Below are 72,089 nucleotides of genomic sequence, written 5' to 3'. Positions count from 1 at the left end.
GGACCACTGGCAGTATTCTCCTCCTGCTTTAAAAAAGAAAAACGTGTCATTGCCGAGTGCCTTGGATCTGGCACTCGGCAAAGGAAGAAGGTTTGCCGAGTGCCAGATCGCAGGCACTCGGCAATGTACCTGGCGGGTCGAATTTCTTTACTTTGCCGAGTGCCAGATCGCGGGCACTCGGCAAAGAACCGGACTTATGTTGCCGAACCGCCGCGCGCGGCCTGGCCTCTATCCCAAAATCGAGTCGCCCCGCCGCGCTCCTGTGGAACCCGCCGCCGCCACCCGCTGTCCGCCACCGCCGGCCGCTGCGCTCGCCCCGGTGCCCGCCGCCCCCGGCCCCGGCGCCCCGCCGCCCCGGCGGCCCACCGCCGCCGCCCGTGCCCCGGTGCGCCGACACCCGCTCCGGCCCCGACGTCCCGCCCCGGCGCACCGGCGCCCCGACGCCCCGGCCCGGCGACCCCGCCCCCGACCCCGGCGCACCGGCGCCCCGACGCCCCGGCCCGGCGACCCCGCCCCCGACCCCGGCGCCCCGACGCCCCCTGCCCGGTGTCCCGGCCCGGCGGCCGCCCCCACCCCAGCCCCGGCGGCCTCGGCGCCCCCTTCCCCGCGGCCCGCCCCACCGGCCGGCCCCGCCCCGGCGGCCCCGGCCCCGGCACCCCCTGTCCGGTAATAAGACATTCATTTTGTACATATCTTGGCATTGGCAATAAGACATTGGGATGAAATATTGTAGGCCCAGGTGGAGGTAGAACGGAAGCGCCGGGAGGAACTAGAGGTGAGGATCGAGGCGGATCGGCAGGTAGAAAGGCAGAGGACGGAGCAGATGTTCCAATACATGCAGAGTGTCTTTCACAGTTTAGGTCAGACTCCACCACCTATGCCACCGAACCTATTCCCGCCACCTCCACCACCTCCTGCAGCTACTCCTGTGAGTCACTCTCAAGCTTACAATCAATCTAGAGTTAAACTAGAAACTACAGGCACTACAGACTTACACTAGAAAAGTGACTAATGCAATCTCTATAACTTTGTGCAGAATCAATCGACGGCGTCCAATGCAGAATCTTCTTGGGGGCAGTGGCCACCTGCACATACTCCTCAGCCTCCTCATCCACCTCATCCTCCGCATCCTCCTCAGTGACTTGTGAACTAGAGGTGTTAGCTGTGGTAAAACTTGTGAATTACCTGTTTCGACGAGAACTTGTGAATGTTATTTGTGTGCTTGTGATGCTTGTGGTGCAATTTATATGCCTGTGGTGTAATTTATATGCATGTGCTTCTCTGGTTGTTTTGTTGAGAGGGGTCTTTTATACGTAACATTTTTGTATTGTAGGAGGAACTCGGGCACTTTGCCGAGTGTTAACACTCGGCAAATAGGCCATTTTCTGTTGCATCGACGTCTTTACCGAGTGCATTACCAAAACACTCGGCAAAGGCGTCATAAAATTTTTGCAAGAAGCCCGTTTGCCGAGTGCCAAGAGGAAGGCACTCGGCAAAATATGAAACTTTGCCGAGTGCCGCTAGGAAACACTCGGCAAATGGCTGAAAGAAATCTGGCGGGCGGGGCCTCTTTGCCGAGTGCCGCATAAAATACACTCGGCAAAGAGTTCCTGTTTGCCGAGTGTCATCTTAAATACACTCGGCAAAGTAGATAGGTTCGCCGAGTGCAATGTATAAATACACTCGGCAAAATTTATAGGTTCGCCGAGTGTCCGCCGTCTGACACTCGGCAAAGTAGCCGTTACCGTCGCTGACCGTTACCGCCTTTTTGCCGAGTGTTATATTTTGCCGAGTGTATTGTGGCACTCGGCAAAGCCTTTGCCGAGTGCCCAATGGTCGACACTCGGCAAACACACTGTTTGCCGGAGGGAACTTTGCCGACTCAAGGTCGCCGAGTGTTACACTCGGCAAACCCTTTGCCGAGTGTATTTGGCCCTTCGCCGAGTGCCTGGGGCACTCGGCAAAGTTACTGTTTCCGGTAGTGAACATTGAAGAAACTTAGACACTGCATACAATTGCAAACGTCATCTAAATGGCTAACACAAATGACAGGTTCTCATACAACAGCTACGATAAGTAGATCAGACCACATTGAACAAACTTTAAGTTCATTGCATACAACTGAAAACGTTATATAAATGTCTAACACAAACAACAGGTTCTGATATAATCATATAACAGCTATGGTAATAAGTAGATTAGACCACATCGAAGAAACTTAAGTTCACTGCGATTGCAAACGACATCTAAATGACCTACACAAATGATAGGTTCTGAATTCTGATACAACTGCTACGGTAAGTGCATCAGACAAATTGAAGAATACAGACATAAACTTAAGTTGACTGCCCCTGCAAACAATATAATCATAAAAGAGCCATCTTTCTTGTCATCCGCACTTCTCGGTGGCCGCCCTATTAATTTCAGGAATAGATATTCAGACAAACTTCTGAGCAGCCCATTCTTCAAGAAAGCACAGCCATTATATTTAAAGCAAATCAGGGCTTACACATGCTAACGATAGAAAGAACGAACAAACTTCTTTGTTTCTGGATGATGATCGAGCAAGTCGTTCCAGTCAGTGTTCGTCGCATGTCTTACTGAGTAGACCATACTCATAAAGCCAGGAAACAGTTTATTTATTTCCTGAACCATTCGTGAAGAGTCCCAAATCTGAAAGCACATAATGTAGGGCATTAGAACAAGCCATCTTTTTGGATGAAGGAAGTAAAGAACAAGCCATTGTAGCTGTCATATAAACTGCAAAGTGTATACCTCATTGCTGTGATCATATGCGTGGAGATGCATGTTCCTTGAGAACTGAATGATGGCCAAATAGATGATAGAGAGGGGTTTACTCTTTGCCAAGACTCTAACGAGGACACGGTTCGGTCAATAAAATATTGAAGTTTTCTCGGTACCTAGGCATTTTCACATAAAGTACATTTGCAAATCTAGTTTGCAACCAATCCTTGCCCCACATAAAAGTTTCAAGTTCTTCAATACTAACAAGCAAATCATCTGGCTCCAATAAAATTGGATGATTCAATAGAACTGTTTCCCAGTCTCTGGATGAAAAGAAAAGCTATTAGGCTGGACTCCAGATTTACTTAAAAACAATCTATATTTCCATTAAGCATAATGCAATCCATCTCAAATGGATTTCAACATTTATTTTTTATAACAAATGAAGAAATGAATCTGGCTCTGCTAATTTCCAGCTTGTACATAGATAAGGTTTCTCTCTAGAGCAGCATCAATGTACAATCCAAACAGAGCCATAAATTGAGATAAGAAAGTGTACGATGGACAATGCCGCAGCCCTTTTCAAACTGGATCGAAATAAACAATTTGATAAGAAGAACATGACTGGTCACAATCACCCGACTTAATAGTCAGAGGCTCAGCACTACGAAAGGAGAGTTTGTAATAATTCGATAATGAACGACCACTAACCAATCGAGTTTTATGCCTTTGGTCATGGCCTGCTTCATGTGGGACTGCAGATACAGTGACTAGTACTAGTGGCTGGGGCAATATTGCTATACCAGATCACATATGTAAAATGGTATGTATATGCTTCCTAAAGTATACATATATACCTAGACATATTTTAGAACTACTGGGGAGCAAAGCAACCATATGTACATCTACACCTCAAACTAGACACAAGACAAGAAATTTAGGAAATGATGTACAATAGTGTGAAAGTGGAATTTAAGTTGAAGTCAAGAAATTTACTTTTGCTGCATCTTCCTGGAACAAAGAAGATAGTCAAATCCAGCCTAATCAGCACTGTCTGTGATACTAGAAAATGGGTTGCTCCAAATGAAGGACCTCGGGTGGTACAAATCATCAACATAATCCCTTGAGCGCTGGGCCCTTTCTACATTGATGATTTTTACCGTTCCCAAGGAAATGATGTACCTAGTCCTGCGGAAAAGGCCACCATGGACGGCACCTCTTGATTTGGACAAAGAAACAGCAACACTGAATGATCTGCAAAATTAGAGAAGCTTTTGAGCAGTTTTCTCCAAGTGATACACCATCAAGAAGTCTACAGATCGAGAAGATAATGTTGTTTCTTGCTACTCACACTCACCTGATTTTTGCCATCCAAAAGGCCATCAATTCTAACTTTTCCTGGTTGACGAAGAAGGGTGAGAGCATGCCGTCGTTGCCGGAGAAGAATCTGTCAAACGTCTCATAAACCACAACCCAACGGCCGATTGCTTCACAGAAAGAACAGAAATATGCTTCTACAACCGAGTTAGGGCAGTAAGCAAGCTTCCGGGTTTCCGTGACCATCCTTTCACCAGTTTCCCCATTGCACGCTTCGTCGTCACTCAAGAAGAGAATAGTGATGTGGTGCTCATGCAACTGGGGTGTTCCGTTGGACTCGATGATCATTGTGCCTTAAGTTATGGGCTGGGTAAGATCATAGTGGAATCTGTATGACCTAACATAGCCTCCAGCAGTTGTCTGTGTTCATAGCACAAGAGAAACAAGCTACGTTAGCAGTGCATCTAGCTATGACGATCTGATCCATGTATGGATACATCAGTAGGGGGATGATGATGGGGGAGCTCGAGAGTAGCAAGTAGATCTGTACCTATTTCAGCGCAGGCCCGCCGACGTGAGAGTGCTGTTGAGACATGGCATCATAACTCGCATCATGAGCAGCTCGCAGCTGCACAACCCCTCGAGCCAGGTACTCCGCGAACTCGGTCATCTTTTCGAGGCACTGGTGGCCGATCTCTCCTGAGGGTTTCTTGCTTCTGGCGTCGATGGAGCGGTGGGGCGCAAGAGGATGATGGGGTGGAGCGCAGAGAGCTGTGCGGGATGGCTAGCACCAACAGCCACTCCGTGGTCTGGCTGTGCAGTGGTGAGGAACTTACTTTTGCTGCATCTTCCTGGAACCAATAAGATAGTCAAATCCAGCCCAATCAGCACTATCCGTGACACCAAAAAATAGGTTGCTCCAAATGAAGGACCTCAGGTGGTACAAATCATCAACATAATCCCTTGAGCGCTAGGCCCTCCCTACATTGATGATTTTGACCGTTCCCAAGGAAATGGCGTAGCTAGTCCTGCGGAAAATGCCACTATGGACGACACCTCTTGATTTGGACAAAGAAACAACAGCAATGAATGATCTGCAAAATTAGAGAAGCTTTTGAGTAGTTTTATCCAAGTGATACACCATCAAGAAGTCTACAGATCTAGAAGATAATGTCGTTTCTTGCTACTCACACTCATCTGATTTTTCCTCTCCAAAAGGCCGTCAATTCTGACTTTTCCTGGTCGGCGAAGAAGGGTGGGAGCGTGCTGTCATTCCCGGAGAAGAATATGTCAAACCTATCATCAGCCACAACCCAACGGTCGATTGCTTCATAGTAAGCAGAGAAATATGCTTCTACAATTGAGTCAGGGCAGTAAGCAAGCTTCTAAGTTTCCTTGACCATCTCTTCACCAGTTTCCCCATTGCACGCTTCCTCGTGACTCAAGAAGAGAATAGTGATGTAGTGCTAGTGTTGTTCGGGTATTCCGTTGGACTCGTTGGTCATTGTGCCTCGAGCTATGGGCTGGGTAGGATCATAGTGGAATGTGTATGACCTAACATAGCCTCCAGCCATTGTCTGTGTTCATAGCACAAGAGAAACAAGCTACATTCGCAAGTGCATCTAGCTACAATGATCCGATTCATGTATGGATACATCGGTTGGGGGAAGATGGTGGGGGAGCTCGAGAGTAGGAAGTAGGTCTGTACCTATTTCAATGCAGGCTCGCTGAAGCGATAGTGCTGTTGAGACATGGTCTCATAACTCGCAGCATGTGCGGCTCGGAGCTGCACAACCCCTTGAGCAAGCTATTCCACAAACTCGGTCATCTTTTCGAGGTGCTGGTGGACGATCTCGCCTCAGGGTTTCTTGCTACCGGCGTCGATGGAGCAATGGGGCGAGCGCGAGGGGATTATGGGGTGGAGCGCGGACAGCTGTGCGGGATGGCTAGCACCAGCATTTACTTCACGGTCCGGTTGTGCGGTGGCGAGGGTTTCCTGCTTGGTTGGTGGGGAGGATTAGGAGCGGGGACTACTGGACGGGGAGGGGCAGGTGGGGAAGGGGAATGGCTGGCTGAGGCCGGAATTGGGGGTCGTATGGCGCTGTGCTGCTTCTCTTCTCCACTGAAGTGGGTCCAACACAGCTAGCGTGCAAGTCCCTCCAAGCAAAAAAAGTTATCAGCATTATTTCAGCTTCTGTCTTCTTTTTCTTTTGAAAAATCTAGTATCCTGTTTTCTACCCGGATGAAAAAAACCTAAAACTGGATCGAAATAAACAATTTGATAAGACGAACAGAACTGGTCACAATCACCCGTCTTAATAGTCAGAGGCTCAGCGCTACGAAAGGAGAGTTTGTAACAATTCAGGAATGAACGACCACTAACCTATCGAGTTTTATACCTTTGGTCATGGCCTGCCTCATGTGGGACTGCAGATACAGTGACTAGTATTAGTGCTTTGTCCAATATTGCTATGCCAGATCACATATGCAAAACGTTAAGTATATGCTTCCTAAAGTATACATATATACCTAGACATATTTTAGAACTACCGGGGATCACAGCAGCCATATGTACATCTACACCTCAAACTATACACAAGACAAGACATTTGGGAAATTATGTACAGTAGTGTGAAAGTGGAATTCAAGTTGAAGTCAAGGAATTTACTTTTGTTGCATCTTCCTGGAACCAAGAAGATGGTCAAATCCAGCCCAATCAGCACTATCCCTGACACCGAAAAATGGATTACTCCAAATGAAGGACCTCGGGTGGTACAAATCATCAACATAATCACTTGAGCAATGCGCCCTTCCTACATTGATGATTTTGACCGTTCCCAAGGAAATGATGTAGCTAGTCCTGCGGAAAAGGCCACCATGGACGACACCTCTTGATTTGGACAAAGAAACAGCAGCAATGAATGATTTGCAAAATTAGACAAGCTTTTGAGTAGTTTTCTCCAAGTGATACACCATCAAGAAATCTATAGATCGAGCAGATAATGTCGTTTCTTGCTACTCACACTCACCTGATTGTTGCTCTCCAAAAGATCATCAATTCTAACTTTTCCAGGTCAGCGAAGAAGGGTTGGAGCGTGTCGTCGTTGCTGGAGAAGAATCTGTCAAACCTCTCATAAACCATAACCCAACGGCCGATTGCTTCACAATAAGCAGAGAAATATGCTTCTACTACCGCGTCAGGGCAGTAAGCAAGCTTCTGGGTTTCTGTGACCATCCTTTCACCAGTTTCCCCATTGCACGCTTCCTTGTCACTCAAGAAGAGAATAGTGATGTCGTGCTGGTGCTGCTGGGGTGTTCCTTTGGACTCGATGGTCATTGTGCCTTGAGCTATAGGCTGGGTAGGATCATAGTGGAATCTATATGACCTAACATAGCCTCCAGCAGTTGTCTGCATTCATAGCACAAGAGAAACAAGCTACGTTAGCAGTGCATTTAGCTATGACGATCCGATCCATGTATGGATACATCAGTTGGGGGAAGATGCTGGGGGAGCTCGAGAGTAGGTCGTAGATCTATACCTATTTCGGCATAGGCCCGACGAAGTGAGACTCCTGTTGAGACATGGTCTCATAACTCGCAGCATGAGCAGCTCAGAGCTGCACAACCTCTCGAGCTAGATCCTCCACAAACTCGGTCATCTTTTTGAGGCACTGGTGGCCGATCTCGTCTGAGGGCACGCGTGCGAGGGGATGATGGGGTGGAGCGTGGAGAGCTATGCGGGATAGCTAGCACCAACAGTCACTCTACGGTCCGGCTGTGCGGTGACGAGGGTTTCGTACTTGGTTGGTGGGGAAGATGAGGAGCGGGGAGTGCTGGATAGGGAGGTGTAGGTGGGGAAGAGCAATGTCTGGCCGAGGTCGGAATGGGGGGCCATTTGAGGATGTGCTGCTTCTCTTCTCTACCGAAGCGGGTCCTACGTTGTGGGCGTGCAAGTGCCTCCAAGCAGAAAAAGTTATCAGCTTTCTTCCACCTTCTCTCCTCTTTTTTTTGAAAAATCTACTATCCTTTCTTTTACTAGGTTGAAAAATCTAACACTGTATCGAAAGAAACAATTTGATAAGAAGAACAAGACTGTTCACAATCACCCGTCTTAATAGTCAGAGGCTCAGCGCTACGATAGGAGAGTTTGTAGCAATTTGGTAATGAACGACCGCTAACAGATCGAGTTTTATGCCTTTGGTAATGGCCTGCCTCATGTCGGCCTGCAGATACATTGACCAGTACAAGTGGCTTGGCCAAAATTGCTATGTCAAATCACATATGCAAAACGGTATGTATATGCTTCCTAAAGTATACTTATATACCTAGACATATTTTAGAACTACTGGTGAGCATTGTATCCATATGTACATCTACACCTCAAACTAGACACAAGACAAGAAATTTTAGACATGATGTACAATAGTGTGAAAGTGGAATTCAAGTTGAAGTCAAGGAAATTAATTTTGTTGCATCTTCCTGAAACCAAGAAAATTGTCAAATCCAGCCCAATCAGCACTATTCGTGACACCGAAAAATGGATTACTCCAAATGAAGGACCTCAGGTGGTACAAATCTTCAACATAATCCCTTGAGCGATGGACCCTTCCTACATTGATGATTTTGACCGTTCCTGAGGAAATGATGTAGCTAGTCCTGCGGAAAAGACCTCCTTGGACGACACCTCTTGATTTCGACAAAGAAAACAACAGCAATGAATAATTTGGAAATTTAGAGAAGCTTTTGAATAGTTTTCTCCAAGTGATACACCATCAAGAAGTCTACAGATCGAGAAGATCATGTCATTTCTTGCTACTCACACTCACCTGATTGTTGCTCTCCAAAAGGTCATCAAGTCTAACTTTTCCAGGTCGGTGAAGAAGGGTGGGAGCGTGCCGTCGTTGCTTGAGAAGAATCTATCTAACCTCTCATAAACCATAACCCAACGGCCGATTGCTTCACAGTAAGCAGAGAAATATGCTTCTACTACCGAGTTAGGGCAGTAAGCAAGCTTCTTGGTTTCTATGACCATCCTTTCACCAGTTTCCCCATTGCACGCTTCCTCGTCACTCAAGAAGAGAATAGTGATGTCGTTCTCGTGCTGCTGGGTTATTCTGTTGGACTCAATGGTCATTGTGCCTTGAGCTATGGGCTAGGTAGGATCATTGTGGAATCTGTATGACCTAAAATAGCCTCCAGTAGTTGTCTGCGTTCGTAGCGCAAGAGAAATAAGCTACGTTAGTAGTGCATCTAGCTATTACGATTCGATCCATGTATGGATAGATCAGTTGGGGGAAGATGCCGGGGGAACACGAGAGTAGCAGGTAGATTTGTACCTATTTCGACGCAAGCCCGACGAAGTGAGACTAGTGTTGAGACATGGTCTCATAACTCGCAGCATGAGCAGCTCGGAGCTGCACAACCTCTCGAGGTAGATCCTCCACAAACTCGGTCATCTTTTCGAGGCACTGGTGGTCGATCTCGTCTGAGGGTTTCTTGCTTTCATCGTCAATGGAGCAATGGGGCGCGCGTGCGAGGGGATGATGGGGTGGAGCGTGGAGAGCTGTGCGGGATGGCTAGCACCAACAGTCACTCTACGGTCCGGCTGTGCGGTGGCGAGGGTTTCGTACTTGGTTGGTGGGGAAGATGAGGAGTGGGGACTGCTGGACAGGGAGGTGTAGGTGGGGGAGGGCAATGACTGGCCAAGGTTGGAATGGGGGGCCGTATGGGGATGTGCTGCTTCTCTTCTCTACCGAAGCGGGTCCTACGTTGTGGGGGTGCAAGTGCCTCAGAGTAGAAAAAGTTGTCAGCTTTCTTCCAGCTTCTCTCCTCTTTTTTTTCAAAAATCTACTATCCTTTCTTTTACCAGGTTGAAAAATCTAACACTGCATCGAAAGAAACAATTTGATAAGAAGAACAGGACTGGTCACAATCACCCATCTTAATAGTCAGAGGCTCAGCGCGATGATAGGAGAGTTTGTAACAATTTGGTAATGAACAATTTGGTAATGAACGACCGCTAACCGATCGAGTTTTATGCCTTTGGTCATGGCCTACCTCATGTCGGCCTGCAAATACATTGACCAGTACTAGTGGCTTGGCCAAAATTGCTATGTCAGATCACATATGCAAAACGGTATGTATATGCTTCCTAAAGTATACTTATATACCTAGACATATTTTATAACTATTGGTGAGCACAGTATCCATATGTACATCTACACCTCAAACTCGACACAAGACAAGAAATTTTGGAAATGATGTACCGTAGTGTGAAAGTGGAATTCAAGTTGAAGTCAAGGAATTTACTTTTGTTGCATCTTTCTGAACCAAGAAGATTGTCAAATCCAGCCCAATCAGCACTATTCGTGACACCAAAAATTGGGTTGCTCCAAATGAAGGACCTCAGGTGGTACAAATCTTCAACATAATACCTTGAGTGTTGGGCCCTCCCTACATTAATGATTTTGACCGTTCCTGAGGAAATGACGTAGCTAGTCCTACAGAAAATGCCACCATGGATGACACCTCTTGATTTGGACAAAGAAACAGCAGCAATGAATGAGCTGCAAAATTAGAGAATCTTTTGAGTATTTTCTCCATGTGATACACGATCAAGAAGTCTACAGATCGAGAAGATAATGTCGTTTCTTGCTACTCACACTCACCTGATTGTTGCTCTCCAAAAGGTCATCAATTCTAACTTTTCCAGGTCGGCGAAGAAGGGTGGGAGCGTGCCGTCGTTGCCGGAAAAGAATCTGTCTAACCTCTCATAAACCATAACCCAACGGCCGATTGCTTCACAATAAGCAGATAAATATGCTTTTACTATCGGGTAATGGCAGTAAGCAAGCTTCTGGGTTTCTGTGACCATCCTTTCACCAGTTTCCCCATTGCGCGCTTCCTCATCACTCAAGAAAAGAATAGTGATGTCATGATCGTACTGCTGGGGTGTTCCGTTGGACCCGATGGTCATTGTGCCTTGAGCTATGGGTTAGGTAGGATCATAGTGGAATCTGTATGACCAAAGATAGTCTCCAGCAGTTGTCTGCGTTCATAGCACAAGAGACACAAGCTACGTTAGTAGGGCATCTAGCTATGACGATCCGATCCATGTATGGATACATCAGTTGGGGGAAGATGCCGGGGGAGCTCGAGAGTAGCAGGTAGATCTGTACCTATTTCGGCACAGGCCCGACGAAGTGAGACTACTGTTGAGACATGGTCTCATAACTCGCAGCATAAGCAGCTCGGAGCTGCACAACCTCTCGAGCTAGATCCTCCACGAACTCGGTCATCTTTTTGAGGTACTGGTGGCCGATCTCGTCTGAGGGTTTCTTGCTTTCGTCGTTGATGGAGCAGTGGGGAGCGCGTGCGAGGGGATGATGGGGTGGAGCGCGGAGAGCTGTGCTGGATGGCTAGCACCACAAGTCACTCTACGGTCCGGCTGTGCGGTGGCAAGGGTTTCGTACTTGGTTGGTGGGGAAGATGAGGAGCGGGGACTGCTGGACAGGGAGGTGTAGGTGGGGGAGGGCAATGACTGGCCGAGGTCGGAATGGGGGGCCATTTGGGGATGTGCTGCTTCTCTTCTCTACCGAAGCGGGTCCTACGTTGTGGGCTTGCAAGTTCCTCCAAGTAGAAAAAGTTATCAGCTTTCTTCCAGCATCTCTCCTCTTTTTTTTGAAAAATCTACTATCCTTTCTTTTACTAGGTAGAAAAATCTAACACTGTATCAAAAGAAGCAATTTGATCAGAAGAACAGGACTGGTCACAATCACCCATCTTAATAGTCAGAGGCTCAGCGTTACGATAGGAGAGTTTGTAACAATTCGGTAATGAATAATTTGGTAATGAACGACCGCTAACCAATCAAGTTTTATGCCTTTGGTCATGGCCTGCCTCATGTCGGACTGCAGATACATTGACCAGTACTAGTGGCTTGGCCAAAATTTCTATGTCAGATCACATATGCAAAACCGTATGTATATGCTTCCAAAAGTATACTTATATACCTAGACATATTTTAGAACTACTGGTGAGCACAGTATCCATATGTACATCTACATGTTAAACTAGACACAAGACAAGAAATTTTGGAAATGATGTACAGTAGTGTGAAAGTGGAATTCAAGTTGAAGTCAAGGAATTTACTTTTGTTGCATCTTCCTGGAACCAAGATTGTCAAATCCAGCCGTATCAGCACTATTCGTGACACCAAAAACTGGGTTGCTCCAAATGAAGGACCTCAGGTTGTACAAATCTTCAACATAATCCCTTGAGTGCTGGGCTCTCCCTACATTGATGATTTTGACCGTTCCCAAGGAAATGATGTAGCTAGTCTCGCGGAAAAGGTCACCATGGATGACACCTCTTGATTTGGACAAAGAAACAACAGCAATGAATGATTTGCACAATTAGAGAAGCTTTTGAGTAGTTTTCTCCAAGTGATACACCATCAAGAAATCTACAGATCGAGAAGATAATGTCGTTTCTTGCTACTCACACTCACGTGATTGTTGCTCTCCAATAGGTCATCAATTCCAACTTTTCTAGGTTGGCGAAGAAGGTTGGGAGCGTGCCGTCGTTGCTGCAGAAGAATCTGTCAAATCTCTCATAAACCATAAACCAACGGCCGATTGCTTCACAGTAAGGAGAGAAATATACTTCTACTATTGAGTCAGCGCAGTAAGCAAGCTTCTGGGTTTCTGTGACCATCCTTGCACCAGTTTCCCCATTGCACGCTTCCTCGTCACTCAAGAAGAGAATAGTGATGTCGTGCTGGTGTTGCTGGCGTGTTCCTTTGGACTCGGTGGTCATTGTGCCTTGAGCTATGGGCTGGGTAGGATCATAGTGGAATCTATATGACCTAACATAGCCTCGAGCACTTGTCTGTGTTCATAGCACAAGAGAAACAAGCTATGTTAGCAGTGCATCTAGCTATGACGATCTGATCCATGTATGGATACATAGTTGGGGGAAGATGCCGGGGGAACTCGAGAGTAGCAGGTAGATATGTACCTATTTTGGCGCAGGCCCGATGTAGTGAGACTGCTGTTGAGACATGGTCTCATAACTCGCAGCATGAGCAGCTCGGAGCTTCACAACCTCTCGAGCTAGATCCTCCACGAACTCGGTCATCTTTTCGAGGCACTGGTGGTCGATCGTGTCTGAGGGTTTCTTGCTTTCCTCATTGATGGAGCAGTGGGGCACGCGTGCGAGGGGATGATGACGTGGAGCGCGGAGAGTTGTGCGGGATGGCTAGCACCAACAATTACTCTACGGTCCGGCTGTGCGGTGGCGAGGGTTTCGTACTTGGTTGGTGCGGAAGATGAGGAGCGGGGACTGCTGCACAGGAAGGTGTAGGTGGGGGAGGGAAATGACTGGCCGAGGTTGGAATGGGGGGCCGTTTGGGGATGTGCTGCTTCTCTTCTCTACCGAAGCGGGTCCTACATTGTGGGCGTGCAAGTGCCTCCAAGCAGAAAAAGTTATCAGCTTTCTTCCAGCTTCTCTCCTCTTTTTTTTGAAAAATCAACTATCCTTTCTTTTACTAGGTTGAAAAATCTAACACTGTATCGAAAGAAACAATTTGATAAGAAGAACAGGACTGGTCACAATCACCCGTCTTAATAGTCAGAGGCTCAGCGCTACGACAGGAGAGTTTGTAACAATTCGGTAATAAACAATTTGGTAATGAACGACCGCTAACCGATCGAGTTGTATGCCTTTGGTCATGGCCTACCTCATGTCGGACTACAAATAGATTGACCAGTACTAGTGGCTTGGCCAAAACTGCTATGTCAGGTCACATATGCAAAACAGTATGTATATGCTTCCTAAAGTATACGTATATACCTAGACATATATTAGAACTACTGGTAAGCACAGTATCCATATGTACATCTACACCTCAAACTAGACACAAGACAAGAAATTTTGGAAATGATGTACAGTAGTGTGAAAGTGGAATTCAAGTTGAAGTCAAGGAATTTACTTTTGTTGCATCTTCCTGAAACCAAGAAGATTGTCAAATCCAGCCCAATGAGCACTATTCGTGACACCAAAAATAGGGTTGCTCCAAATGAAGGACCTCAGGTGGTACAAATCTTCAACATAATCTCTTGAGCGATGGACCCTTCCTACATTGATGATTTTCACCGTTCCTGAGGAAATGATGTAGCTAGTCCTGCGGAAAAGACCACCATGGATGATACCTCTTGATTTGGACAAAGAAAACAACAGCAACGAATGATTTGCAAAATTAGAGAAGCTTTGGAGTAGTTTTCTCCAAGTGATACACCATCAAGAAGTCTACAGATCCAGAAGAAATGTCGTTTCTTGCTACTCACACTCACCTGATTGTTTCTCTCCAAAAGGTCATCAAGTCTAACTTTTCCAGGTCGGCGAAGAATGGTGGGAGCGTGCCGTCGTTGCCGTAGAAGAATCTGTCTAACCTCTCATAAACCAGAACCCAACGGCCGATTGCTTCACTGCAAGCAGAGAAATATGCTTCTACTACAGAGTCAGGGCAGTAAGCAAGCTTCTGGGTTTCTGTGACCATCCTTTCACGAGTTTCCCCATTGCACGCTTCCTCATCACTCAAGAAGAGAGTAGTGATGTCGTTCTCATGCTGCCGGGGTGTTCTGTTGGACTCGATGGTAATTGTGCCTTGAGCTATGGGCTAGGTAGGATCATTATGGAATCTGTATGACCTAAGATAGCCTCCAGCAGTTGTCTGCGTTCATAGCACAAGGGAAACAAGCTACGTTAGCAGTGCATCTAGCTATTACGATCCGATCAATGTATGGATACATCAGTTTGGGAACGATGCCGGGGCAACTCGAGAGTAGCAGGTAGATCTGTACCTATTTCAGCGCAGGCCCGACGAAGTGAGACTCCTGTTGAGACATGGTCTCATAACTCGCAGCATGAGCAGCTCAGAGCTGCACAACCTCTCGAGCTAGATCCTCCACGAACTCGGTCATCTTTTCGAGGCACTACTGGCCGATCTCGTCTGAGGGTTTCTTGCTTTCGTCATTGATGGAGCAGTTGGGAGCGCGTGCGAGGGGATGATGGGGTGGAGCAAGGAGAGATGTGCGGGATGGCTAGCACCAGCAGTCACTCTACGGTCCGGCTGTGCGGTGGCGAGCGTTTCGTACTTGGTTGGTGGGGTAGATGAGGAGCGGGGACTGCTGGACAGGGAGGTGTAGGTGGGGGAGGGCAATGACTGGCCGAGGTCGGAATGGGGGGCCGTATGGGGATGTGCTGCTTCTCTTCTCTACCGAAGCGGGTCCTACGTTGGGGGCGTGCAAGTGCCTGTAAGCAGAAAAAGTTATCAGCTTTCTTCCAGCTTCTCTCCTCTTTTTTTTGAAAAATCTACTATCCTTTTTTTTACCAGGTTGAAAAATCTAACACTGCATCGAAAGAAACAATTTGATAAGAAGAACAGGACTGGTCACAATCACCCATCTTAATAGTCAGAGGCTCGGCGCTACGATAGGAGAGTTTGTACCAATTCGGTAATGAACAATTTGGTAATGAACGACCGCTAACCGATCGAGTTTTATGCCTTTGGTCATGGCCTGCCTCATGTCGGTCTGCAGATACATTGACCAGTACTAGTGGCTTGGCCAAAATTGCTATGTCAGATCACATATGCAAAACGGTATGTATATGCTTCTTACAGTATACTTATATACCTAGACATATTTTAGAACTACTGGTGAGCACAGTATCCATATGTACATCTACACCTCAAACTAGACACAAGACAAGAAATTTTGGAAATGATGCACAGTAGTGTGAAAGTGGAATTAAAGTTGAAGTCAAGGAATTTACTTTTGTTGCATCTTCCTGGAACCAAGAAGATTGTCAAATCCAGCCCAATCAGCACTATTCGTGACACCAAAAACTGGGTTGCTCCAAATGAAGGACCTCAGGTGGTACAAATCTTCAACATAATCCCTTGAGTGCTGGGCCCTCCCTATATTGATGATTTTGACCGTTCCTGAGGAAATGACGTTGCTAGTCTTACACAAAAGGCCACCATGGATGACACCTCTTTATTTGGACAAGGAAATAGCAGCAATGAATGAGCTGCAAAATTAGAGAAGCTTTTGAGTAGTTTTCTCCAAGTGATACACCATCAAGAAGTCTACAGATCGAGAAGATAATGTTGTTTCTTGCTACTCACAGTCACCTGATTGTTGCTCTCCAAAAGGTCATCAAGTCTAACTTTTCCAGGTTGGCAAAGAAGGGTGGGAGCGTGCCATCGTTGCCGGAGAAGAATCTGTCTAACCACTCATAAACCATAACCCAACGCCGATTGCTTCACAGTAAGCAGATAAATATGCTTCTACTATCGAGTCAGTGCAGTAAGCAAGCTTCTGGGTTTCTGTGACCATCCTTTCACCAGTTTCCCCATTGCACGCTTCCTCATCACTCAAGAAGAGAATAGTGATGTCGTGCTCCTGCTGCTGGGGTGTTCCGTTGGACTCGATGGTCATTGTGCCTTGAGCTATGGGCTGGGTAGGATCATAGTGGAATCTGTATGACGTAACATAGTCTTCAGCAGTTGTCTGCGTTCATAGCACAAGAGAAACAAGCTAGGTTAGCAGTGCATCTAGCTATTCTGATCCAATCCATGTATGGATACATAAGTTGGGGGAAGATTCCAGGGGAGCTCTAGAGTAGCAGGTAGATCTGTACCTATTTCAGTGCAGGCCCGATGATGTGAGACTGCTGTTCAGACATGGTCTCATAACTCGCAGCATGAGCATCTCGCAGCTGCACAACCCCTCGAGCCAGGTACTCCATGAACTCGGTCATCTTTTCGAGGCACTAGTGGTCGATCTCACATCAGGGTTTTCTTACTTCCAGCATCGATGGAGCAAGGGGTCACGCGCGAGGGGATGATGGGGTGGAGGGCGGAGAGCTGTGCGGGATGGCTAGCACCAGCAGTCACTCTACGGTCCGGCTGTGCGGTGGCGAGGGTTTCGTACTTGGTTGGTGGGGAAGATGAGGAGCAGGGACTGCTGGACAGGGAGGTGTAGGTGGGGGAGGGCAATGACTGGCCGAGGTCGGAATGGGGGGCCGTATGGGGATGTGCTGCTTCTCTTCTCTACCGAAGCGGGTCCTACGTTGGGGGCGTGCAAGTGCCTGTAAGCAGAAAAAGTTATCAGCTTTCTTCCAGCTTCTCTCCTCTTTTTTTTGAAAAATCTACTATCCTTTTTTTTACCAGGTTGAAAAATCTAACACTGCATCGAAAGAAACAGTTTGATAAGAAGAACAGGACTGGTCACAATCACCCATCTTAATAGTCAGAGGCTCGGCGCTACGATAGGAGAGTTTGTACCAATTCGGTAATGAACAATTTGGTAATGAACGACCGCTAACCGATCGAGTTTTATGCCTTTGGTCATGGCCTGCCTCATGTCGGCCTGCAGATACATTGACCAGTACTAGTGGCTTGGCCAAAATTGCTATGTCAGATCACATATGCAAAACAGTATGTATATGCTTCCTACAGTATACTTATATACCTAGACATATTTTAGAACTACTGGTGAGCACAGTATCCATATGTACATCTACACCTCAAACTAGACACAAGACAAGAAATTTTGGAAATGATGCACAGTAGTGTGAAAGTGGAATTAAAGTTGAAGTCAAGGAATTTACTTTTGTTGCATCTTCCTGGAACCAAGAAGATTGTCAAATCCAGCCCAATCAGCACTATTCGTGACACCAAAAACTGGGTTGCTCCAAATGAAGGACCTCAGGTGGTACAAATCTTCAACATAATCCCTTGAGTGCTGGGCCCTCCCTACATTGATGATTTTGACCGTTCCTGAGGAAATGATGTAGCAAGTCCTACAGAAAAGGCCACCATGGATGACACCTCTTGATTTGGACAAAGAAATAGCAGCAATGAATGAGCTGCAAAATTAGAGAAGCTTTTGAGTAGTTTTCTCCAAGTGATACACCATCAAGAAGTCTACAGATCGAGAAGATAATGTCGTTTCTTGCTACTCACACTCACCTGGTTGTTGCTCTCCAAAAGGTCATCAAGTCTAACTTTTCCAGGTTGGCGAAGAAGGGTGGGAGCGTGCCGTCGTTGCCGGAGAAGAATCTGTCTAACCTCTCATAAACCATAACCCAACGGCCGATTGTTTCACAGTAAGCAGATAAATATGCTTCTACTATCGAGTCAGGGCAGTAAGCAAGCTTTTGGGTTTCTGTGACCATCCTTTCACCAGTTTCCCCATTGCACGCTTCCTCATCACTCAAGAAGAGAATAGTGATGTCTTGCTCGTGCCGCTGGGGTGTTCCATTGGACTCGATGGTCATTGTGCCTTGAGCTATGGGCTGGGTAGGATCATAATGGAATTTGTATGACCTAACATAGTCTCCAGCAGTTGTCTGCATTCATAGCAGAAGAGAAACAAGCTACGTTAGTAGTGCATCTAGCTATTCTGATCCAATCCATGTATGGATACATAAGTTGGGGGAAGATTTCGGGGGAGCTCTAGAGTAGCAGGTATATCTGTACCTATTTCAGCACAGGCCCGACGATGTGAGACTGCTGTTGAGACATGGTCTCATAACTCGCAGCATGAGCATCTCACAGCTGCACAACCCCTCGAGCCAGGTACTCCATGAACTCGGTCATCTTTTCGAGGCACTGGTGGCCGATCTCACCTCACGATTTCTTACTTCCAGCATCGATGGAGCAGGGGGTCGCGCGCAAGGGGATGATGGGGTGGAGCACGGAGAGCTGTGTGGGATGGCTAGCACCAGCAGTCACTTCACGGTCCGGCTGTGCGGTCCGGTCTGGTTGGTGGGAGGATCAGGAGCGGGGACTGCCGGACGGGGAGGAGCAGGTGGGGGAGGCCGAGATGGGGGGGCCGTATGCACTGTGCTACTTTTGTTCTCCACCAAAGCAGGTCCTACGTGGTTGGCGTGCAAGTCCCTCCAAGAAGAAAAATTTGTAAGCTTTCTTTCGGCTTCTCTCTATTTTGAAAAATCTACTATACTTTTTTTTTACCAGGATGAAAAATCTAGCTGATGATTGTCTCCCATTCGTTCACATGCATTCAGCATTGACTGCGGTAGAAATCTTTAGTGATTCCTGACAAAAAGGAAACACATTTGACCGTTGCATTAACAGCCCCAATACCAGTAGGAAGTGCGCATGCGTACACACTACTAGAGAAAAGGCCTCTACTACCGGTTGACAACCCTCCTCTAGTACCGGTCGTGCAACTGGTACTAGCAATTTGGTATTAGAGGGGGGGTCCTTTGGTACCGATTGAAATAACCGGTACTAAAGGGTGTTAAAAATTATAAAAAATTGAAATCCCCAACCCCCCCCCCCCCCCCGCCAGTGGCCCCTGCCGCCCCTCCACCTTCGCCCGCCACCCCTCCAGCCTCCACCTGCCGCCCCTCCACCCCTCCACTTCCGTTCCGCCGGTGAGGGGCGAGCGGAGGGGGGAGGGGAGGGGAGGCACGGATCGAGGAGTGTGGAGGGAGGGAGATAGAGGATAGAGGAGGGAGAGAGATAGAGAGGTAGACGCATGTGGGAGGAGGAGGATTAGACAGTGTAGAGGAGGAGGAGGAAGGGATAAGGACCGGAGGAGCAGGGGGGGGGGGCTCCGGACGGGTGATTTAGTACCGGGTGGGGTTCCCACCCAGTACTAAAGGACCTCCGAGGAATCCCAAATTTGGATCCGGTACTAATGCTAACATTAGTACCAGGTCAAAAAGTGATCGGTACTAAACCTCGGGACGAGAGGTCATTTTTCGAGTAGTGATAGTTCCCGCCGGACATTATTCATGTGGTAGAGCAGCGGAGCAATGTAACATGCCAATGCGGACATGACGTGTCCTTGTCGGTGCATATATTCTTTGCAAACCACTAGTCTCATCTGCATATATGATATCTCAAATGTTTTGGTTTTGTTAGGAGAGCAGCGGTCTTGATCGTACGTGCATGAACGGGGTCGCAAACATGTGGACCTCACGGCCGCGTGTCAGCTAGATGGCCAAATTGAACATTGCCCTTTCAATCAATCTTACATAAGGTAGAAAACTAATTAACAAGAAAGTTAAATAAATGGTGAGGAAAATAAGAACATTAAAAGGAAACCAACCGCTGCAAAGACAAAGATAGAAGAGTGAAGCCTGAAGAGGTATATTGCTCAAAAAGAGGAGAGTTACAAGAGGAATGTTGAGAGGGCTAAGCAAGCAACTAGAAACTAATTAGCTTGAGTTAACAAGGTTTGATTTAGTCTTTTAAGTTCCTGAATGAATTTTGTACAGTATAGGGTGCTTCGGCAGAAATTTTGTACAGTATAGGGTGAGGATGTCCCCTTTAATTTGGTCTCAAGAGGCTTGCCCCTCATACTCACATGACACATCTCGTGATAATTTTTCGATATTCCCTCATTTAAAATGTATGATATATTTAGGATAAGATAATTAGTTTAAAGAAAGATAACTAGTTAGCTTATTGTAAGTGTTATGCGTTTAGAAGAGCTAGAGGACACAATTCAATGCTTGTACTCTAGGTTTCAAAACTGTGCTATGCAACAGTACAAGTACAATGAACATGTGCTGGGATACTGGATGGATATTTTCACTTGAAATAGATGTTGGTCACGGTGTTGAAAGATAAGATTGATCGTTGCGTGTATTGTAATCTCTTGTGTACATCTTGCGGTACAAGTTCAGCTGTTGTAGATTGTTTAGATTTGTGTAACAAACCTTCTGGTGTATCCCGTGATGTACAAGCTGTATAAAAGTCACGCGAGGAGTTGCTCCACGAACATCGACCCGCATACGTCGAGCACCCAAGTTAGGGGCCGACCCTTCCAAAAAAATGCATCTAATCTTTCACACGGCACATGTTCATTGTAAACCGACAGAAGACAACTGTCAGATGTCTAATATTCGGAACACTGCTCGATCTCATGTATGTACGTCGCAAATATGCATGTTTGTGAAATTGTGAGTTTAAGTTGGATACACTCCGCTAAACTTTATCACATTGAATGTTTGATACTAATTAGGAGTATTAAATATAATCTAATTACAAAACTAATTGCACAGATGGAGTCTAATTCGCGAAATGAATCTATTAAGCACCTAATTAGTCCATGATTTGATAATGTGGTGCTACAGTAATCATTTGCTAATGATGGATTAATTAGACTTAATAGATTTATCTCGCGAATTAGACTCCATCTGTACAATTAGTTTTATAATTAGCTCATATTTAGTCCTCCTAATTAGAATCCGAACATTCGATACGACTCTGCTAAACACTAGAGTACAACGATACTCCTGTAGCTGGCTTTTGCCTGCGCTGTAGCCTGCAGCTGTAGGTCTCCTTTTTGAGCACGCGACGCGAGGACCAGGCTGCCATGCGTTAATGCAGTAGTGGCTTACGCCATTCTGCTGCTGCAGCAGCAGGGAGGTGTAACGTGTCGACGTTGCCTGGCTGGGAAGACTATTCTAGGCCTTATTTAGTTGCTCAACTTTGGGCAACCCAAATTCCTGTAGCAACACTGTAGCGTTTCGTTTGTATTTGTGAATTATTGTCCAAACATTGACTAATTAGGCTCAAAAGATTCGTCTCGCAAAATACAATAAAACTGTGCAATTAGTTTTTGATTTCATCTACATTTAGTACTTCATGCATGTACCGCAAGTTTGATGTGATGAGGAATCTTCTTTTTGCATAGTGCCAAAGTTGGGATTTTGGAGGAAAATAAACAAGGCTCTAGTCATCTATCATATACTCCTGACTGTAGTCCGGGAGAACTCTTATATAATTTTTATTAGGAAAAAGGAGTTTATTTTTGCATAATTTATGCACACAACTATTCATTATTATGCCTCCGGCTGTTTAAACCATACTCTCAAAAAACAAAAAAAAACGAGGCACTCGATTGATACTCTTTTACAATGAAACTGCAAATGAAAAGGCTAATGTGACAGAAGTAGAATTTTTCCTACCTTTTTTACAAAACAAAAAAGGGCATTGAGTGCTCTTTCTTTTACTAGTCTAGCTTTAGGTCTTTGATGAAAATGATGAAGTTTAGAGATTCTTTTTCAAAAAAAAACGTTTAGGGTAATTCCCAGGAACCTTCCTTCAATCAAATAAGCCAGAGTAGAGCATCTAACCTAATTATAAGCTCTATTAATTTCCAGTGACAGCAGCATAGCTTTCACTTTATGAAGGGTTCTTCCCTTCATTAACCAAAAAGTGAGTCCACCGCTCACCACCTGCCGCCGCGCATTGCTGCAGATATTTAAATGTAATTTCATGAAAAATGGAAGATATGTTTAAGATGTAATTTCAGGAAAAATAGAGTATATGTTTAAGATATAATTTTAGGATATTTAGGTTTGATTGCTTTCATGTCAGATTCTCCATGGTTGTGCAAGAGTTCATCTCAGAACCTCCAAATTAGTTGTGCTGGAGTAGCTTCATCAATTCTCTTGTTGGTGGCCATGAACAGATTGGAATGGCGTAATTTTTCTTAGAAAAAATAATACTTTCAACTCGATCCAATCTATCTAGAAAAGGAATCGCTATACTCTGTGATTTTTTTTAATAAGTAATTTAAATTCTTAGATACGATTGAAAATCAAAAGTTCAAAACATTATTAGAAATATAAATGACATCAACACTAATAAAAAAGAGAAATTAAAGAAAAACTATTCGGGCCACCGACCCACGGTATGGGCCGCCCTTCTCAGCTCTCAAGAAGCACCTCCCCCGGAAAGGGGTAATCCTAGTGAAAGGGGTAGCCGCCGGAAGGGGAACCAAAAGTCCAAAACCCTAGCTTGCCGGATCCAGTCGACAAATGCCGCCGGTCCCTGCTGCAGTTTCCGCGACAAATGCCTATGCAGCTGGGTTAGGCACTGCTCACCACAGATTCCGAGCGTGGCCCCGGGGCGGGACTACTCCTGCGTGCCGACCAGCGAGGACAACCCCAGCACGTGGTTGATGCTCGTCGGCTTCATCTCAGCGTCCGAGGGCAACGCAATCGACTTCCGCCTGCACCATTTCCATGTGGCACGGTCCGGCCACGTGCTGGGCCAGCTCGAGGTCCTGCGTGGTGCCAACGACAGAGCCGTAGAGAACTGACTTTCGATCCACCCCCTTTAGTCCCGATTCAAAGTAGGTCTGAGATAAAAAGGTTCACTAATTAAGACTAAAGCTCGACCACTGGCGGGAGCTCATCAACCAGGACCTTTTACTTTTATCCTGGTTGTAAAGGCTAGTGGAAAAAAACCCTGAGAGACCTTTTATCCCGGTTTGAAACACCAACTGGAATAGAATAAAAGGGTCCCCACGAGTTAATCCAAAAGGTTTGCATTCCCTATATAGTCGGATGTGCTGTATAGGTGGGATGGGAAGGAAGTTACGCGCGAGGCTGGAGGTCACGGGTTCGAATCTCACGCACCTTGCAGGCGTATATTTTACGTGAAAAATCTCGTGACTTGTTACTTGCAACGTGCGTGTGGGGGGGGGCCCTCCCGGGGATTCCAGCCGGGATAAAAACGGGGTCTTTAGTCCCGGTTGGTTGACCCGGGACAAAAGATCCCTCTTGTCTCGATTGATTAATCCCGGATAGTTTTTCAGGAGATTTGCTCCCTACCAACCGGGACTAATAGTCAGTTACGTGACAAGCCCACCGGCTGGTGAGTTCATCGGCCGTGTCCTCCACGGATACGTTGTGATTGGCCACGTCATCCTGTTGTCGATGCAGCCATCGCACATCTTCTTCACCTTCGATTTCTGCACCTGCACCTGCACCTTCGAACACTAATATTCCATGTCTTACTGGAAAAGCTATAATTTGTTATTGTCCTACTAACTTAAACCAATATTCTATTATACAATTCATTTTGTTATACTAGTTTAATACTAATTTTCCATCATATTATTTGAAATGTTTTCAAAACATTAATATTATGATTATACAAATTAAAATCAACATTATTATATCATTTGTTTTATTCCGCTAGTTTAACGCTAATTTTATTAACTAATCTGAAAATGTCATTATTATTGTTCTACCAACTAAAACCAATGTTCTAGTAAGTCACTGGTTTCGTCCCTCTAGCTTAAGGCTAATGCTCAATTTGTTCATTTGCAATTGTTCCGATAATTATCATTATTGTTCCGTGGAAAAATAAGTAATTTTTTTTGAAAATAGATACGAGATCATGAAGAAGAGAATGAAATAGAATTCAAGAAACAGAAAACTAAGAAAAATAAAAATAAAACTCGTATGTAATCAAACAAACCTACTTGGCAGCAGGGGCGGACCCAAGTTGCAGCTAGTGAGGGCACATGACCTCACTCAAAATTTGAATCTAAACTATTCAATAATTTTTATTATGTATAAACTTTCTAAATTTAGCTAGTCTTAAAGCATGCCCTCTCTCAGCTTTGCCCTAGGTCCGTCCATGCTTAGTAGGTGCCTAATTTCACAACCTGATGTAGTGCTTCGATTGTGCTACAACTGGAAAGTTAAGCATCGAACATAGAGGAGCTTGTGGCCTGCGGCGGACAACGGTTACTCTATGTCATAGGTACATTCGAGCAGAGCTGGGCGTGAGACCAAATTGCATTGATTCTGAATTATCCCTTTGTTTGAACCGTATTTCATTTGGATAGGAAAATCATTGTACCAGTTGATTTCTGTTATGAATTTGATGATATTAGATTTGTATATTGAAAAGTAATTATTGGTCAAAATATTGCCCTAATAAAACAAGAGAGTATATAATTTTTGGAACACATGACTCCATTGTATTACTGGATAAAATCCGCATAGTATGTGCATTTGTTGAGAGATACGCAATATAAGTTAAGAGGGAAGAAATAAAAGGCATGATTGGATATCTGCAGGAGAAAACAAGAAGATATGACATACTCCAATAAGTAGATGATTCCGCGTTGGGCAGGCTAGGCAAACTGAACTACTTACCTCCCACCTTGCCCCGAGCATTTCTGAGTCGTTCAGCAACTGTGCCGCACTGAAAAGCAAAAGGAAGATCGGGGTAATGAAACAGAATTAAGCGGAATCGAGTAATAAAAGAAGACATAAGAACCCTCGAGCTAACCGTGAAAGGATCAGACACAGTTTAGCTACGACGTATGGGCATCTTTGGTGGCACACATGGTTTACCTGCATGCTGCAGCTCCTTGAGCATCAAGGTCGTCATCGGATACCCAGTGAGAGTTGAGGGAAGCAGTTGCAAATGAGATTAGCAGGCAGCTAATGGTGGCCCAGAGCGATTGCGCTCTACAACTTTCCTTCTTCGGTTATTGAATTATAGAATTTTAATGAAAAATAATGACACAAGTAGGAAAGACATGCAGTGACTCAGTGAGACACACAAGAGGCGCCCACACCATAACATAATAAAACCAGATGTCTGCAAAAATACATAGCATTTATCATGCAAAGCATTTGGTTCCAACTTCCAAGGTTGCAGAAAGCTTGATATAGGTTCAGTACAACAACTGAGCATCAGATAAGTTTACTGATGCATCGTTAGTTACAGCTACTACAATGCAATGATAATACAGGACATAACGGAGCATTAGAAAGGGACAGTTGCAAAACAATTGCTAGTCCAGATTACTTCTTTCTGCTCAAGGAAACAAGTGCCAACATCCACATGGTCCAGTGCTGGTCTCAGTTTACCCCCAGTCGTTCTTTCAATCTTAACTTTGATAGTGGTGATGCATACAGGCTGGCTGCACAGAGGACCAGACCGGCTAAAATAATTACCACCTAGAAAACGCAATCACATTCACATTAGAGGTGTGTACTGTGGGAACTTCAACAAATAATGGAAAAGCACATTGACGATAAATATTTATAACCTATGCATTACAAACCAAGGATTCCAAAAGAAATAAATTAAAACACAGAATTGTTGTCACACCACAGCAATTAAAAAACTAAAAACATGCATAGTGGTAGCTAATTGCGTGTGTGGTTTGCATCATCCGATCCAAACTCCAAACCTAACTGTAACTAGATTGTTTGGTTTGAGGAGCGGAACTGAAGAATCCACCGTCACTTTCATTCATACCGAGGAATGGTCTCAATCTCATCCCACTAAAATTCATGGGATAGTATTTTTTTAAAAAAAAAGAAATCATGGGATGACCCCATGATGGACCACTCGATCCACTCTATTCAAAAAAAACCCTTTGTGAATGAAGCCTGAAATATCAGATAAAAAACATGCATCATGAATCATGTATAATTTAATTGTGTTTCAAAGTGACACGAGACCTGATTTTATTCTGTTCAGCATGCCCTAAGAGACAGTGTACTAAATTACCATATTCATTTTAGTTCTTTCAGCATTTCCCAAGATATGATGCACTAAATCACCATATTACGCTTTCATGAAATTCACTCTTTGTGCCAGATGAGGAAAAGGAATTACCCAGGAGCTCCCACACAAGTTGGGATCTGAGAAGGGAATTCGTAGTCTAGCTTACCCTTGCAAAATTCTTAATTAATTCTGCAAGGTTTGCCATAGGACCCCAGGCCACAAATGGACACTCTAGCACTGTGCAAGATCTGCCCTCCCCCATAATATGAAATGAATAAAACCTTAGTCACATACCATTCCTACAACGAACATGAACACAGTAACGGCCATTTACCCATTTATCAAGTAAAGTAAGGTCTTCCATCCCACCACCTTTATTCAAATATTACATTAAGCCATTACATAAGATAAACTCAAAATCAACTGAACTTTGTTAATGTAACAGAATCATACAGTACTAAAGTCCAAAAAAAGATCATGTAGGAGGCTAAAGAGGATTAGGAAAATGGAGACAATAGACAAATTAAGTATATAATGATATATAGGAATCTCATACTTGCTGGTGATAAAATGGAGAAGATAGACACATAAAAATGTGAAAGAAATAATCACCTTGCACCACACAAAGCACAATGGCACCAGAAACTGTGTCTTTGCCAACATAATCCAAGCACATTCTATGCGCTTCCCAAAACTTGCACCATTGAAGTTTCATATAAACATGATCACCGAGGTAATAAGAATCACCTTGTTTAATTATCTCATAAGCGGCAATACCTCCATCTGCACATGAGTAAATAAAACCCTCGATAAATACAGATCTCCCATTTAGAAATCCACTTTCAGACGGCCAGCCAGAAACAACTTCTACCCACGAATGCGGTGACCTTGAAAACTCAGAAAATATTCTGATATAACTCCATTCCCTGGTTAGCAGGTCAAGCAAAAGAAGGCAGCTTCTATCAGCATCGGAAACAATGAAGATGTCATCACTCAACACTGCATAGCCAGACAGATTAACCTCCCTTTTCAGATTGAATGTCCCATGCGTACGGATATGTTTCCATTCCTGATTAGAACCAAAACAATATACATCGCAGATGGTATCACCGATAGCAATAATCCTGCTGCCAACTTGAAGAACAAGAGCTATCGACACTTGAACAGGCCTTTTCAAAGGAATGCAAGAGAGGGCTCCAGAATGCAAATTGCAAGTATATAGTTCATCTCCTGAGCGTCCGTAAGCATATATGTTCTTACTGCAACAAACAAAATGCCATGGGAGAGGCTTCTTCATCATACCATACTCATCTCCACTACTAAACGTGTTCATGATGCAACGCGGTCTGAGAATCTGGCCATGGGACTCCAACCTTCCATCAGCAATAAAAACCTTGTATACAGTTGAATGAGAAGCAACCTGGCAGACAATGTATAGAGCTTTTCTGGCCAGGATAGGAGATCCCTCAAGCATAACAGCAGTTAGGAGTGGTGTTTCATTCCGAAACTCCCTGTAGGAATTGCATGGTATACAAACATTCACAATCACAACAAACAATAAAAAATAAAGTAGATAAAGAAATATTTAGGGTTAGATAAAGATTCTTTCGGGGACAGGATTTTAAACCTGCAACAGCCAAGCATAACAGAGGGTTCAGCCACATTGAGGCTGGTTGCAGCTTCCATAGCCTCGAGCGGCATCGATGCATCAAGGTTGAACTCTTCGTACTCCCTACTTGACATGGAAAAGGAAACATTTTTTTTTGCAGAAATAAGAATAAGTGACTCAAAAAAGAAATCCATAGGAAATTAAAAATCTTTCAGTTGCAGAACTCCTCCGCACCAAACTATTAAAGTTGTACTTAGATAAGTGTGAATTGCCAAAGAAAACTAGTAATTGATCCAAAAGGGACAACAAACAGGGAAGAGACATCACTTACTGTAGAAAGCAGAATTCGCCGTTGGATGTAATGGGTGTGCTCGGTGAGATGTCCAACCGGCGGCACGTGGAATGAAGGATTTTGATGCCTTTGGGGAAGAAGTGCCCCTGGTTGCTCATGCTGCCCGTAACTCGAAAAACAGTGATGAGCACATGTCTAGTATCACAACTGCAGCGAAGCGAAACACCGATCCAGACAGCACACATGAGTCTGTTGCCGAGATGCGTGAGGAACCCATAGCCTTCATCATCGAAAGGGCAAATACAATCAACCAGAGTAGGCGGAGCCATCCGGTACTGACCCTGGTCATCTTGGCACAGTTTGTAGGCGTAGACAACAACGCCACTGAGGAAGTAGATTGTGTCATCTTCTTCCACGTACACGCCACGCTCATGGATAGGGATGTAGCGGTTCTTCTCGGTCTCTATGGTGACGACCTCAGCCCAGGTGCAGGTGGAGCAATCGAAGGTGAAGAGGACGTGCGATGGCTGCATCGACAACAGGATGACGTGGCCAATCACAATGTATCCGTGGAGGACGCGGCCGACGAACTCACCAGCCGGTGGGCTTGTCACGTGTGGCTTATTCTTGGCGTCGACCTCCACCCACCGGCCGGCGTCCTTGTCGAGCCGTTTCATAGTGAGCGTGGAGGAGAGCGGCGGGCCAACGTGGTCGGAGAAGCACGGCGCCCAGAGGTCGCTGGCAGCCGCTATTGGGCGGGTCCGCATGATGGGGCCCAGCGGCACGGCAGGCAAGGGGGATGCGGTGATCTTCCTGTTGTCGTCGGCGTTGAGGCCCAGATGCAGCTGCAGGGGACGGAGGCGATGACTGCGGCTGCCATCGGCGTCCTCGATTTGTCTGGAGAAGAGGAAGAGCGAGCGGCCATCGGGGCTCGGCGAGGCCATGGCACTGAGGATTTGTGGCGGCTCCATCTCCCCCACCTTGGCTCTGTCGTAGCCACCGCGCAGGACCTCGAGGGTGTCGTCGCTCCGGCCCAGCACGCGGCCGGACCGTGCCACATGGAAACGGTGCAGGCGGAAGTCGATTGCGTTGCCCTCGGACGCTGAGATGAAGCCGACGAGCACAGACCACGCGCCGGGGTCGTCCCCGCTGGCTGGCACGCAGGAGTAGTCCCGCCCCGGGGCCACGCTCGGAATCCGTGGTGAGCAGCGCCTAACCCAGCTGCATAGGCATTTGTCGCGGAAACTGCAGCAGGGGCCGGCGGCGGCCCGTCGCGGCGCCATCGCGGTCGACTGGATCCGGCAAGCTAGGGTTTTGGAGACACAACTTTCTAGGGCCTTTGCTATGTTACTCTCGTTTTTGCCGCGTCTTCAATAATCGGAACGGAGACACAACTTTGGAGTTTGGAGTTTCTGTCGAAAAATATAGGAAGGCAAAGATTTTCGAGCCCGAATCGATTCCTGCGTGCGCGTGGTGGGCAGTGGGCTCAAAATTGGATCCCTATAGCTCGGGAGAAAAACTTCCATCCAAAAAACCCTTCCGTCCAAAGGCCCAAGATGGCACAGCCCATTATTTTATCTTCACACTCGCCGCCAAAGGTACAGATGCCGGCAGCCCAACATGGAGCACTTTTTTGGCCCAGCCCAAACTCGGCCTGGCACGGTGGCCTCCGTGCCCGTGCTAGCCCAGCCTGCTATCTCGTGCCAGGTGTGGGCTGTCACCCCAGCACGCCAGGCGGCCCGACCTGACACGGAGTTAGCAGGCCAGCCCGGCAACGGCCTGCGTGCTCCCAACGGTCGAGAGCCCAGGGAAGGGGGCATATATAATCCTCCTCGGCCGCTCACCCCAACCCTAGCCCCCTTCCATTCCCACTCCCACCCGCCGCCGCCCGCCGCCTCCTTGGCTCTGCTCTTCTCTCTTGGCCCCTCACGGCCTCGCCTCCTGCCCTCCTCCGCCACCGCACCTACTCCCTCATCTCCGGCTCCAATGAGATCTCCAGCTCTCCGCATTGCGCGATCGCCACTCCTCCTCTGATTTGATCCTCTCATGTCTCTTCCTCGCAACCTCGCCTCCTCGGTTCCTCCTCTATTGTCTTCTCGTCGCCTCCTCCTCCTCCGGTCCTTTGCATCTCGCCGCAGTTGGTTGTCATCTTTGCCATCTCGACATTGCCCTCTCGTCTCTCTTTGGCTCCGGGCTCCGGTTGCATAGGTAACCATCTAACCCTAGATCTAGATCTCGATTCTCGAGTTCTTGACTTGACATCCCGGCTCGTGTTCTTGATCTTGATTCTTGAGTTCTTGACTTTCCTCACCTGCTTCTACTTGACTGCAGGTCTCCGACTGGTGCGTCGTGGGGCCGCGCGCTGTTGAGGAATGGAGCTATCGAGGGCGGAGGCGGACCGCAGCACGAGGTCGTCGTGATCGATGACATGGAAAAGTACACCATCAACGACGACCTTGGGGCCTGTGGGCTGCCTGGTGACGACGAGGATGACCTGGCTGCCGGTGGTGAGACATTGTTTGGTAGCTCTGTTGCTCCGATCAATATGGATGGTGGTGATGATGCCGGTGCTGCTGGAGGTGCAGGTGCTAGCGTCGGCGCATCTGCGACTCAAACACCATCGACGATGTCGTCCTCGACACCGTCCGCCTCTACTGGACTAGTTGTCGGTTGAAGCGTGTCAGATCTGCTGCCTGGAACGACTTCGAGGAGATCTATGAGATTTTGCCCATCGGCAAGAAGTTGAGAATTGCTGCTAAGTGTCATCATTGTTCTCATGTTCTTTCTAGGCGTTCTTCTGTTGGTACTGGGCATTTGCTCTGGCACCAGAAGGTATGTGTTGCTAAAGCTAATCATGCTGCTCTAGTTCAGTCTCATCTTCAGTTCAATGCTGATGGTTCATTCCATACTTGGGAGTATAAACCTGATGTTGCTCGTAGGGAGTTGTGCCATTTAATTGCTAGATTTGATTTGCTTCTCGATTTTGGTCATGAAGATGCATTTGAGGAGTATATTTAGTGTGCTCACAATCCTCGTTTTGCTAGAGTCTCTAGGCAAACCACAACTACAGATTTAGAAAAGTATTTCTTGGATCGTCGTGCTTCTCTAATGTTTGAAATCTATTTTTTTCTATTTGCCTTACATCTAACATTTGGTCTGGCAACGATAAGAAAGACTATCTTAGTGTTGTTGCTCATTTATTTCTGCCGATTGGGAGATAGAGAAGAGAGTCGTTGGTCTTAGGCTCATTGATGTCTCACATTCTGGTGTTAACATTGCTGAACCTGTTGAAGCAGTTGTTACTGAGTTTGGTTTGATAAAATTTTTTGTGACAGTTGATAATGCTTCTTCAAATGCTTCTGCCATGGCCAAACTCATTCCTAAATTTGTTGGTTACCTTGGTCTAGACCCAGAACCACTTGACAATCGCGATAAAGACAAAGCATTGCATGGTCTCTTGCACCAGTGTTGTGCTTGTCATATTATTAACCTTATTGTCAAGTCTGGTTTGAAGAGGATCAAGTCTTATCTTGAGGCTTTTAGGACCGCAATTTCTTATGTGAACTCTTCTAACCAACACATTGCTGAATTTCATAACTTTTGTATTGTTAAGGGGTACGTCCTTGTAAGTTTGGTTTTGGATATGGATGTGAGATGGAATTCTACTTATCTCATGCTTAAGCACCTACTACCATACAGATACACCTTCTCTGTCTTTATTGGTGCTAATTATGGTTTGGTTAATGGTGAGCCACTACTCAGTGATGGTCATTGGACTGTTGCTGAGAAGATTATGGAGTTTCTTAAAATGTTTTTTGAATCAATTGTTGCTTTTATCTGGTGTTTACTATCCAACAAGTCCTTTGATATTGACATTGTTGGTCATTTACATGCTAAAGAGACTGATCCATTGCTCATGAGCATTGTTACTCCTATGAAACTGAAGTTCCTCAACTATTGGCAGAATATCCCTTGTTTGTATTCCCTTGCATTTATTTTGGATCCTAGAGCCAAGATGAGAGGTTTTCATAATGTTCTCCAGCTTCTTTCTTGGACTATTGGTTTTGATTATTCTAGTTACTTCAATGAGGTAAGAAGTGAATTATATAAATTGTATAACATGTATGAAAACAAGTTTGGTGCAGTTAGGTTGCAGAGGCCCTCTCAAGCAGCAGGATCTACTAGTAAGAAAAAACAGCATGGTGTAGGATATTTGGTGCTCCTGGTTCTAGTTCCAGTGGTTCTGGTTCTTCAACTGCTCTTGCATCTACATCTTGTCCTGCTATAGCATCCGTTTCTAAGTTATTTTCTTACTTGGACAACGACACTATCACCTGTTATGATGACGATTTCAACATTCTAAGTTGGTGGTATGAGCACAAACTTACATATCCCATAATGTCCATACTAGCTAAAGATGTCATGTCTGTTCCGGTTTCCACTATTCTTCGGAGTCTTACTTTAGTCTAACTGGCAGGGTGATCGAGGAGCGGCAACGATGGTTGCTGCCTCATTCGATGGAGATGTTGACCTGCGTCAAAGACTGGGAATTGGGAGATGCAAGGGCAAAGCATGAGGTTGAGAAGGGGATGCAAGAGCTAGAGGAAGCATTCGACAAGTTCCTCGATGAAGGAGAAGGGTAAGCTACTGATAAGCAGTAAGTACTTAACTACTTGCACAACTAAACGTACCAATTCGTATTTTGTTGTTCAAGACTTCAAGTTTCTGATTTTTGAATCTATGTTGGCTAGGCCTAGCCCTGCCATTGCCAATGCCTAGTGAAGAAGTGATGGCAAGCATCTTGGCACAGTTTGTAGGCGTAGACAACAACGCCACTGAGGAAGTAGATTGTGCCATCTTCTTCCACGTACACGGCACGCTCATGGATAGGGATGTAGCGGTTCTTCTTGGTCTCTATGGTGATGACCTCAGCCCAGGTGCAGGTGGAGCAATCGAAGGTGAAGAAGACGTGCGATGGCTGCATCGACAACAGGATGATGTGGCCAATCACAACGTATCCGTGGAGGACACGGCCGATGAACTCACCAGCCGGTGGGCTTGTCACGTGTGGCTTATTCTTGGCATCGCACCCACCGGCCGGCGTTCTTGTCGAGCCATTTTATTGTTCCATCATATTATTTGAATTTTTTTCAAAACATTAATATTATGGTTATACAAATTAAAATCAACATTATTATATCGTTTGTTTTATTCCGCTAGTTTAACATTAATTTTCTGAACTAATCTGAAAATGTCATTATTATTGTTCTACCAACTAAAACCAATGTTCTAGTAAGTCACTGGTTTCGTCCCTCTAGTTTAAGGCTAATGCTCAATTTGTTCATTTGCAAATGTTTCGATAATTATCATTATTGTTCCATGGAAAAAATAAGTAAATTTTTTTGAAAATAGATACGAGATCATGAAGAAGAGAATGAAATAGAATTCAAGAAACAGGAAACTAAGAAAAATAAAAATAAAACTCGTATCTAATCAAACAAACCTACTTGGCAGCAGGGGCGGACCCAAGTTGCAGCTAGTGAGGGCACATGACCTCACTCAAAATTTGAATCTAAACTATTCAATAATTTTTATTATGTATAAACTTTCTAAATTTAGCTAGTCTTAAAGCATGCCCTCTCTCAGCTTTGCCCTAGGTCCGTCCATGCTTAGTAGGTGCCTAATTTCACAACCTGATGTAGTGCTTCGATTGTGCTACAACTGGAAAGTTAAGCATCGAACATAGAGGAGCTTGTGGCCTGCGGCGGACAACGGTTACTCTATGTCATAGGTACATTCGAGCAGAGCTGGGCGTGAGACCAAATTGCATTGATTCTGAATTATCCCTTTGTTTGAACCGTATTTCATTTGGATAGGAAAATCATTGTACCAGTTGATTTCTGTTATGAATTTGATGATATTAGATTTGTATATTGAAAAGTAATTATTGGTCAAAATATTGCTATAATAAAACAAGAGAGTATATAATGCTACAACCAACCTTTTTTAAGAACATGCCTGAGCACGTATCTCGTCAAGATACTACAACCAGCCTAGGTGCCGTGTTAACCGGCCTAACACTTCCTGTGACAATGTATCCTATCTAGTGCTCCTAGCCTACTAACGCTGGAGTTTCTATCTATCTGAAAAGTTGGTCAAACCACTGTGATGGGTTGTATGTACATGTATCAGTACCAAGGGCCTCTCTCTGTAGGTTATGTATTCACATAACAAACCGGCCTGTAGGTTACTCTTACGTAAAAAGTTGGTCAAACCACCATGGTGGGCCAATTTGGATAAATAATATAAGAGCTTTGTTACAATGATTGTTAAGTACCAATGGGTACTTCCAAGTATTTTTTGATACTTTCCTCTAGGTACCTTTAGGTACTTCCTATCTTTCCACCGCACGATTTCTTTGGATGAATGGCTCTCTCTTTTTCAATTATTGTAAAAATCCTTCGACTATTTAGAGAGAAGACAATAGTGCTTGAAAATTGCAAATCCGTCTTCTATCACTGAAATTCAGCACTTCACATTTGCAGAACACAGGAATGGAACTATTGAATGCTCGAGAAAAAAGGACGGCATAAATGTTTGAATTCAGAAATACAGAAAATATTTGCAACAAAATTTTTTGGAACACATATGACTCCATTGTGTTACTAGATAAAATCCGCATAGTATGTGCATTTGTTGAGAGATATGCAATATAAGTTAAGAGGGAAGAAATAAAAGGCATGATTGGATATCTGCAGAAGAAAACAAGAAGATATGACATACTCCAATAAGTAGATGATTCCGCGTTGGGCAGGCTAGGCAAACTGAACTACTTACCTCCCACCTTGCCCCAAGCATTTCTGAGTCGTTCAGCAACTGTGCCGCACTGAAAAGCAAAAGGAAGATCGGGGTAATGAAACAGAAGCGGAAGACATAAGAACCCAAGAGCTAACCGTGAAAGGATCTGTCAAGGACGTCGAGTCCCCGACTGGCCGGACCGCGGCTACGTAGCTCGTAGCCATCGGCCGTCTTCTCCGGCGAGGTTATCCCCCTCGGCCGTAGGCTTAATAGAGAAAGGAAGATAGGAGATATAAATTCTTGCTTGCCAATGTCCACGATTACAGCAGTATATATATGGCCAATGGCCCAAGCTAAATGTAGAAAGTATTCCTTGATTGTAATTTCCAAAACTAAGTTTCTATCTTTAGTTGCTAGAGTTTGATTCTAGCAGTGCTTGCCCAGCACGTTCGGCAGCGCGGCGTACGTCGCGGGCGCGTCTGCGCCTGGCGTATGTACGCCCGTACATGACATCTCTCCCTGCCTCGAAGTCCAGCTCGTCCTCGAGCTGAAAGGAAGGAAACCGAGTACGGAAGTCGTCCAAATCCTCCCATGTGGCCGAAGCAGGTGGTTCGCCCTGCCATTCGACTAGGACCTGGCGGACACCACGGGCCAGGCGAGCGCGAGTCACCCGGCTTGGTGTAGGCAGCACAGCACCATGGAGCAGCGGAGGCAACAGCGGGGGGGCCGGCGGAACACCGACAAACTTCTTGAGAACGCCGACGTGGAACACATCATGAAGACGAGCCCCGGGAGGAAGCAGGAGCCTCACAGCCACTTCATTGATGAGCTCCGTCACCTGATACGGCCACTTCATTGATGAGCTCCGTCACCTGATACGGCCCGACGTAGCGCGGCTTTAGCTTCCCTGTTGCCGAGCGTGGAAGGGATGCTGCCGCCCGCTGCCGTAGACGAAGAAGAGCCCAATCGCCGACCTGGAAGGCGACGGTCCTGTGGTGCCGGTCGTAGACACGTTTCTGGACCGCCTGTGCCTGTTCTAGGCGATAGCGGATGTCGTCGAGGAAGGTGGCGCGCTCCTCCATCTCCTGGGCGACGGCGGCGACACGGGTGTCCCCAGGCTCATAGGAACGAATGGTCGGCGGGTCCCGGCCATAGACCACACGAAATGGAGTGTCGCGGAGTGAGGACTGATAGGCAGTGTTGTATGTGTACTCGGCCCAGGGTAGCCAACGGAGCCACTGCCGGGGACGGTCGCCAATGAAGCAGCGCAAGTACATAACAATGACCCGGTTGGCGGCCTCGGTCTGGCCGTCCGTCTGGGGGTGAAAGGCGGACGACATGTAGAGCTTCGTCCCGGTGAGCCGCATGAGCTCGCGCCAGAATGCCGAGGTGAACACTGGATCGCGATCCGACACGATGGACTGCGGAACGCCATGGAGTCGAACAATGTCGGCGAAGAAGACGTGGGCGATGGACTCGGCAGTGTAGGGGTGCGCTAGGGGAATGAAATGGCAGTATTTGCTGAAGCGATCCACGACGGAGAGGATGACCGTCTTGCCTTGTACCTTGGGCAGGGCCTCGATGAAGTCGATGCCGATGTTAGCCCACACGGTCGACGGAATCGGCAGGGGTTGAAGCAGACTGGCCGGCCGGAGATGATCGGACTTGTACTGCTGACAAGTGACGCATGCCTTCACGAAGTCCTGCACCAACCGGCGCATGGAGGGAAAGTGAAAGTCCCGCCTGAGCCGGTGGAGGGTGCGGTGGACGCCTTCATGGCCGTCGTTGTGGACTGCGGCCACTATCTCCTGCAGCAGCGGGGACGCCGGGGGGATGTACAAGCGGCCATCGAAGGCGATCATGCCGTCCATCAGCGCCCATGGCGTGGTGTGGGTGCCGGCCCGAACCTCGTTGTGGATGGCGACCAAGGCGGGATCGGTGGCCTGGGTGTGGCGGAGGCGCTCGATGAAGTCGAAACGGGGCGCCGAAATAGCCATCATCTCCCCGGCGTCATCGTCGCGACGGGAGAGGGCGTCAGCGACGATATTCATGGCGCCCGAGCGGTACTCCACCGAGAAATCGAAGCCCAAGAGCTTACCTAGCCAGTGATGCTGAGGGATCGTGGCGAGGCGCTGATCGAGGAGGTACTTCAAGCTGTAGTGATCGGTTCTGACGGTGAAGCGCCGCCCCCAGAGGTATGGACGCCAGTGCTTGACGGCCTGGACGAGTCCAATGAGCTCGTGTTCATAGGCGGCCAACGAGCGGTGGCGAGGGGCCACAGGCCGGCTGAAGAAGGCGACTGGGTGGCCCTCCTGGACAAGGACCGCGCCGAATCTGACGGACGATGCGTCGCACTCCATGGTGAACGTCTTGGTGAAGTCGGGCATGGCGAGGACGGGGGCAGATGTGACGGCGGCCTTGAGCGCGGTGAACGCCGCAACCGCCGCGTCGTCCCAGGAGAAACCCTCCTTCTTGAGTAGTGCCGTCAGAGGAGCAGCAATCGCCCCGTAGTTGTGGACGAACTTGCGGTAATATCCGGTGAGGCCGAGGAAGCCGCGCACCGCCCGGGGTGAACGGGGAGGAGGCCAATCATGGATTGCCTACACCTTGGCAGGGTCCATGGCCACACCTGCCGCGGATATGACATGGCCGAGGTAAGCCACGGACGAGGCACCGAAGGAGCACTTGTTGCGTTTCACAAACAGCTGGTGGCGGCGGAGTTCGTCGAGGACGGCCCGAAGGTGACGAAGATGATCAGCCCATGTCCTTCTATAGATCAGAATGTCATCAAAAAATACGAGGACGAAGAGGCGAAGGAACGAGCGGAGCACGTCATTCATCAGGGCCTGAAATGTTGCCGGAGCGTTGCACAGTCCGAACGCCATCACAAGGAACTCATACAGGCCGTCGTGGGTCCGGAATGCCGTCTTGTGTATGTCCTCCGGGCGCATGCGCACCTGGTGGTACCCAGAGTGCAGGTCCAGCTTAGTGAAGAACTTGGCGCCATGAAGTTCGTCGAGGAGCTCGTCAACCACCGGGATCGGGAAGGCGTCCTTGACGGTGAGGGCGTTCAACGCCCGGTAGTCGACACAGAAGCGCCATGAACCATTGGGCTTCTTGACGAGGAGGACGGGCGACGAGAAGGGGGAGTCACTGCGGCGGACGATGCCTTGATCGATCATGGCGGCACACTGCCGCTCGAGCTCGTCTTTGTGCGCTGCGGGGTACCGGTAAGGGCGGACGGCGACCGGTTGGGCGTCGGCTTTGAGCAGGATGCGGTGATCATGGGCACGCTTGGGAGGGAGACCGACTGGGTCCGCGAAGAGTCCCTCAAAGGATAGTAACAGCGCCTCCAACAGGGAACATGCCGCTGTTGTGGCGTTCAGGGCCGGTACCGCCGGGCTGGCCACGCCGGTCCAGGAGACGAGACGCCCTTGGCGCAGGAAGTGCATGCGCCGGTGGCCGAGGTCCCAGACGATGGGTCCTAACTCGCCGAGCCACCTGGTGCCGAGGACGACGTCGTACCCAGCCAGCGGCATGACATAGAGATCGGCCGGGAATGAGTCGCTGTCGATGAGCAGGGGCGCGTTGCGGATGACGCCGGCACAGGAAACCCGTTCGCCATTGGCGACCAAGGCGGTGAGGCGGGGTCGGGAGCGGGAGGGTAGACCGGAGCGCCGCGCCGCCTCCTCCGAGATGAAGTTGTGCGTGCTGCCGGAGTCGAGGAGGGCGACGAGGGACGCGGCGCCGAGGACCACGGCGATCTGCATGGTGCTTGCCATGGGCACCCCGGCCACGGCCTGCAATGAAAAACACGGCGCCTCGGTGTCGCGCTCCTCGTCATCTGCGGCGTTCAAGGTGTCCTCGAGCTCCACGCCTTCAATGAAGAAGAGGCGCCTGCAAAACCGGTTATGGCCCCGAGTATATTTTTCATTGCAATTGAAACAGAGCCCCAGACGGCGGCGTTCCGCCATCTCGTCCGGAGGAGTAGGGAGCGGCAGTGGCTGCTGGGGCACTGGGAGCGCTGGCCGGGGGGCGGGCGCGGGAAGGAGGCCGTGCGGCGGTGGCCGAAGGGGATGCGGCGCCGGTCGTTCGACTTCCATGAGCTCCACCTGGCGCGCCAGGCTCATAGCGGCCGCGAGCGTCGCCAGATTGTGGAGGCGGACGGCGTGGCTGAGCGGCGGGAGAAGACCACCCGTGAAGAGCTGGACGCGTTGGGCCTCATCCAGCCGGCCTGCGCGAGACAGGAGGGCCTGAAAGCGATTGGAGTAGTCCTCCACAGTCCCCGTACACCGGCACTCAGCGAGCTCGAACAGCGGAGCCGAGCGGAGGGGAGGCCCAAAACGCAGGTGCAGGAGCTCCTTGAATCGCCCCCAAGGCGGCGGCCCCTCGTCCTCCTGGAGTTGGGTATACCATAGTTGTGCGACGTCCTCCAGGTGATACGAAGCCAGCCACACTCGCTCCTCCGCCATTGTACGTTGCTGGCGAAAGTAGGATTCGCACCTGTTGATGAAGAGCAGCGGATCGGACTTGCTGTCGTAACGGGGAAAATCCAACTTGTGGAATTTGGGGGGGCGCTCAGCATCGCACGGACCCTCCGGACGGCCGCCGCCGGCGCTGGTGGACGACGAGGACGGCTTCTCCTTCATAGCCGCGATGTCGGCCTTCAGGGTTGTGACTTCCGTGGTGAGGGATTTCAACAACTCCATCACATCGGCGAGGGTCGGATCGCCCATGGCTGGTGGCGGCAGCACGGAAGCAGTAGCGGACGGTGGCGACCGTGGGGGGCTCGTGTGGGGAACGGCGGTGGACGAAGAGGTGGAGCGGGTGGGAGAGGATCGACGTGACCGTGATACCAGGTTGTCAAGGACGTCGAGTCCCCGACTGGCCGGACCGCGGCTACGTAGCTCGTAGTCGTCGGCCGTCTTCTCCGGCGAGGTTATCCCCCTCGGCCGTAGGCTTAACAGAGAAAGGAAGATAGGAGATATAAATTCTTGCTTGCCAATGTCCACGATTACAGCAGTATATATATGGCCAATGGCCCAACCTAAATGTAGAAAGTATTCCTTGATTGTAATTTCCAAAACTAAGTTTCTATCTTTAGTTGCTAGAGTTTGATTCTAGCAGTGCTTGCCCAGCACGTTCGGCAGCGCGGCGTACGTCGCGGGCGCGTCTGCGCCTGGCGTATGTACGCCCGTACATGACAGGATCAGACACAGTTTAGCTACGACGTATGGGCATCTTTGGTGGCACACATGGTTTACCTGCATGCTGCAGCTCTGTGAGCATCAAGGTCGTCATCGGATACCCAGTGAGAGTTGAGGGAAGCAGTTGCAAATGAGATTAACAGGCAGCTAATGGTGGCCCAGAGCGATTGCGCTCTACAACTTTCCTTCTTCGGTTATTGAATTATAGAATTTTAATGAAAAATAATGACACAAATAGGAAAGATATGCACTGACTCAGTGAGACACACAAGAGGCGCCCACACCATAACATAATAAAACCAGATGTCTGCAAAAATACATAGCATTTATCATGCAAAGCATTTGGTTCCAACTTCCAAGGTTGCAGAAAGCTTGATATAGGTTCAGTACAACAACTGAGCATCAGATAAGTTTACTGATGCATCGTTAGTTACAGCTACTACAATGCAATGATAATACAGGACATAACGGAGCATTAGAAAGGGACAGTTGCAAAACAATTGCTAGTCCAGATTACTTCTTTCTGCTCAAGGAAACAAGTGCCAACATCCACATGGTCCAGTGCTGGTCTCAGTTTACCCCCAGTCGTTCTTTCAATCTTAACTTTGATAGTGGTGATGCATACAGGCTGGCTGCACAGAGGACCAGACCGGCTAAAATAATTACCACCTAGAAAACGCAATCACATTCACATTAGAGGTGTGTACTGTGGGAACTTCAACAAATAATGGAAAAGCACATTGACGATAAATATTTATAACCTATGCATTACAAACCAAGGATTCCAAAAGAAATAAATTAAAACACAGAATTGTTGTCACACCACAGCAATTAAAAAACTAAAAACATGCATAGTGGTAGCTAATTGCGTGGGGATATTTACATATTTGCCACTGTTGCAAATGGCACTCCTTCATTTGCCACTTTTACGGGAGCTTCTACGTTTTTACCATCACGAACGAAACGAAGCAACAGATTTGCCACTTTTGCTGACGTGGCACGCCACGTCCCCGCGACAGCGTGTAAAAGGGGTGCCAAAAGACCTGTGTGCCCTCACCTTTCTTCACTGTTAACCTCCCCCGACGCCATCCATCTCCCCGTCCCCATCTCCACTTCTTGCCGTCCGCAAGCTCCGCTTCCAGCCGCGGCCGGCCTCCATTTCCGCACCCGCCTCCGTCTCCACCTCCACCTCCACCTCCCTCGCCGCCGCGAATACGAGGCCCCGCCCCGGCGCCGCCGTCCGCGCTTCCACCGCCTCGCCCTTCACCGAGGCCACCTCCTCCTCGTGCTACCGCCGTGATGCCTGGTCCTACGCCGCCGACGGCTCCTCCAGCCCCGCGTCGCTGTCGTCGTCGCCCTCCGATGCCGCCGCCGCGGCCGCCGCCGCCGTGGCGGGCTACCGGGATGATGAGATCGCGCTGCAGCTGCCGGAGCTTCGGAGGCTCTTGGACGCGCAAAGAGCTTCCAGGGGGAGGAGCGCCGAGGGGGAGGGCGGCGGCAGCGGGCCTCGGAGGGTGGCGCTGGTCGGGATGGGACCCGGGGACCCCGAGCTGCTCACGCTCAAGGTCGTCCGTGCCATCGAGGCCGCGGACCTGGTGCTCTACGACTGGCTGGTGTCCAACGACATGCTGGACTTGGTCGGGGAGGGCGCAAGGCTTCTATACGTCGGCAAGACGGCGGGATACCACAGCCGCACACGGGTGAGTAATGCGGGACCGTCGATTCAATTGCGATCAATTGATACACGCTGTTAGAAATGCTAATTGGGTGTGCATTCGGCAATTAACATTTAAAGTACATTATTATTATTTTAACAATGCATCAGATAGCTTTCATCAGATAGCTTTTTTGGTTGTGTATTCCTGGCTTGGTTTTCTTAGTCGGTTCTTGGATTTCGACCCGGCGGCATTGGCTAATCCGCCCTTGGCAATGTTTTTCTACTAGTCCTCTTTTTATGAACAGATTTCTGGGGCTTAGCTTGCGCCCCCTCCTTTGATTGCTTAATTGTTCATTTGCTCCGTTGTGTAGCCGATTTGTTTCTCCTGCTGGTTCGATCTGTCTCTGCGGGATATTTACATATTTGGTTCGGTTTCATGGTTCTTGAATCTCATTTCCTCTCGTATCTAATACGCTCACCCTCCGCAGCAAGCATCAAGAGATTCAAGAACCATGAAACCGACCAAAGATCGCATTTTCCCCAAGCAAGCAAAGGAGAAGGGTGAAGGACGTACCACGGGATTCTTATCGTTCAGGAGGGCGGGATTCTCCAGCAGCTTCCTCTGGACGCCGGCGAGGTCGCCCGCGCGCGCGAGGCCGTGGATGGTCTCGGCCTTGGCCAGCTGCGGCCTCGGGCCCCTGTTCTGGCTCCCCGGCATCTCCTCCCTCCCCCTCTTTCTTTCGGAGCTCCACCTCCGTGTGTGCGCGCCTGCGTGAGCGCTCTCCATGTGTGTGAGGAGGAGCTGTCGGGGAGGAGGAAGAAGAAGGGAGGTGACGGCGAGGCCGTGAAAGAGGACGTGCTGACGGGGAGATGGATGGCGTCGGGTCTGTCAGCGGGTTAACGGAGGAGAAAGGCAAGGGCACACAGGTCTTTTGGCACCCTTTTTACACGCTGTCGCGGGGACGTGGCGTGCCACGTCAGCAAAAGTGGCAAATTTGTTGCTTCGTTTCGTTCGTGATGGTAAAAACGTAGAAGCTCCCGTAAAAATGGCAAATGAAGGAGTGCCATTTGCAACGGTGGCAAATATGTAAATATCCCAATTGCGTGTGTGGTTTGCATCATCCGATCCAAACTCCAAACCTAACTGTAACTAGATTGTTTGGTTTGAGGAGCGGAACTGAAGAATCCACCGTCACTTTCATTCATACCGAGGAATGGTCTCAATCTCATCCCACTAAAATTCATGGGATAGTATTTTTTAAAAAAAAAGAAATCATGGGATGACCCCATGATGGACCACTCGATCCACTCTATTCAAAAAAAACCCTTTGTGAATGAAGCCTGAAATATCAGATAAAAAAACATGCATCATGAATCATGTATAATTTAATTGTGTTTCAAAGTGACACGAGACCTGATTTTATTCTGTTCAACATGCCCTAAGAGACAGTGTACTAAATTACCATATTCATTTTAGTTCTTTCAGCATTTCCCAAGATATGATGCACTAAATCACCATATTACGCTTTCATGAAATTCACTCTTTGTGCCAGATGAGGAAAAGAAATTACCCAGGAGCTCCCACACAAGTTGGGATCTGAGAAGGGAATTCGTAGTCTAGCTTACCCTTGCAAAATTCTTAATTAATTCTGCAAGGTTTGCCATAGGACCTCAGGCCACAAATGGACACTCTAGCACTGTGCAAGATCTGCCCTCCCCCATAATATGAAATGAATAAAACCTTAGTCACATACCATTCCTACAACGAACATGAACACAGTAACGGCCATTTACCCATTTATCAAGTAAAGTAAGGTCTTCCATCCCACCACCTTTATTCAAATATTACATTAAGCCATTACATAAGATAAACTCAAAATCAACTGAACTTTGTTAATGTAACAGAATCATACAGTACTAAAGTCCAAAAAAAGATCATGTAGGAGGCTAAAGAGGATTAGGAAAATGGAGACAATAGACAAATTAAGTATATAATGATATATAGGAATCTCATACTTGCTGGTGATAAAATGGAGAAGATAGACACATAAAAATGTGAAAGAAATAATCACCTTGCACCACACAAAGCACAATGGCACCAGAAACTGTGTCTTTGCCAACATAATCCAAGCACATTCTATGCGCTTCCCAAAACTTGCACCATTGAAGTTTCATATAAACATGATCACCGAGGTAATAAGAATCACCTTGTTTAATTATCTCATAAGCGGCAATACCTCCATCTGCACATGAGTAAATAAAACCCTCGATAAATACAGATCTCCCATTTAGAAATCCACTTTCAGACGGCCAGCCAGAAACAACTTCTACCCACGAATGCGGTGACCTTGAAAACTCAGAAAATATTCTGATATAACTCCATTCCCTGGTTAGCAGGTCAAGCAAAAGAAGGCAGCTTCTATCAGCATCGGAAACAATGAAGATGTCATCACTCAACACTGCATAGCCAGACAGATTAACCTCCCTTTTCAGATTGAATGTCCCATGCGTACGGATATGTTTCCATTCCTGATTAGAACCAAAACAATATACATCGCAGATGGTATCACCGATAGCAATAATCCTGCTGCCAACTTGAAGAACAAGAGCTATCGACACTTGAACAGGCCTTTTCAAAGGAATGCAAGAGAGGGCTCCAGAATGCAAATTGCAAGTATATAGTTCATCTCCTGAGCGTCCGTAAGCATATATGTTCTTACTGCAACAAACAAAATGCCATGGGAGAGGCTTCTTCATCATACCATACTCATCTCCACTACTAAACGTGTTCATGATGCAACGCGGTCTGAGAATCTGGCCATGGGACTCCAACCTTCCATCAGCAATAAAAACCTTGTATACAGTTGAATGAGAAGCAACCTGGCAGACAATGTATAGAGCTTTTCTGGCCAGGATAGGAGATCCCTCAAGCATAACAGCAGTTAGGAGTGGTGTTTCATTCCGAAACTCCCTGTAGGAATTGCATGGTATACAAACATTCACAATCACAACAAACAATAAAAAATAAAGTAGATAAAGAAATATTTAGGGTTAGATAAAGATTCTTTCGGGGACAGGATTTTAAACCTGCAACAGCCAAGCATAACAGAGGGTTCAGCCACATTGAGGCTGGTTGCAGCTTCCATAGCCTCGAGCGGCATCGATGCATCAAGGTTGAACTCTTCGTACTCCCTACTTGACATGGAAAAGGAAACATTTTTTTTTGCAGAAATAAGAATAAGTGACTCAAAAAAGAAATCCATAGGAAATTAAAAATCTTTCAGTTGCAGAACTCCTCCGCACCAAACTATTAAAGTTGTACTTAGATAAGTGTGAATTGCCAAAGAAAACTAGTAATTGATCCAAAAGGGACAACAAACAGGGAAGAGACATCACTTACTGTAGAAAGCAGAATTCGCCGTTGGATGTAATGGGTGTGCTCGGTGAGATGTCCAACCGGCGGCACGTGGAATGAAGGATTTTGATGCCTTTGGGGAAGAAGTGCCCCTGGTTGCTCATGCTGCCCGTAACTCGAAAAACAGTGATGAGCACATGTCTAGTATCACAACTGCAGCGAAGCGAAACACCGATCCAGACAGCACACATGAGTCTGTTGCCGAGATGCGTGAGGAACCCATAGCCTTCATCATCGAAAGGGCAAATACAATCAACCAGAGTAGGCGGAGCCATCCGGTACTGACCCCGGTCATCTTGGCACAGCTTGTAGGCGTAGACAACAGCACTACTGAGGAAGTAGATTGTGTCATCTTCTTCCACGTACACGGCACGCTCATGGATAGGGATGTAGCGGTTCTTCTCGGTCTCTGTGGTGACGACCTCAGCCCAGGTGCAGGTGGAGCAATCGAAGGTGAAGAAGACGTGCGATGGCTGCATCGACAACAGGATGACGTGGCCAATCACAACGTATCCGTGGAGGACACGGCCGACGAACTCACCAGGCGGTGGACTTGTCACGTGTGGCTTATTCTTGGCGTCGACCTCCACCCACCGGCCGGCGTCCTTGTCGAGCCGTTTCATAGTGAGCGTGGAGGAGAGCGGCGGGCCAACGTGGTCGGAGAAGCACGGCGCCCAGAGGTCGTTGGCGGCCGCTATTGGGCGGGTCCGCATGATGGGGCCCAGCGGCACGGCAGGCAAGGGGGATGCGGTGATCTTCCTGTTGTCGGAGGCGTAGAGGCGCAGATGCAGCTGCAGGGGACGGAGGCGATCCTCGATTTGTATGGGGAAGAGGAAGAGCGAGCGGCCATCGGGGCTCGGCGAGGCCATGGCACTGAGGATTTGTGGCGGCTCCATCTCCCCCCCCTTGGCTATGTCGTCGCCACCGCGCACGACCTCGAGGGTGTCGTCGCTCCGGCCCAGCACGCGGCCGGACCGTGCCACATGGAAACGGTGCAGGCGGAAGTCGACTGCGTTGCCCTCGGACACTGAGATGAAGCCGACGAGCACCGACCACGCGCCGGGGTCGTCCCCGCTGGCCGGCACGCAGGAGTAGTCCCGCCCCGGGGCCACGCTCGGAATCCGTGGTGAGCAGCACCTAACCCAGCTGCATAGGCATTTGTCGCGGAAACTGCAGCAGGGGCCGGCGGCGGCCCGTCGCGGCGCCATCGCCGTCGACTGGATCCGGCAAGCTAGGGTTTTGGAGACACAACTTTCTAGGGCCTTTGCTATGTTACTCTCGTTTTTGCCGCGTCTTCAATAATCGGAACGGAGACACAACTTTGGAGTTTGGAGTTTCTGTCGAAAAATACAGGAAGGCAAAGATTTTCGAGCCCGAATCGATTCCTGCGTGCGCGTGGTGGGCTAGGGATGAAAATAGGAACGGGAAGATCCCGTACCGACCGGCACCGTATACCGCGTATACCGATCGAATACTGGATTTACGGGAAAAATCGGAATCGGGAAAAAATCTGGATTTCTTAGGGTGATGGCGCTAAGAAATTTCTGAAGTGAAGCCCATCCAGCCTCGTGATGCTGCGCTTTGACAGGGATGCTGGGGAGTGGGTGCCGGCCGGCGACGTCGAGGTGGAACTCCAGCCAATGGCGGCAGACATGCTCCAGGACACCATCCCTGTCCTCCAGGGGCATGTCGTGGTCGGCGACACCATCCTGTTGTCGCTCTCGCCATTCAACCTCTTCTACACTTTCAATTGCTCTAACTGCGCCTGGGCTGTGGTTGCCACCGTCGAGACTGATTGGAGGACCAGCTACATCCCAATCCGTCACCGCGGTTTGTATGTGGAGGAAGATGACACCATCTACTTCCTCTACTTTGCTGTTCTCTATGCCTACAAGCTGTGCAAGGATCAGGATAAGGATCGGCACCGGATGGCGCTGCCTACTGAATCCCTTTCGGCAATGAAGGATATGGGTTCCTCTCTCATCTTGGTGGCCGGGTCATGTGCGCTGTCTGGATAGGCATGAAGCTCTCTTGCAATTGTGATGCTAAACATGTGTTGGTCACCACATTTCGAGTCAAGGGAGATAACCTTGAGCGATTTGTCCCCAAAGGTGTTAAAGTGTTGCATTCTACCAGCCTCCGGTTAGACATGTCGCCCAGCAAGCCCATCCACTTCGAGTTCAGCTTTCTGCAGTAAGTTTTTTTTTTTTTGTTTATCACTCATTTGGATTGCTAGTTCCACCTCCCGTTCATTCAAGTCTTGACTCTTGAGCCTCTTTTTTACGCGTTTGCATCACATTGTTGAATACAACTATAACAATTTGTCACTTCCTCGGATCCTGAATATTAGTGGTTTTGGTATTGGCCTTTCATTACTTTGACCGTCGATATGCAGAGAATTAGACAAGTTGATAAGGTAAGATTTGACGCCCGTAACTCCATCATTAAAAATCCTCTCATAATATATATACTTATTTCTGTTTCAGATATCATATTTTCATATGGAAATTGTTGGTCAAATCTCCACTCTTTTGACTATATCATCCTAAACTACTCAACATACTTATATTTATGATCAAGGAGTATTAAGAAAAAATTAATCGAAATATTTCCAATTTGGTATGACATGTTTTTTGGGGTATCACAGTCCACGAATTCTTACTTGTACCGAAAATATGTTCCTTTTTGTATGTCGACTAGGGAGTATGAGGAGTTTGATCATGAGTATGCAACGACCACTGCAAATAGGAAGAGAGGAAGTGCAATGGCATCCTCGATGCTGCTGGAGGACATGGAAGCTCCAGCCGGCTCCAATGTGGTCGAGTCCTCCTCCTCCAAGATGCTTCCTAGTTGCAGGTTTGCCTTACTGTCCAAAAATAAATCTTCATTCAAAAATACACGTCAGTTCTACTTCATTCTAAGGTTCCTTGCAATTTTGATGCTTAATTAATAACACTTCCCTTCTATTCTTGTTTTATACAATTCTTACAGGGAGTTCTTCAATGAAGAAAAAGAGGACAGCGAAGACCTAGCGCAAATATTCGAGCCTTGCCTTTCTGATGCTCGCTATAACTTGCACGCGTTCAAAATTGTATGGATGTCTAGAAAAGATGGCAAGGAACTCGGAGAGAACGTACATGTTTGCAAACAAAGCAGCCTGTACTCATCATCGTTTTGCTGTAAGTTTTCAAACTTCTAGAAAGATGATCTTGATCGAGCTGAACAATCCATGAGCGACAAATTGAAGATCCCACACGAAGGCTGTTGGCGGTGGTCATCATCGGATCGTCATGTCTTTGGAGGGCAGCATCTGGAGATCCTGTGTGTAATCAGATAAAACACTCCTGTGTGTAGTGTAGAGCTGCCCTACAAACACTCCCGGTTGCACTTTCACAGTTTCACCATACAGCATCCAAAACGCTGTCTTGGAATTGAAGCCTCCCAGTGCATCCAGATGAGGAGTTGTGGGCTGCAATCTCGAGTTTGGCACATTCTGAAATTTTTCATTCACAAGTTGCTGAGACATGACTTGCATCCGAGTATTTGTTACCACCAGAGCTGTAAGCCCAACGGGCATCCAATTCCGGCCCATGACAAGTGTTTTTCTTTCTTGTCGTAAACATATATTTTTCCCATTTTCCACGTAGTATTTATAGTTTTGAAGTAGTATTTATAGTTTCGAAGAATTGGATGGATGCTTTTGCCATTCGAACAATGCATGTTTTCCGCCATGAGAACGAACAATGTTAGAAAAGCGACATAGACAGGTAGTCCGAAAACATTTTTATTATGTATAACAGTATCAAGGGTAGGCATAGTTTATGAGGTAGTAAATGATCATAGAACTTCACCAATCCACTGCCCGGCCCCGCATGTCAAACGGCCTATCAAACCAAATACATTCCTATTTGTGGTAGAAACCGATGATGGTCAAGCACCACTAATTTACGGTCGCAGGTTGATTCCCGTTCGAATATCCCCTTTCCACTTTGGGTCCTGCTACTGGATGCCATCCTCCTCGAGCTGCGCACCGTCCGCTAATCCCTTCGTACGCCCCACCTCCAACATAGACGTAACAAATATTTTTTTAAAAAAATTCAAATATCCTTTTTGAAAAGTACAAAAATAAAAAAAGCAAAAAATACTACAAAAGTTTTAAGTAAAACCAAATATTGTGTGCAAAAAATTTGGTTCCAAAACTTTTGACAAAAACTTTGAAGCAACATTTTCTAAAAAAATATTCAGAAACAAAAAAAAATGAAGCAAATCTTGTTAGAACAAAGGAAAGGCTATACACAAAATTCAAATATACCAAAAGTTCTAACAAAAAATTCCGAGAGAAAAAAAGATGAGAATAAAATTTAAAACAAAAACTTTGAGAAAAGGAAAAAAGCTTTTGATGAAAAATTATGAAAAAAATAGCCAGAAAACAAAAGTTGGAGCAAAAATTTTGAAGGAAAAAAAATTGAAGATCAAAAGTTATAGAAAAAACTTCAAAAAAAATGTTGATCCCGATGGCAGCGCGGCCGGGTCGCCGCCGCTACTCCCACTATGGAGTTCGCAGCCGCCACGGCTCCTATGAGGCAGCATGCCGCGCCGATTGCCACCCTCGCGGGGGAGCCCGCTGTCGTCGCCACTCCCACATGGGAGCGTGCAGCGCCCATCGTCGTCCTCCGTCGGCACAAGAGGAAAGGAAAAGATAAAGATAGAGAAGGAAAGAAGATGAATGAAATCCTGAACCGCTGCGGTGATAAACTTTATATAGCGGGACCGCTATGTAGAGAAGACGAGGACAAGGTAATGGCGTCGACCGCAGGGAGGAGGCGATTGCTACGCGGGAGCGGGCGACGGATGAAAAAAAAAACGTCTAGCCTGGCGGTGCCCCGCTGCGTCGTACCCTACGCCTACGGTGTCCCGTACCAGCAGAGACAAGAGAATGGGCATGTTAGAACGGAAAATTACAGGCCCGACCAGCTCCGACCGACCCCGTCGGAAACGCAGCTTCCTTTGAGTGGCAGACGACGACGACCTGCTGCCGGCGACGGGCGATTCGGTCGCGGAGCGCCACCCAAGCTGGCCGGGCCTGATGCTGTCTCGTCTGGGGCTCTAGGCTTGCCACCCAAGGGCGTTGTGTGAACATGTGCGGTGTGGAAACGACGGGATGGGATCATGGGATATGGATTCGACAGCGAGTCAGCGGACCGGGCCGAGTGACCCGGGCGCCGGGCGCGTGCGGTCCCTCCGTGCTCATGCTCACTCGGGACCCCGTGATCGGTCTCGATCGGCGGTTGGCTGGTACTTGGAGAGGCAATGGGAGGCCCTTCCCCACTTGGGCGAGTCGCGACGCGCCAGGTCCTGAGCCGTCTCGGGCCGCGAATTCGACTCTGGGCGGCCACCGAACGAGATCGTCGTGAATCGTGCGTGCCCGCAGGTGTCCCCGGCTCCCAAGCCCGCGTGCACGGTTTGAAGCAGCCCCGGCGGCCGGCGATCCAAAACAAATTGCCAGGTGTGGAAACCTGATGCTGCTGCGGGCGGGTTCCCGTCGGCGTACGGTACGCAAGCACGCGCGCGACGACGGGAACAGCACGTAATGCAGTTCCAGGCAATACACCATCCGACGCCGGCGTTAGTGTCCAAGCCAAGAAATCACTTTGTTTGGAGGGAAGCCAAAAAAACAGAAGGATGGTCAAGAGTCGCGGTCAGCCGGTCGCAACTCACAAAATCCCAGTCCCGACACCCGGTTCGGTGGTGTCGGCGGCCCGGCGCCAAGGTGGGGTAGCTGCCAAGGTCATTTCAGCATAGCAGCTACGAAGAGGATTGCATGCGGGCAACGGTGTTGTTGGTACAAGTGCTCCCCTGTCTTGCTACCTGCTGCGCTGCCACTCGCCGTAGTGCTTCTCCGCCATTTATGTCCAGCGAGGTCCGCGGCGGCGTCGTAAGGTACCGGCAGTACGTCTCCAGCAGGGTACGTTACCACGGTACCAGGTCCGTGCATGAGCATGAAATTCAGACGACTCTGTCCAGAGTAGGGCGATTTGGAAATTGGAACCAACGGTCTGTTCGCTTCAGCTTATAAGCCGGTTGAAAAGCTGAAACGGCTGATTTGTTGTGAGAGAAAAACACTGTTTGGAGGCTGATAAGCCGGCTGAATAAGCTGAAGCGAACAGGCCGCAAGGAAACGAACGCGTGCTGGCCGATTCCGAGATGGGCTTCGGAGTATGACGGTACTTGACTCTGCAAAGAGAAGTTCGAAGACTACATATGGACATATGGTGTTGATCGAAAACAGAGTACACTGCTGTAGTCTGTATACAGCAACGAGCACAAGTTGACCGCTACTACACATGTGAACCTGTCGCCCAAAGCGCCAAACATTCCCCTCACCCTCTTGCCTCTGCTGCATGCTGCATGCGAACGAACGAGCACAAATGGAAATGTAAAAAATTGACATTTGCAACCGCTAAAACGACAATATGCATACCTGTATTCGTATTCGAATTAATATGATACTAAAATGTCCGAATTCTTTTTCTTGATTTTCTCTCTATCTGATTCCACATTCATATTCGACAATATCCGACACTATCTTTATCCGACCATATGAAACTATTAATTATCTCTATAACTAATAATGAATGATGTTAATTTGAATATTAATAATGACCGTATATCATTGAAACTATTTGAAGGTTATCTTTATAACTAATAATTAATGATATTATTTTTATTATACTAATGTTGTATCTATAGAACTATTTAAAATTTATCTCTAATTTTAGTGACCAATGCCATAAAATTTAATAATAATATATATGAATATTACATTTAATAAATACTCTAGTTTATATATTTATTAATAAAAAAATTTATAAATTTTTTATTATTCATTGATAAATTTTTATATTTATTGAAATATATATATTTATCCGTAGATTAATTTTTTTATTAAGTGCACTATTTTAAATAATTATTAATTAATGTAATATTTTCATGAGCGATCTTTGCGTGTACTTGTTACATACTCATACTTTACTCTCCACTTGTATAATGATTTTGTTATTAAAAAATCATCAATAAACAACATAGGTAAATGTTACCTTATTCATTTTGTATTCGTATTCGAGAACATCCGAATTCGTATTTGTATTCAACTTAAAATGTGGTAAAAAGGTGCCATCCGGATTCAATTCCATCAAGGCGATCTCTTTCGCACCTGTACGAGCGCTGTGACTACTACTACAGGTAGCAACGCCACGCATAGGCCCAACGCAGCTGCCTGCCCGATTAAATGCTACGGAGACAGCTGCTGAATGGAATGGAAACCCTCGCTACTCTTCTTCTTACCCATGCCCATGATGTCACACCTCAGCAGCAGCAATCATGGAGAGACGTTCCCTAGCGCTAATACAATCACACTGTCCCTATATACTCAGCTAGCTAGGCGTCGCCATCTGGCCACTCGAGTTGGAATGATTCTAATCACAAAGTAGCGGCTTTCTTTCAACTAATCAATCGGATTAAGAACGAGTGATTCCGTGCTGGGTCGTACCAACCTGTTCGGCTGGACTTATAAGTCGGCTGAAAAGCTGAAACGGCTGATTTATTGTGAGAAAAAAATAATATTTCATAACTGATAAGTCCCTCATTCGGGGAGAAAGTCTGCCCCGTCCGTACATGATAAGCTCGAGAGTCGAGACATTGATTCGGCAACTGCCGTACGTGTATGTTTTTCTCCTTCCATTTGTCCCTTAGGCTCCGTTTGGTACGAAGGAATTGGAATCTATTTAATGGAGTAGGCTAATTTATGTTGGAATGTGGCATTCCACAACTTTCCAAAGTTTAGATATAAGCCTATCTTAAATTCATGGGGTGGGAGATGGAAATTGATTCTATAGATTATGGTTATTAGAATGGAATTCAATTCTTATAGCACGCTCTTAGACTCGCTTCTCTATAGTAGAAGTGCAACATATAAGTATCTCTCCCATATCACCAACTATAATATACAACTATATTCCACATACAATTATATTAGCTTAATTAATTTGTGTCTAAATTATAATTATTATGATAGAATTCAATTCCAATGATCCAAACGGGGCCTTATAGATTATAGAATCCTCTAGTATGTTCCTTGGATGATCACCCGGTCCGAAAAAAAAACACTTATCCTATTACTTGTGTGTCTCGGTGATGCAAAATGAAATCAGCTGCCGTTGCTCTTCGTCCTCCCGACCCGAGTCCGTCCCGCCGGATTCGACAGCGAGTCAGCGATGGAGCCGAGCCACCCGCGCGCGTGCGGTCCCTCCACTCGGGACCCCATGATCGCTCGCTCTCGGCCGTTGGCAGGTAGCGCGGCGGGGCGTGCGGGCTGGCTTCATGGAATGGAGCCCCTCTCTCCCCTGGCGCTAGGTCCCGAGCCGTTTCGTTTTCGTCTCGCGCGACAACTGAAAAAGGTCTCCCGGGTCTCTCGCCACGCCCGCAAAGGCAAAGCATTCGGTTTGCTCGGCAGCTCGGGGCAGCGACGAGTGCGCGCTGGTGCAGCGCCTTGCTGGCTGCGTCCGACGCCGAAACAGGCCAAGGGCCTCGGCCCTCGGGGGGCGCGTCCCGGCGTCCTCGCCGTCGCCTACGGCCTACGGGGCTGTTTGCCTTGCGCATCCTGGTGTCGGTAGTATTTGATCTCGATTTTTTTTAAAGGATTATGCAAAGCATCACTTTCTTTGAAACGTTTTTTTGTAAAACGAACAAGATCGCTTTTCTAACCGATGAAGTACTGGCAGGTGCTCTGCATGTTCATTGTACTAGGAAAAGAGCACGCAAGAGTCTTGGGATTCCAAACCAAATTCGACCGTAACATTACTTGGTTACTTTACTAAGCTCGTAGTAGAGACTGTAGAGTAGATCAACTTCACAACTTGAGGTAAAGAGTAAAGACACACTGTTTGCTCTTGTACTTTACCTCCCCTCCCTCGCGAGCTTCAAGTTCCTCACGTCCTTGCTGAATGTTGCTGAAGACCTGACCTGCTCACACGTACGTTTGCCTGCCGAGCCCACAGAAGCTAGGTCGATTCGATCGATTGCCTGCGACAGTGCGACTCTGCGAGCAATGGTATTGTTGGTAGGTACACGAGTTCCCGTCGTCTTCTAATTCTAGCTCTACACGGTTTATGGACAGCAAGGTCCGCAGCGGCGTGGTAGTACTACTACCAGTACGTTTCGGGCAGGGTACCATGCCAAGCCGGTCGGTCGGTGCATGGAGTTCACAGGAGGACTCTGCCATGCCGGTGGCGTCAGCTAATTTGCTCACCAGCTCGAAGCGATACCCTCTGTAACAGTGTCCACGTAGGATAAACAACTACTATAGATGATCTCACTATAGCACAAGTTTCTAAATTACTGTGGGCCCCAACCCTATCCTCTCAGTCTCTCACCTCCCGTCGCGGTCCTCAGCCGCGGGAGCGCCTCGGTGCCGCCCGCACCATGGCTTTACCCCTGCCTTGCGCCCACCGCCGGCGCCCCCTCGCCTCAGTCTCTGCGCCCGCGGACGCTCCAGCCCACGGAGCTTGGCCATGCCGCCAGCGCCGGCACCGTCCGTGGGGCTTGAACTCGCCGCCGTCAACGGCTCCACCCGCGCTGGCCTTCGCACGCCCGTGAGCTCCGCCTGCGCCGCCCGGCCTCGCCGCCGTCCATGGCTCCACCTCGTTGGTCTTCGCGCGCCCGCGGAGCTCCGCTTGCTCCGCCCGACCTCGCCGCCGGCCGTGGAGCTCAAGCCTCGCAGTTGTCCTTCGCGCGCGCAGGTGGCCGCGCCGCTGCCGTGGCGGACGCGAGCTCCGGAGGCCGCTCCTGGCCGCGGGCTCCGGCGGCCTCGACCCTCAGTAGCTCCAATGTCCCCGAGACCCGGCGCCCCGCGTCCTCCTCCATGAACTCCGGCCGCATGGGCCCGCACCTGCGCTGGCCACCGCCACCCACCTCCGAGCTTGCTCGCCTCCGCGCTTGCTCGACGCTGCGCTCATCTCCCCGAGCGAGCAAGGAGAAAATGGGTGCGAAGGTGTTTCCTGCACATGGGTGGGACCCGCTTGTCTTCCTCTCTCCTCTTCTCTTTCCCGTTGCGGGTCGGGTGCCCTTGGGAGTTGCGGTAGTGGCTAGTCCACTCCAAGGTTACAACTGTTTTTCGAAGTAAGCAAGGTTCTTCAACTCTAAACGCCAGGAATATTGGTCCAAACCAAAGCAAAACGCATGCATACAGACACTACGGAGCAGTAGCATACGTACAACAACTCATTCTGGGCCCAGAACGTCAAACATTCTGAGAGCGAGGGCAACGAATACCACGATGCCAGGCGCCCAGACCCAACCCGGCCTGCTCAATCAATGATGCATTGATGCTACAGAGACAGCTGCGTGGAAAACCCTCTTCTTGGCACTAATCGAGCTGTCCCTATATGCTCAGCTAGCAGCTGGGTAGCCATCGCCATCTGGCCACTCGAGTTGGAATGATTCTAATCAGCGGCTTTCTTTTAGCCTAATCACGCGGATTAAGAATGAATGAGTGATCCTGCACCGAGTCGTACCAACCAAATCGAGGCTCTGTGCACGCTACCTCATCCTCATCCGTGAAGAAAGTCAGCCCATCCGTACTCTGCCTGGATAAGCTTCAGACCGTATCATCGTACTTCTCTCTAGTTTTTTGTTTTTCTTTCTGTTGCCAGTAAGATGCAGGTCCTCTAATTTTCTTAGAGCGACTCGTTCAATAAATTTTGTACAAAGCTTGTTCGGAAAACTTTTTTTCCATGTACATCACATTTATACAAACACATAGCGTGATAGCGCCATGCCTTTATGATGAGGCAAATGGAGAGCAAAACAAAAGGGGCTCGAAGCGTAATATCCAAGGACTCATAAACCAGACCGACCGAGTGACAACTCAAGCGCTACTATGCTGCCATAATTTTGTCTCATGTAGCCTTTCCTTCAACGTCAATCATACTTTCGGTCCGGGTTGGACTCGGGCTGGTCCGATAAAAAGCCGATTCATTTCATGTCGAAAATTTGTGCCTACAAACAGCCCGTGGTAATGTTGAGTCGAGCTAGGGCTGCCCATTCTTTTTAGTTGAAAAATAAATGAAATTAATTGTTTGGGTTAGCCTGATTTTTTTTCAAGCTTGATTTTCGCTAACCACACTCGGCTAGGTAGATGGCGTGGGCAGGCCAAAATCCATCGGGCTCGGGTCGGGTTGGGCTTAAAATGCTCAGGTCTACTTTCGGTTCAAAAGAGAAAAAGAACAATGTGCATACAAAAGGGCCGCAGAAACAGTTCGCTTACTATTTGAAATTTGGAGAGGTATTTTTTTTTTGAATTGGACTCTTTTTTTTCTCTTGAGGATGTTTGGTTCCCATATAAGAACATACTCCCAATGTCCAGTGAACATTGTCATTTTATTTTTTTCTAAGTCAAACTATTTTAGATTTGACCGAGTTTACAATGAAGATTATCAATATTTATAACACTAAGTATGTAAATGTGTATGAAAATATAGTTCATACTGAATCTAATGAAACTTGTTAGACATAAAAAATATTGATATAATTTTATATAAATTTGGTTAGAGGTGAGATGATTTGACTTAGGGTAAAAATAAAAGTGCACTTTTTGTGGGACTTAACTTAACTGTAAGCACATTCGCTAATTAATGCACCTACAGTTGGGATCAGTAACCTGCATATCCATGAAAGATTAAAAAAACCCATTGGCTGCGAGAGAATCCAGACCGGCCTTTTCTGGTTCCCAAAACCTCGCACGTGAGCCTACTCTAGTCTAAGGGGGTGTTTGGATACGAGGTGTTAAACTTTAATAGTGTCACATCGGATGTTCGGATGGTAATTAAGAGAATTAAACATGAGCTAATTATAAAACTAATTGCAAAACCATGTGCTAATTCGCGAGACGAATCTATTAAGCCTAATTAATCCATCATTAGAAAATGGTTACTGTAGCACCACATTATCAAATTATGGACTAATTAGGCTTAATAGATTCGTCTCGCGAATTACACTCCATCTGTGCAATTAGTTTTGTAATTAGCCTATGTTTAATATTCCTAATTAGCATCCAAACATCCGATGTGACGGGTGTTAAACTTTAACACGTGATTGCCAAACAGGCCCAAGATCGTCCATCGAAGAGTGCAATTGCCTAGGCCCACCTGCCATTGATTGTGTCCTAACAATCTGCATTGATGAACCGTTGGAGTATACCCTCCCGGAGCTCCAGCTCCACCTCCAAATGCAGAGCCATCAAAAAAAGCTTTGCCCGTAACCCAGCTTTACCTAAACTTGCCGTGAAATCTATCCCTGAGCAGCTAGGCCGCTGGCACGGTCTTGACTCGCGCGAGCGCGAGGCGTGGCGTGCGTGCGTTGCAAGCGAGCGCTGGCGAATTGGGGGTTCATCCGTGGCGGATGGAGCACCGTCGTTCCCTGGAACAAAAAAGGTCAACATCTTTGTACCGTTCCCATGGATAAACAAGTGTGTGAGCTGGGGTGATTAGAAAAAGGGTGCGCCTTTATTTGCCAATCTCTAAACAGGAGGGAGAGGGACGGTGACCTTGCTTGGACTGGGTCTGCGAGCTGCGCGGTCTCCCACCATTATCCCTCGCCTCTCGCCGGTCTCCGCCCTTTCTACCTCGGCTGTCCCGTTGCGTGCGGTGCTGTTCTTGGGCGACGAGGGCGCCATGCCTGGGTGACTGGGTGTGGGTGTGAGCTGGGAGGGGATAATGCTCCCCGGGCATCACTAGCCTGCGCCGCCGTCAGCGCAGGGGGAGGAGGCAGGCAGAAGGGGGAGGGGGAGGAGAAGAAGCACAGTTCCTTCAAGTTCTTGGTTGGATGCAGGTACGTGCTGCTGAGCCGCCGCCTACTTGCCTGCTTATTCAGATGCAATTCGTCGTGATTTCAGTGGCTTAGCAGGATCTCATGAAAATTAGCTGAGCTTTGGGGGTGTGATTTCCAAAGATTGCAGTTCTTGTCTCTGTTTTTCCCGCTCGTACTGTGCTTTCCTGTACCCTGAGGTTCCTCCTGAGGGAAGGTGCCGTGTGAGCTCGGTCCGGCGTAGTGAAAGGCTCTGTTTGCAATTCAGAAAATTTAGGACAGCCTCGATGGGTTTGGAAGGTGTCGGGGGCAGACGAACCTGTCAAATTGCAATCCAAGACTGTATAGAGCTGGTTTTGTCGTCTTTTCCCCAATCTATTTATTTAGGTGTTCTTGATTTTCCTTCCAGGACCATGAGAATTGAAAACTTTGGTTTACCTCCCATCTCCCATTCTGGCAGCAGCTAGCGTACAAACTGGCCTGCTATTGTTTTTCAGTCAAATAGTCTTACGCTGGTTGTTGCAAGAAACCAATCTGTAACAGCTGGGAATTTGGGGGAAAGTGGCCAGCCCTGTGTATTATACTATTCTCCAGTGGATTGTTTAGAATCGATCCCTATCACCTTAAGATTGCAGAATTGTACTTTTGTAGCGAACAAAGTTGGTAGGTTTCTTCTTTACGACTTTCTGGTCTGAACTCTGAACTATCCTTTCCCATACCAAAACAAAAGTTCATCGTTGCTTGGATGCGTCTGCTTGGGTGACTCACACTTAACTTTCCCTTTGTTCAGCGAAGCGAAGCGCAGGCCAGGAAGGCATCCCTCGCCGAGTCCGTGCTAGCAGCCATCTCCGAGCTCATGTCGTCGGCAGCAGCCATCGATGTTGAGCAGGAGAACTTCATGGACGTGGACAGCCACCTCCACCATACGGCAGCCCCGGGCACAATGGAGCTGCAGAAGGCGCAGCATTCGCCGACCAACACGCTGCACGTAATGGAGTATCTGGCTGCCAATGTCGACCTCGCCAAGGACCTCGTCGCAAAGTGCAGCGCCGCCGCGCAGCGGCTCATGGATGACGACCTCCTGGGCATAACCGAGGACTTGGATAATGTCATAAAGAATATAAGCAATGAGCTCAGCAGGATACCAGTATCGACGTTTACTAGCAGCAGGTTTGCAGAGCCAGCAGTCAGTGGACACCTTCAGGTTGTCAGGAACCGGCACGATCTGTATGATCAGCGTTCCTGTGATGGCTACTCAGAGGGTGATATGTCGATGGTTGTGTCCATGGAAAGACCTAGGAGAAGAACATTGCACAACAGTGACATGCCGAGGCTGGTGGACTTCTTGCAGGGGATGTACCAGGAGTCACATGAGTTTGGTGGCCAGTCCTTCAGTTCCCTCCCTGAAGTCGCGGAATATGTTGAGCCGTTGTATGATTCTTTCTTCTGTCCGCTGACAAACAAGGTCATGGTAGATCCAGTAACAACGGAGAGTAGTGTGACTTATGACAGGAGAGCCATTGAGGATTACTTTGAGAAGTTTACAGATAGCTCTGAACCTGTGATATGTCCTGTTACAAAGACCGCAATGCAGAGCAAGACACTAAGGAGCAATATTCCACTGAAGAGCACGATTGCAGAATGGATTATGAGGAATGAAGCGACACGGATCAGGATCGCACGTACTGCACTTTCTATGGCAACCACAGAGGCGATGGTGCTTGAGGCCATACATGAGCTGAAGGTGCTGGCCAGGCTGAGGAGAAAGAACAGGGATCAGATGCACAAGATTGGCATCACCAAGTTCCTAGCGCGGCTTCTGGACCACAAGGATGCGCTTATTCGGTGTGACTCCCTGGACCTTCTCTGCCTGTTGGTTGAGGACGATGCAGGAAAGGTGTGTCTGAGATATTTCAACATTTGTCATCTTTGATCTTTTCCCCAATCTTGCAAATCGTTATGCAATTATTGTACCGAAACTGATGATGGAATGCAGTTTCAACTTTCAACTCCTAATCATCTTGCATTTGACTCAAATTTGTTTTCATACATACAGGAAATCATTGCAAAAACCAGAGCCGTTTCAAGGACGATAAAGCTGCTTTCTAGCAGTAGTACTGATGAAAGGCATGCAGCTATCTCTTTCTTAGTGGAGCTTTCGAAATCAGAGTTACTGTTGGAGAACATTGGTTCAACTGCTGGAAGCATACTAATTCTCACCACAATGAAGTTCAACGGCTCGGATGATCCCATTGCTGCCGAGAAGGCTGGAGAGGTCCTAAAGAACCTAGAGAAATTACCAAAGAATATCAAGTACATGGCTGAAAGTGGCTACTTGGATCCTTTGCAAAGGCACCTAGTTGAAGGTAAGATTTAGCCTGTCTAGAGGAAAAAATCACTTTCTTTTGTGTGTTATAAGCAAACAAATACTACAAGTTCGGGAAACTTTGAGTGGAAAATGCCACTTTCGGCCTGTCATAACCATGAATAGTTCAAAACTTTCAGTACATACATTTTCTTTAATTTGCATCCTATTTCTGAAAAGAAACCATTTGAGTACAGTGGGAGTTTTCCTTTGGTTATTTGAAGTTTGAACTAAAGTCACAGATTATTTGATAAGTTGCAAAATTAAGACATCTTTCTTTGGTGATTGTTGACACATTCTGTTTTCCATTTTAAATCTTGTGGAAATTGACTGTATCCTTTCAAATCAAACCTTAACAGTTAACTCTACCATGGGCTGACATGAACATACTAAACAGGGTCAGAAGATGTGCAGATAGAAATGGTGAGCTACCTTGGGGAGCTAATTCAGAAACAGGAGATGACCATCAACATTGCTGGGAGCGCATCAGAGATCCTCATCAAGATGGTGCGCAGTGGCAATACAGCAATTCGCAAGGCAGCGCTCGACGTCCTGGTCCAGATCTCCTCCCACCACCCCAACGGCAAGACGCTCGTGGATGCTGGTGCTGTCCCAGTCATGGTCGAGGAGCTCTTCATCCGAAAGATTGATGAGGAACCCATGGGCTCTAAGACGGAGGCTGCCGCTGTGCTAGCCAACATTGTTGAGTCTGGCTTGGATCCTGAGGCCATCGTTGTCAACAAGGAAGGCCACGTCATCACGTCCAAGTACTCGGTGTACAACTTCGCTCACATGCTCAAGTGTTCCATGCCTGACACCCTCAACCTCAGCATTGTGCGCGTGCTGCTTGCGCTCACCGCGCTCCCCAAGCCTCTCGCCACGGTGGTCTCAGTCATGAAGGAGCAGGACAGCAGCCAGACTGTGATTGAGCTCATGGGTTCACTGTCAGAGTCACTTGGCATCGCCGCGACGAGGTTGCTCATCGCGTTGTCCCCGCATATGGGGCATACCATTGCCGAGAAGCTCTGTAAGGCCCCGGGGCAGCCAGGGAAGCTTGTCAAGAGCATCGGTCTGAATGGGCGGATCTCCGAGCGGCATGCCGTGTTGGCAACGCTCCTGGCGAAGCTGCCGTACCAGCACATTGCTCTGAACCTCGCGTTGCTGAACCGGGGCGCCGTGGCGACCGCGCTGGCCAAGATAGACGAGATGCAGTGCGGCGAGACGAGGGCAAGCCGCCACGCGAAGGCGTACATGGAGGGCCTCGTGGGCACGCTCGTCCGGCTAACGACGACTCTGTATGACCCGGACGTGCTTCTGGCGGCCATGAATCACAACCTCACGTCGGTGCTCACTGATCTCCTGGTGCGGTCGGCGGGCAGCGACGAGGTGCAGCGGCTCGCTGCGGTCGGGCTCGAGAACCTCAGCAGCCAGACGCACAACCTCTCCCAGCCCCCGGCCGAGGAGCGGCGCCCGAAGAAGAAGAACATCCTGCAGCGCCTGCGCGAGGCGCATGCCGCCGGGCGGGTGCACGACAACCGGCGGCCACCGGCGCACAGCCGGGTCTGCCCGGTGCACCGCGGTGTGTGCTCCCCGTCGACGACGTTCTGCCTTGTGGAGGCCGGCGCGGTGGAGGGCCTCCTGTGCGTCCTGGAGAGCAACGAGAGCGGGCGCGTGGTGGAGGCCGCGCTCGGCGCGCTGTGCACGCTCATGGACGACGCCGTGGACGTGACGAGCGGCGTGGCCGTGCTCGCGGAGCACGACGCGGCGCGGCACGTGCTGCGGGCGCTGCGGCAGCACCGCGATGACGGGCGGGGTGCCGGCGACGGCGGGACGGTGGCGCGGAGATGCTTCTGGGCGGTGGAGAGGTTCCTTGCGCACGGCAGCGAGCGGTGCGTGAGGGAGGTGACCGGCGATCGGGCGCTGCCGAGCTTGCTGGTGGGCGCCTTCCACAAGGGCGACGCCGCCACCAAGCAGGCAGCCGAGAGCGTGCTCCGGTGCCTGCACCGCATGCCGGACTACTCCGCCACCTACGAGTCCGTCGAACTGTAATAAACACTTCGATGCGCGCGCTTGTGCATCTCTTCTTGCCTCCATTTTCGAGCTTCTCTTCTTTGCCTTTCTTGGCTTTGTGTGTAACATGGGTTGATGCATTGTTTGGTGTAGCTAAAGGAAAATAGAAGGAAAGGAAAAAACTGGAGATGCCGTGTTAATGTATTGCAAGTATAACTACAGGTTTTATAGCAAGGGAAGATAGCCTTTTGATTATTGTCTGTGTTCTCCAGCCCGACCATTTATAACTACTTGATGAAGTGTGTTGAGTAGATTTTTATCAATTGTTTTGCAAGCCTCTCTGGCAAATTGCCGTCTTTATATGCTGCTAATTGGTGTTTTTACTTCGAAAAGAAGAGTACACAACCCTATGTCAATGGAATCTTGCGCGCAAATGTAGATGAGAAATGAGAAGTCCTTTGTATCCGCATTTTTGGGCCTTAGATAGTGGTTGGGGGCCCAAAACCAACTCTCACCAAATGGGCTACGAAACGGAAAAAAAAGTTGTGCAGTCGGGCTGCGAACCTCCGTCCGTGCAGTCTGACGCTTGATAGTTGCCGCGTGTCTATCCCAAGCATCAGATGTTAGAGCTTCTCCGGCCGTGGAAATCGCTCAGCTCAGCTTGCAGCTTCCTAGAAAGAGGCGGAATCGTGTCAAAGTTCACCCACCGGCCACCGCGTAGCGCTAGAGCATGCCCCAACCGCCGCCCATGGACTAGGAAGAAAGCCATCCTCTTTCTAGGAAGCTGCGAGCCGAGCTTCCGCGTCAAAGTTCACCTACCGACCGCCGTGTAGCGCTGGAGCAAGCCTCAACCGCCGTCCTTGGACTAGGAAGAAAACCATCCTCTTTCTAGAAAGCTGCGAGCCGAGCTGAGCGGTTTCCACAACCAGAGGAAGCTCTAGCGTCTGGACAGACACGTGGCAACCATCAAGCGCCGGACTGCATGGAGCTGCACGAAATTTTTTTCCACGAAACGAGCATAGTTCCCTGGTATCTTTTTTTTTCCTTTCCTTTTCTTTTTATAGATAACGGGAAAAATTAGCAAGTGAGAGGCATTTGATAACTTTTCCCTCCAGCTAAGGATGAAGGGCATTTCTGGTTGACATCCAACCTAAATTTTTAAAGTAAACCAGTTCCAACAAAGCTGAGAGACTGAGTTAAAGTCTTTCTCTGTGGTAAGTACACCTCGTGCAGCACACAAGGGAGAAGCCCATTGCCCGAGTATTTCCGGCTCTGGCGAGAAGCATGGTTCCCTGAGTCAAACCAAACACACCTGAAACGGCAGGTGCGAACTTCAGGACACGCGTCCAAGGAAAACGTTATCCGTCATCGATCGAGCTGTACCAAACCGAATGGATTGCCCTTTCGTTCTGAGAGACAAGCTGACGGCAGTCTGAGTAGAGGCGAGTAGCTCATCAGAAACCCTGGCAACATGAACGACAGCAGCGCCAGTTTTTTTTTTTTTTTAAGCAGCGCGGTGGCTCAGGACGGCAGGAAGAATGCAGAGGGAGAAAACGAGAGCGACGGCGGAGCCACTGCAAGCTCGACAGCGCGGCGCCGCGCCCCGGGCGGCACCTGAAAGCTGGACGACGTCAGGCGAGCCGAGACGCGTTCCTCCACGTCCAATCACGGCAGACCGGGGTCGCGTCACCCACGCTGGGAATAATTGAGCCGCGAGCCAGTGACACGCGCGCACCACCACCGGCCACCTGGAGGGGCACGGCCAGGTCCCTGCGCGTCGCCCCTGGCCTTTTCTGCTCGTGCCGTCGTGCATGACGATTCGCTCCCGCGCCGCGCTCGGCGTCGGCGTCAGCCGGCCCCAGGACGCGACGCGACGCGACGTGCCGACATGGTACGGAGATTCAGGGGTGGGGGGCGACCACTGCCCTCCTCCTCCTCGTCGTCATTAGCTTAGGCACGGGCGTCGCCATTAGCTCGGCGGACCAGGATGGTGTTGGCGTTCTGTGTTGTTTATTACGGTGACACAGACAGAAACGACGGGATATTACAGCAACCCAAAAGTTCCAAAAAATTTTTTCCTCAAAATGAGGGTTATGGTAAAAATTTTTCCAAAAAAATATATCAGTCCCTAGCAGAACGCTAAAAACTACCCTTAATATTTCAAAATAGTTCATGTCATCGTATTGAGCCATTAGTTGGGCTGCTCACCTGCCCACCTCCCTCTCGCGATCTCCAGTGGCGCTGCCAGGAGCTCACATTGCCGAAGATATTTTTAACGGCGCCACGTCCAACTCCCCACCGCCATCGAGCCTGACGCTTCCGGATCACGTCGCTGGCGTCACAATCAGGTTGCTGCCGTGGATCTCATCCTCTATTGAAATATATAGTTGCATCACGATCAGGTTGTGCCGTCGAGCTCGTCCTGTGCTGAAATACATAGTTGCATCACGATCAGGTCGGGCGCTTGTGCTGATCCGCGGCACGGGCGTCCAGTCCCGTCGCGCGCGTGACGTCGTCTCCTACGCGGCCGCCACGACCAGCTCGCTAGCGTTGAGGTGCTGGTGGTGATCCGCTATGAGTACTGAGTGCCGTGGACGGATTCGCTATGAGTCGCGAAGTCTTTCAATGCAACTGGTGCTGGATTTGTCGTCTGATGATGACGATGATGATTTCTTGATCTTTGTTACTCATGTGGCTGTAAATGCGGATGAGTCCGATAACGAAACAAAACATAGCGGTTCTATCCTAGGGCATCGAGTACTTCAGTGAGACAGACAAGCAGGGCACCAAGATTATTTTTCAGATGATCCTACATACGGACATAGTTATTTCAGATGACGGTATGTAAACAATAGATTTATTTGGAGCATTTTTCAAAAAAAAATCATATTATATATGTGTCTCATTACTCTTGACATGCAGGTTTCGAATAAGGCGTACGCTGTTTGTACATGCCGTAGAACAACACGATGAATATTTCGTGCAAAAAAAAGAACTCGACCGGTATACTTGGTCTTTCTAGTCTGCAAAAGATTACTGCAATATTTCAGATATTAACTTATGGAGTAGCATATGCTACAGATGATTATGTCCGTGTCGGGGATACATCCCCAGTACCCGCAAGGAAGGAAGAAGTCAGACTCCTACTAGGATTCCCCTGTAATTCGACTAGGATTAGTCCCGAGTACTCCTACTAGGACTCCTCCTTGTAATCCGACTAGTACTCTGCCCCCTGGACTATATAAAGGAGGGTAGGGGTACCTAGCTCGGCAGGTCAGACCTCAAGATCATACCTCAAATAGATCCCTCAGGACCAGAACATACATCAATACAAACCAACACACAGGACGTAGGGTATTACGTGATCTAGCGGCCCGAACCTGTCTAAATCGTGTTCCTTGCGTCACCATTGATTCCTTAATTCTCGACGACCCTTACCGCATAAAAGACCACCTAGGGTACCCCTAGGCGGGTTGCCGGTCTAAAACACCGACAACTGGCGCGCCAGGTAGGGGGACTTGTCGAGTTTCTCAGCGCGAACTCAATGGCAAAGATCATCATCAGGCCCGCCTTCTTCATCGAATCCGGCGCAACCTTCATTTTTGGATCCTAGCTCTGCATCGCAGATGGCGCCAGATCGTTCCAGCGCCAGATCGTCAACTCCAACGGCGACCTCGGGTTCCACCGCGATTCGAACTCGAACTCCAACGGTGACTCCGGGTCCGACTACAGCTCGGAGTCCGACGACGACTCTGGGTCCGACTATGACTCGAAGTCCGACAGCGACTCTGAGTTTGACTACAACTCGAAAGTCCGACTACATCGCAAGCTCGCCGACGACTACGGGCGGCTCGCCGATGATTTCATCGACTATGTCGTAAGCACGCTGACTACTCCAGCCAAGCATGGTCTACGCTCAAAACGCATCCTTGTCTCGAGGTCTTGGATTGGTCCGACCCTCTAAGCCGGGGGTCGGGTGATTCGAAGCCTTGCGGCAAGGGGTCGGGTGCATCCAACCCGGGAGCAAGGGTCGGGCGAGGCAGAGTCCCACCCTCAAGGGGTCGGGCGCATCCGACCCCGGGACCAAGGGTCGGGCGAGGCGGAGTTCCACCCTCAAGGGGTCGGGCGCTTCCGACCCCAGGAGCAAGGGTCGGGCGAGGCGGAGTTCCACCCTCAAGGAGTCGGGCGCATCCGACCCCGGGACCTTGGGTCGGGCGAGACGGAATGAACTACTCCTCACCCACATCAAGACAACCACGATCAGTTTGCCGACCACTCCATCAGCTATGGGTAGCTCGTCGACGACTTCAACTCGTCTCGACTAAAAAATAGTCGGGGCAAACTTTGCATCACCGACAACTAGTCAAACTCGCCTCCGACTAGTCGACTTCGTCGACCACCATTACGGCTTCATCAACGACTACCACGGATTCGTCAACAATCATCCACGAATCAAGCTAAGTCACTTTTCTAAATTATTTTCTGGCTTATTCTCCGTTTACAACATGCGCTCTACTCGCCGGAAACTCTTGCGCGCAACGCGCGCTCTATTCGCCGTAGGGCAGCAAACTCTTTTGCGCTACCGCGCTCCCTTTTTATCGCAACAGCGAATTTTCCTTATCTTCTCTTGAGGTCACTACTCTTCTCGAGTAGTACACGCCTTAACTCGTGAAAGCCTCAGGCGCATCTGTCACGCCTAAGCCCATACGCGTATACGAGGCCAATCTCACACACGCAACGGCAACGGCTACCCAAAGACTGAGAGCCTAAGCGTAACAGGCTAACTACTCGGGAAGAGTATGACTGAAACAAGAGCTTGACTTGCAATCATGCAGTCTCTTTCTTGTCGCAGCAGCGACTTCTCTCACTTTTGTCTTCTCTTAAGGTCACTACTCTTCTCGAGCAGAACACGCCTTAACTCGTGAAAGCCTCAGGCACATCTGTCACGCCTAAGCCCATACGCGTATACGAGGACGATCTCACACACGCAGCGGCAACGGCTACCCAGAGACTGAGAGCCTAAGCGTAACAGGCTAACTACTCGGGAAGAGTATGACCGGAATAAGAGCATGACACAACTTTCATACTGATCACTGAATAAATTTCAGCATTTTCAAAATCCTACAAATATGCTACATAATGTACGCATTTTTTCTTTCAGGTCAAGCTTTGGCGACGACGCTCGTCGCAACGCCCACTAAGCATGCCTCCAACGGCACAGGCTAGTTCCCGAACTTGGGGGCTAAGCACCAATCAGTACTCGGAATATCTCCAGTGGCTCAGCTAGCTCCCAGGCTCGGGAGCTGGACGCCACAAACCCACTCGACGTGGCTCCAACGACTTACCTGGCGCATAAGCACGGGGGCTGGACGCCACAAGACTACTCGAATGATGACCTGAGTGAAGATTCAAGACCCTCGGGTTGATTATTCAATCAATCCAAGGCTCGGGGGCTGATAAGCTACACCCAACAATCGATTTTTTCAAGTCAAAAGAGGAAGATTCAAGATTTTGACCCTCAGCCTGATTCTACGATTCAACCTAAGGCTCGGGGGCTACTCCATATGGAGTGCGACTTTCGCCGCCCTCCATACACGAAGACTACAAAATCATGTTGATCAAGACTTTGAGCACACCATAGCCTCATGGCATCTTTGAGAAACATTGAAAGATTCAGCCTGACAAAGTACTCGAAGAGCACCAAGACTACTCGACGAATATCTCAAGACTACTCGAAGACTGCTACATTCGACTATGAAGCACTCGGGGGCTTGTCGGGGATACATCCCCAGTACCCGCAAGGAAGGAAGAAGTCAGACTCCTACTAGGATTCCCCTGTAATTCGACTAGGACTAGTCCCGAGTACTCCTACTAGGACTCCTCCTTGTAATCCGACTAGTACTCTGCCCCCTGGACTATATAAAGGAGGGTAGGGGAACCTAGCTCGGCAGGTCAGACCTCAAGGTCATACCTCAAACAGATCCCTCAGGATCAGAACATACATCAATACAAACCAACACACAGGACGTAGGGTATTACGCGATCTAGCGGCCCGAACCTGTCTAAATCGTGTTCCTTGCGTCACCATTGATTCCTTGATTCTCGATGACCCTTACCGCATAAAAGACCACCTAGGGTACCCCTAGGCGGGTTGCCGGTCTAAAACACCGACAGTCCGTATTGGTGAGAGTACTGCTCTTGAGAGTGAGAAGGTTTGTCAGTGCTGTTGTGGAGGTTTTTGGAGATGAGTACTTGAGATCACCAAATGAAGATGATACTGCTAGATTACTTGCCATTGGAGAGAGTAGAGATTTTCCTAGTATGCTTGGGTCAATTGATTGTATGTATTGGAGGTGGAAAAGTTGTCCTTCAGGGCAAGGTATGTACACCGGGCATGTGCATGAGCCTACAATTATACTTGAAGCTGTTGCAGATAAAGATCTTTGGATTTGGCATGCTTTCTTTGGGATGCCTGATTCACACAACGACATCAACGTTTTGCACCAATCTTCCGTATTCGCACGGCTGGCTGAAGGTCAAGCTCCAGAGGTGAATTATACCATTAATAACAACAAATATACAATGGGTTATTATCTTGCCGATCGCATATATCCCTCGTGGGCAACATTTATGAAGACCATACCTGAACCACAAGGTAACAAGAAGAAATATTTTGCAACTGTCCAAGAAGCTTGCAAGAAGGACGTGGAACGAGCGTTTGGGGTTTTACAGGCACGTTTCGCTATCGTTAGGGGGCCAGCTTGATTTTGGGATGAAGACACACTTGGACAAATCATGTTCAGCGAAGATGCTAACTCTAATTTATATTTGGACAGGCAATGCTTAATCCGGATTACCGCAAAGAATTGAAATGAAGAGCTTATAATTCGTACCACTTCCAAATGAGTTGCCGTTGGCTGTTTGTTCGAAGGCAGCAGAGGGGTCACTAGATACGGAATCCAAATCGTCGCCGGCAAGGGCTGCTATCGGAGGACCACCGGGAAGGTCGAGGTCGTCGATGCTGCACCTCTGCAAATTTGTGCCGTCACCGGTCCATTGAGGCATGTGGTCGCCGCTGGGCCATTGAGGGTGCTAGCCGCTGACGAGCACCATGCGATGTTGAAGCATCCCTCCGCCACGCCTTACTTGGCCCTGCTGGACAGGATCGGTTGGCCGTAGTGCCTGCATCTGTAGAGGTCAAAGTCCTTGGGGTTGTAGTGGATGAGCTCGGGCTTAAGGAACCCTCAGCCTGCACATCAAACAGCTACATCCATTGATGAATCGCTTATTTGGTATTGACATAAGAAAGCGAAGCTTATCCTGATCCGACCCAACAGATAAGCTGAATGGCAGAATCATTGGCAGAGCATATCACATTATTAGACGACTTCATTTGTTACCAACCAACTGTACCTCAGGTAAATAGTAAATCCTAAACAGTGCAGAAGTTTTGCTGTTACGACGAGAGTCAAGCGACCAAATTGAAAGTGACGATTCAGCTATAAATGGTCATTGTGGTACCAAGTTACCAACTTGGAAACAGACTACTAATTTGCTAGAAAGCTTCCTAAAGTTTCCTAGCATAATAATGGCATTGTCGCTGCAAGTTGCTTTGGATGGACGGCTTGCATCAAGAAGTTTAACGGACTATATAGCAATATCTAAGCTCAGGTTCTTGGCGAGATCTCTCGTTACCTTTGCGCAGGCGCGTGCGAGGCCTTTGAAGGTGACGTACTTGGCTCCGGAGATGTTGAAGATCTGTTGGCCGCCGTGGGCTTCCTGCTCAGCCAGCTCAAACATGGTGTCGCCACCTGTCGTCCCGCCAACGCTGCCCCTCCCCTTGCTGCTGTGCGCGCGGGAAGGGTGGTCTGCTCGCGTGCGGGGGGAAGGGATGCTCGCGTGTGGGAATGGGTTGATTGGGGGAGAAATGCAAACGCGAAAATATAGGCGGTGGCTATCTATTTTTTGGCGTCGCGAAAAGATTGGGGGAGGTTTAGAGAAACTGTTGGAGTTCTTTTTTTATTTTTCCCCCAAAGAAGATTATTAGAGATAAAATTAGTAGTTTTTTGAAGTTGCTCTTACCATCAAAGGAAGCTTTGGTTGTGCTGGAGGCCTGGAGCTAGACTGCTGGGTACGTAAAAGCAGACGGCTGGGAATCGCCGTGCCACAGGAACGGACAGGAAAAAAAAAGAGAGAAATTGAAAAATGGGTCCAGAAACCCACAAAAATTTATCAGAGCCAGGTTTCGATCCTGGGACCTGTGGGTTATGGGCCCACCACGCTTCCGCTGCGCCACTCTGATGTTGTTACACGAGTTCAGAAGGTAGTTTATTTAATGACGGTAGTACGCTGCGGTCGTACAAATTAAATGTCTATTTCCGCGTGTTTAATGGCTCAAAACCATGACTCCATGGGTTAAAGATCGAACTTTCTGTTCTGGTCAGAGGTGAAAAGGGTAAAGGAATGTGAGATGGGTATATACATCCGTCATCTCCATAACCATAAGCGTGTTAGATTACCGCATAACTGCAGTAGTAGTAATTAAAAGAGAGAGGCAGGGAGCATATGTGTGTTCATTTACCCGTCACGCCATGCCTTCATCTTTAATCTCAAGATGATAGATTGATTTGCTCTCTCCCGTCAGAAACACTCTATGTCTTTTGCGAATTGCGATTGATACATGACCTTTTTTTTTCTTTTACAATCTTCCGGTCCAAACATTTGAAATTTTGATTAACTTTGAATGTATAAGTTGAAAACATAGTAATTAAGTAGGTTAGGCTCAATTCCAGATAAGAAATTCCTCGATGAACTTTGCATGTTTTTGGAAATAGCTTCGTTAGGTAAGCAATAGAAAACGCCATCTTTCTCTCCTGTATCACCAGCCAGCCTGGTTCTCCCGTCGCGCCAAGCTCCTATATATGCGTGTGCTACGGCTCTCTATACATCCAAATGCCACGGGACGAAGCCCGGAGCGCTGGCCGCCGTTTCGCCTCGTCCGGGGACTCGGGGTCGACACGCGCGCGCGCCTCCGTCCGTGGCGGGCAGCCGGGGGGGCCGGGCCCGGGGCACGGCTCGCTTTGTTCCTTTTCCTCGTGTCACAGGCGGGTGGAACGCGCGCGGGATGATTGGTTGCCCCGGCCGGCCGCACGGGAAGCATGTGGGTCTGGCCTGACCGGCGGCGTGCTGGCCCGGAAGATCGGTGGCCTCCTCACCTTGCCGACGGCTGTACTCCTACCGTCCTACGGTACTATGATGATGATCAAGAAGAGGAGCCGAGGAAGTGAGGAACCAGTCGGTTCGAATCGCCCAATCGGGCTCGTCCAGCAAACGCCAAATCTGCCACCCCGGCCATCCCGCCCCCGGTGCATGGGCGATCACGGTGCATGCGTACTCGCGCCCACGACGCGCCGGCGCCGCTATGATTTGCCTCCTCGT

The 72,089-nt window shown here is 48.4% G+C and overlaps 2 protein-coding genes and 1 non-coding gene across 3 annotated transcripts; 2 read left to right on the top strand and 1 right to left on the bottom strand.

Annotated features, from left to right (window-relative positions):
- The first annotated feature begins 40,369 nt into the window (after nucleotides 1-40,369).
- On the top strand, nucleotides 40,370-42,320 carry LOC101781750 (siroheme synthase 1-like). The gene is made up of 3 exons (XM_004966846.1): nucleotides 40,370-40,447; nucleotides 41,486-42,043; nucleotides 42,306-42,320. The coding sequence occupies exons 1-3, from the start codon at nucleotides 40,370-40,372 to the stop codon at nucleotides 42,318-42,320; spliced, it is 651 nt and encodes a 216-aa protein (XP_004966903.1).
- Nucleotides 42,321-57,907: 15,587 nt separating this feature from the next.
- On the top strand, nucleotides 57,908-62,906 carry LOC101771084 (putative U-box domain-containing protein 42). The gene is made up of 4 exons (XM_004965170.4): nucleotides 57,908-58,300; nucleotides 59,067-60,173; nucleotides 60,333-60,642; nucleotides 61,039-62,906. Exons 1-4 carry the CDS (start codon nucleotides 58,295-58,297, stop codon nucleotides 62,688-62,690), a joined length of 3,075 nt encoding a protein of 1,024 aa, XP_004965227.1. The 5' UTR covers nucleotides 57,908-58,294; the 3' UTR covers nucleotides 62,691-62,906.
- A 7,975-nt stretch (nucleotides 62,907-70,881) lies between these two features.
- TRNAM-CAU lies at nucleotides 70,882-70,953 on the bottom strand. Its single transcript has one exon. It is a non-coding gene; the product is annotated as a tRNA-Met (tRNA).
- Between the last annotated feature and the right edge of the window lie 1,136 nt (nucleotides 70,954-72,089).

This window comes from Setaria italica, chromosome IV, assembly GCF_000263155.2.
Source record: "Setaria italica strain Yugu1 chromosome IV, Setaria_italica_v2.0, whole genome shotgun sequence".
Classification (NCBI taxonomy): Eukaryota; Viridiplantae; Streptophyta; class Magnoliopsida; order Poales; family Poaceae; genus Setaria; species Setaria italica.
Note: the sequence above shows the minus strand (reverse complement) of the source record. Positions and strands in the feature narration are given on the sequence as shown.

Coding starts and splice junctions, on each gene's coding strand:
- LOC101781750 (XM_004966846.1), top strand. CDS start 40,370: ATGGGCATCTTTGGTGGCACACATGGTTTACCTGCATGCTGCAGCTCT. Junction 40,448..41,485: donor AGGTCGTCATCGGATACCCA/GTGAGAGTTGAG, acceptor CTCCGCTTCCAG/CCGCGGCCGGCCTCCATTTC.
- LOC101771084 (XM_004965170.4), top strand. Junction 60,174..60,332: donor TTGAGGACGATGCAGGAAAG/GTGTGTCTGAGA, acceptor TCATACATACAG/GAAATCATTGCAAAAACCAG. Junction 60,643..61,038: donor GCAAAGGCACCTAGTTGAAG/GTAAGATTTAGC, acceptor CATACTAAACAG/GGTCAGAAGATGTGCAGATA.